Here is a 69,894-nt window from a genome sequence, read left to right as displayed (position 1 = left end):
CTATGTGATAAGTGAATGAGAAGAGAAATGTGTAAACAGAAATTAGTTAAGCAGAAATAAGCTTAAGCTAAACTTACTCACTCGTGAGAAACGTTATTCATTTCTGATAAAGAAAATTGCGTTATAAGCAATAAAAATATAATTTTATTGTATAGAATAATCATTTCCGGTTAAAGAATATATATCAAATGATATTATATGTTACAGCGGCTTCTTCATTTACAGCAGCAAATGTTTACCTCAGCAATCTCTCTCTCTATCTCTCTCTCTCTCTCTGTCTCCGCTTCTCTCTATCAGTCAATTTCTTTCTCTCTCTCTTTCTTTCAATTACTCTCTCTCTCTCCCTTTCTCTCTTTGGCTTTCTTTTTCTCACTACCTCTCCTATCTCTCTCTCTCTCTCTCTCTCTCTCTCTCTCTCTCTCTCTGGCTCACTCTCTCTCACGTCTGTCTTTATCTCTCTCCCTCACGCACTATCTCTGTACTACACTATAAACTTTTCTAGCACCTCTTGGACGCTATTATACCTTGCCTATATTATAGCTATCTCTACCTTATATAGTATGCCTCGCATTATTTGTCTAGGTGTCTGCTGATCAACTATGTAAGTGCCATGTCGTTGCTGTCGCATTTGGGGTAGGCGTCTCTCTCTCACTCAGTCACTGCCCTTGTCCCCTCTGCCTCTTACTCACTCCCTCACTCTCTCTCTCTCTCTCTCTGTCTTCTGCACCTTAATCGTCTCGCTTAGATTTGAAAAGTCAGAGCTTAATATGCTTGTGGGTGTTAAAAATTATGTTCGTCACAGCAAATCGAGGCGAACTGCTTTAAGAGCTCATCAATTTTTTTGTAATTAGTGCACTCCTCTCTGTCTCTCGGTCTCTCGGATGTGACTTACATAAGTGATGGCCGACCAGACTAACTATCTATCTATAAGCTGTAGTCCATATATATATAGAGCGTGGTGTACAAAAGTTTCTATACGTTTCGTTTGTGGACGGAGTGTTGTTATCTTTTCTTTTTGGGAACTGTCGCACACGAATGCACAGCGGCGAAAGAAGAGTGAGAAAAGAAAAAAAAAAAAATCGAAAACTTTAAAAGAAAATGAAAATTCCCAAAGGAAGCATAGATAATGAGCACAATGCCACCCCAGTGGCAATGGCCAGTGTGACCAGCCAGTCAGCCAGTCAGGCCGTCCAGTCGGTCGGTTTTGGCCCGCTTGTCAGACGCTGGCTGGGTCGACTTCTGGCCCATGGTGTCAGCCATTTTGCCACGGCCGAGTACAATGGCAACAGCAGCAGCAGCAGCAGCAACAGCAACAGCAGCAGCAGCAGCAGCAGAGGCTAGCATATTGCCATTGTGCCTGCTCTCCACTTGTCTCGCAGCTCGTCTCGAGTCGACTCTCTCAGCTGGCGTCGCAGTCGCAGTCGCTGCCGGCGTCGTCATTGCCTGTGTCTGCGTTGCTTTTGTTTTTAGCCATTGTTAGCAGGAGGCAGCTATGTGTGGCTGCTGCTGCTATTGCTGCTGCTGCTGCTGCTTTTGCAACATTTGAATGATTCTCGTTGGTCGTGTCAGTCCCACGGGTAATTATTGACACGGTTGTATGCACGCAGCCCAAAAACACACACAAACACACGTACACAGAGAGAAACTGAGCAGCTAGCATGCCACGCGAAATAATAAATAAAGAAAAAAAAGTAGAAGCCAACTCGATATAATAATGAAAATGTCGGCCATACTCAGTGGCTAGCGGCGGGGGAGCTGAGGGTGACCCGTTGTTAAGGTGGTGCCGAGTGGTGCCGAGTAGTGTGAGCGGGTGTGCTCGCCGGCTCGCTCGTCGATGTCGGTCGCACTTAACACGCACGGCTACATTAAAACCAATGAAAACTACAATTTGCCATCTTATATTACTACAGTTTTATCATACGACTCTGTATACGAGCATAGCCCTAATGTGAATAAGCATTTATAGCACCCAAGTGCGACGATAGCGGCGGCGGCAGCGACTGAGGTGGCCGCAGCGAGGTATTAGAACTATGTCAGAGTGTTTGACACGAAGGTTAAAAAGTAGATATATACTACACTATGAGAAAACGTAGAATAGTTGCAGTTGAGCTACGCTCGAAGAGTGTTTGATAAGAGGAGGAAGATCTCGGCATCTTATATAAACTAGATTGAATCCTTCCCCAGAAGTTCCCAAACTTCTTAAAGAAGGGGGAAAAAATTAAAATTTAGTGGATTCTACAAACTCTTTCTAACTTAAGCTAAATATGCTCTTAGTAAATCTTATAAAATATCACATTTTTCTTTACATTTCAGCTTTCTCCATAATATATTCTATACAGTCAACTTTATCTCAATTTAGAGCATTCCGAATTCGGGTTCATTGATTGTTAAATGCCTTTGAGTTATTTAGTTGAAAAAGTTATTTAGCCTAGGGGCAGGTTTTTATCTATGTGGGTGTGTTTAATACGTGTCTGCACAAGGCTGTGTGTAAGTCAGTGTGTGTGTGTGTGTGTGCTCGCATATCAACCCCAAAAATGGCAGGTGGCAATAGATATATGGTTAGGCACTGTATATGTAGGCAGCCATGTTCCTTTTTCTTATATAATTTGTGTTTCTACTTTTTAATTTGTAATTAAGACAGCTATTCATAAAATACAGAAATTGAAGTGCAAAGGCGTGAGCGTAGCTATGTAAGATGCTATATATATATACATACATATATGAATTTAATATGCATATACAATAATATATATACACATATATATATTCGAATCAGGTTCACAAAACTTCTCGTCTCGTATTTAATGACAAAATATTTGATAATAACAATAACAATTTTGCGCAAATTATATATTTGTTGATAAAACATGAAAGCCGACGCATAAATTGAAATTATTGCAATTGCGCTTCTGTATATATACTTAAAATACCTCAAATATGCATATGTATACACCTATATTTATATACATATATATCTATATTTTACTTATATATAACTGGCTTTCAATTATGCGCAAATATTTGTTGTTTTATTCCCCATTTAATTCAAATATATATAAATTTTATTATTATTATTTTATTTTTGAGTTTGACAAAAAAAAAAAAAAAACACACAAATATTGTTGTTAGGCTGACGCAATTTTTATGCAAAATTACTAACCGAAATTTTGTTGTATCAAAATGTGTGTGGAATCAGCTCCCAGTGAAACATGCGAAATAATAATACATATATGCATTTAAATTATGGGCTTAATGCAAATGTCCTGCAGCTAAGGGCAATGAGCAGCTAAATAATATAAACAAATTAAAAGAGTAAAAACACATATTATTAAAAAAATTTATATATAAGCTCAAAAAAAATTATAAAATGTATAATGAATTATATAAAATGTAAACAAATTATGTAAAATAAAGTAATTGGAGTTTTAATTTAATTATTTGCAGTTGAATGGGGAGAAAATGTAGAAGATTTATAATGAATTATAATTACATATATACAAAATGTATTATATTGGTTATTATACATTTTATATTGAAATTATAATAGTTATTATTATTTTTGGCTGGAGGCAAAAACATTGAAAGTCTTACAAAAAAATATATAATTTAAAAAAAAAATGGAAATATTATCTTCGTTACTTATACTAATAAATCACTATATAAAATTTCATTACCAAATTAACTAAAAAATTACAAAATTATTACATTTAGTTAATTATCCACCCTAAAATTCTTGCTAATGATCCGTATATACAAACAATAACTTTTTATTTATAATCAATAAAAAGTGAACAGGAATCAGAAACTCTTGTTAACGACATTAACTTTCATTAACAATCTCCCCATTAACAGCCACATCAGCTGGAGAGCGTGCAGCCAAGGGGCCAGGGGGGACAGGGCGAAGGCGGGTTTATTAGTTAATTGTGACGTAGGCAATCGCATTGTAATATGCCCACTTAATTGTTAATTGCTTTTCGAACACTTTAAACAAACAACAAAAATAATAACCGTAATTAACGCAATGGGAAATCGAATCCAATTGGAGGCAAACAACAACAACAACAACTGCAACAATAACAAAAGACTCTCGCTCTGCATTGTGGCTGTAAAACTGTCAAGTCCAACGACTCATCAACTGTAAATGGGCAACGTTAACGCTAATTAAATAACAATAAAAGGACATATATTTGCAAATAAAATTCTTGTTTGATTTTTTTTTTTTCGAATAATATTCTCTTTTATTTGTTTTTTTTTTTTTTAAGTTTTTCATGTTTTTTTCTTTTTGTTTTCTTGGTTTAAATTTCTCTGTGTATTTGTGTGTGTGTGAGACTGTGTATGTGTGTGTGGGTGGAATTTACCGCTTTGTTGACTTGGTGCTTCCATTTGTTGTAGCATAATTTATTATACAATTGAGGGCATGGCTTAAAGATAAATATTTTGTTTTTGTTTTTCAATCATCGTCTTTATCATTAGCTTTATCATTACCATTATCATTAGCATTATCATTATCATTATCATCATCTCATTCTCTATATGCATAGTGTTCAACATACCAAACAAAATAACTAAAATTATTTTCGTAATATTTTTTTACCCAAAAAGAAAATTAAAAGCAATTTTTTGTTTGTTTTTTTTTTTTTCGGTAATATTTAAAAGTTTTGCGTATTTATATATATATATTTTTTTTCTTGTCATTATTTATACAATAAAAAATTAAAAAAGTTGTACGTATATCAAAAAACACATTTATAATATTTCATTTTGTTTTTATTTAAGTTTTTTGTTTTCGTTTTTTTTTTTTTTTTTTTTTTTTTTTTAATGTACATCAATTATATATTTTACAATTTAGCTTTGTTTGATTAATTTTGTATTTTTAAGATTTACCTATGTGTGTGTGTGTATTGGAGTTTTCTTATAGAGAAAGTACAGTACTAAGTAACTAAACTTCTTTTTGTGCCTATTCATTATATTATCGCCTAGAAATTAAAAATTTATATTTAAGCATGTTTTCTCATTATTATATTATATTTTATATATATTTTTGTATTTTTTTTTTTTTTTGCTGTTTTTTCTGTTATTTTATTAAAAAATCTACAATTGCATTTAAAGCTAAAAATATGACTTAACTGTAGTTTTATTTACAGAATGTTTATTTAATTTATATTTTTCTTTTTATGAATTATGTTTTTGTTTTTTCCTTTTTTTAGAGTACATTCTACTGGCTATATATGGGTAAATATATATATATATAATGGATGTATACATATATATATCTGCACGGCTGTTGGATAGACTAAAACCCTAGCTAGAACCGAGTTGATCAGAGTTTTGTTTCTTTTGCGGTGGTTCAACTCGAACCACTTGAGCGCTACACATATTTTACGAGTTTTCTTTAGTTTTGCTTAAATATATATATTTAATATTATATTATTTTTGTTTATTATTTGTTTTTTTGTTTTTGTTTTGCTAGTTCTCTAAACTCACACGGGCGACAAAGTGTTGGGTCGTAGGCTAAATGGGGGCGTGGTCAAATGTTTTTTGTTTTGTTTAAGATTTACCTTTGCTTGGATGGAATCGCAGCTGAAGGCCAAAAGTTGTTTAACAATTTCAATTTGCTCTTGTTCTTATTCTTGTGGAACATTTACCAACACTTGTCGCACTTTAGCTAGTTATCGATTTACAATTTGATCGATTTAGTTTTTTTTGTTTTTTTTTTGTTTTTGTTTAATTTAAATTTAAAAACAACATCACTTGGTTTCACGTTTGATTTGAATTGCGTGTTTAAATTTTTTACAACGAGTTTTTGTTTTTTGTTTGTTTTTGAAAGTTTTTGAAACTTTGAAGTTTGAAACAAAAATACACACATACATACATATATATATAAATGTATAATCGTGTTAAACAAAGAGAAGAGAGGCAGCTGCCAGGCTATGTCTATATGTATTTATGTATATAAAAGAATATGAATAAGAAGAAGAAGAGTATTCAGCTAACTGATCCACTGCCCTAACTAATTAGTTGTAACACAGATTAATGCACTGGTAAAAAGGGGACTTAAGGGGGGTAGGCATGGAGCAGCCCCGAAATGGGCGAGAAAGACGAAGGACGAGAGCTGAGACTCCAATTGGAGCAGGAATCGAGCCAATCGGAGTCAGATCTGCATCTGGTTTTCAGGGCTGCTCACGCTTGCATTGCGGCCACCCGTCCGGCAACGTGTCCTAGGAGGACTCGTAGCCGAACCAGGCGGCCGACGAATGCTATTCACCACCCGCACCGCCGCCGCCAAAGCTATTGAAGTGACGCACTGCACCCGGCGCTGCGGCCGCACCGAACTGCAGGCTCAGCTCGAAGAGGCGACGGGCGTGCAGCTGCTGCTGCTGCTGCTGGTGGTGATGGTGCTGCTGGTGATGATGGTGCTGGTAGTGATGGTGCTGATGCAATGCCGCCGCCGAGTGGGCGTTCAGATTGAGATGGCCGCCCAGCACACTCGACGCCGATCCCGGCGAGGCGGCGCTCGGCGGCTGCAGCGGCAGGCCGCTGTTGCTGCCGGCGCCGGGCGACAGCTGGGAGCTGCTGCTGCCCTGCGTCTGCGACTGCAGGTGCTGGGCGTGGGGATGCTGCAGCTGATCGCTGGTATGGAATAGATGCGGATGATGCGCGGGATTTAGATGCGGATGCTGGTGCGGATGATGGGCGGCATGATGCGCATGCTGATAGCGCATCGGGTCCATGTACATGGCAGCTGCTGCAGCGGCTGCTATGCTGGACGCCTGTTGCTGTTGCTTGACTTGCTCCTCGTTGTTATTATTGTTGTTGTTGTTATTGGTGCTGTTGTTGTTATTATTGTTGTTATTCGTCTGACCATTAGCGGAGGAGCTGCCCAGCGGACTCTGCGGCGACATCACCTGACCCTGACTGGTCATCGTCACCGAGGAGCCCGCACTGGATGAGGGTGTATTGGGCGTGTGTTGCTGCTGCTGCTGCTGCTGTTGTTGTTGCTGCTGCTGCTGCTGCTGCTGTTGCTGCTGTTGCTGTTGCTGCTGTTGGTGTTGCTGTTGCTGTTGGTGTTGCTGCTGTTGTTGTTGCTGTTGCTGTTGGTGCAGACTGTTTGCAGGAGTGGACGCAGCTGCAGCTGAGTTCGACTCCTGGATTTCTGATTGCTAGTGAGCCGCCAACTGGTGAGCCGACTGCATGTTCTGGGGGCTCAGCATAGGCGGGCTGTGGCTGTGCGAGTGGTTGCCCATGGGGCTGCCGTGCATGTCGTGGTGCGAGTGGTAGCCACCGTGGTGCATATGTCCCGGTGGCATGCCGTCCATCATGTCGCCGCCGAGCGTGTTCGGTGGCGTCATTCGCTTCTCCTTCTGACGCCGATTGCAGAACCACACGCGCACCACCTCCTTCTCCAGCTGCAGCGAGTCCGCCAGCGAGGTGATCTCCTGGGCCGAGGGCTTTGGCTGCTTGTGGAAGTGCTGCTCCAAGGCGCCCTTAACGCTCACCTCGATGCTCGTGCGTTTCTTGCGCTTGCGTCCCTGTGCGGCGATCTTGTCGATGCTCGTCGGCGAGCCCGTGGTGGAGTCGGCCTCCTCGAGCCACTTCTGCAGCAGCGGCTTCAGCTTGCACATGTTCTTGAAACTTAACTGTAGAGCCTCGAAGCGACAGATTGTCGTCTGGGAGAAGACGTTGCCGTAGAGCGTGCCCAGGGCGAGGCCGACGTCCGCCTGGGTGAAGCCGAGCTTGATGCGGCGCTGCTTGAATTGCTTCGCAAACGCCTCCAGATCATCGGATGTGGGCGTGTCCTCCTCGCCACCACTGATCGTGTCACGATCCCCACCACCGCCGCCCATGTGATGTGGTATATGCAACTGCGGCGACTCGCCGCGCAGCGCATGATGCAGCGGCGCCACCTGATGGTGGGCCGGATGGTGGTGCAGCATCCCGTTCATGGCCGCGTGATGGTACTGCAACGGGGAGCCGCCCGTGGACGCATAGTGGCCGGCGTGTGGTGCATGCCACGGCGCCGCAGCATGTGGCGAGGCCATGCCCTGCTGGATGCGCGTCTGTTGGGACAAATGTGACATCTCCTGCTTGACGGAGTCAACGGCTGCGACGGCGGCGGCGGCGGGATGATGGTGCGTCGTGTGATGTGTGGGCAGGGACCACGGATCCGGATGCAGGGCGCTCCAGCTGCCCAGCCCCGAGCCCGGCGTCAGGCCGCCCAGACTGTTGCCCTGTTGCACCTGCCCGTTGGGCGATGGCGACGATGGCAACTGCTGTTGATGGTGTGAGGCAGCGGCAGCGGCAACGGCAGCATGATGATGGTGGTGATGCTGCATGTACTTCATTTCGCCAGCATCGGCGGCCGAGCGGGGCGAGGATGTGTGATAGCCACCACCGCCGCCGCCACCTCCGCCGCCGCCACCGCCGAGGGCCATATCTAGATCACCGCTGGGCGGTGTCATATAGGAGGTAGCGGCCATCCCCACCGCTCTGGGGCTGTTCAGGCCCTCCACGCTGGCGGGGTAGGGCTCCAAGTTGGGGCTCAGTTTAACGACTTTGTAGACCGATCGATCGAAAGGAAGACCTGAGTCCCTATGCTCATTCCACTCGAACCGTGAGGCAACCGTTTTGAAGTCTTTTACTGGCAACGTGGCTGCACCAAAAATTGTGGGCGTGGCGGCACGCAACACACTCGCTCAACACTCAACACACTGAACACTCGCAACACACTCAACAAGTTTCGTCACCGACGGCGCGACGAACAAATTTGTGTTTTCAATTTCTTGCGATTTTTCTCATTTGTTGCGCAAAAAACTTTTGTTTCTTCTTTTATTTCTTTGCTCAATTTATTTAATTTTTTATGTTGCGCAGTTTTTTTTATTTATTTATTTTTTTTTTTCTATAATTTTGTTTTGTATAAATTTCTTGTTTTGTTATTGTTGCACTTTGTGGCTTGATTTAAACACTTGGCACTATTTCTTCGTTGTTGATTTGTTGTCGATGTTGTTGCTGTTGTCGTTGTTGTTGCTGATGTTCTCGATGTTGATGTTGCTGCTGCGATTGGTGTTGTTATTTTGATTGTTGTCGTTGTGTAGTCACAAAAACACAGAACGAAATTACATCAACTATTCAGATCTCGAGAATCGGCATTCAGTATTGTGTTTGAGATTTTGTTTCAGCTTGCGGATCAGCTTTGAGACGCCAGAGACAGCGCACATAATAATAATAATATATACTATAAATATACACACTGAGAGACGGCAAGCCCAGCAGACACGCTATAGAGAGCCTATGGGACAAATTCACGTGCAAACTCGTAGAGCTATCGAAGTGAACTAACGTCATGCAGCGGCCAGCGGCGCTACGTAGACGGCGCTCTCGCCGCTCGACAACAACGACGGCACACACACGCACACGAACGAGCGAGCGCACACAGCGCACAGCACACAGACACACAAGTACTCACACACTCGCACGCACGTACACAGTTATCGTGGCGAAACCAGTTTTCAACCCGTCTTCCAATGCGCCATGCGCGCAAGCGAGACGCTTAACATGGTAACCACATGTATGTTGCGCGTGCGAACGAGATGGCCTGTGAGAGCGCATGAGACTGGAAGTCGACTTGCGCTCTATTGGGCTCGCTGTTCGCTTTCCAGTGCCGCCCACCAAACAGGCAAGCGGCAAGCAGCAAGCAGCGTCGCATTCCCATGCAGAGTGACATTTTTAATTGCCAGCAGCAGCAGGCCAGCAAGGGAGAGCGAGAGCGCAAGAGGCGCGCGCGCACACAGGCCTCTGTCAGACGGGAAAAGCTTTTCGCACAGGACTGCGGCCGCTACAGGAAGCTTTGTTCAGTTCGCTGTCGTCGCTCTTTGGGCTGCCAACTTTTGCTTTCATTTTGTTGGTGTGCGAGTGAGCGTGTGCTCGACTGTGTGTGAGTGTGTGTGTGCTTGTGGGGCGTGTGCAATGGCAACACTACAATGGGGCGGGCAATGCAACTCACTACGGACTACTGGCAACGGGCAACGGGCAGCGAGCAACGGACAACGGGCAAATAGGCAAACGGGCGAACGGCATCGGGCAAACGCTATCTCCGATATCGGAGCATCTAACGCGTCCGAGAACAACTGTAAAATCAGTCGCACATTAATTGAAATGTATCGCGGCAATAAATTTGCATGCAAATGTTACAATGTTTCAATCTTCGTCCAGTTTCCAGTTCGCAGCTTTTGTTATGCATATCTGTCAGTTACTTTCAAAGAAAGGCCCATTGTCTATGTGTGCCTATAAACGGTGTCGGTGTGTCGCTGTATGCGTGCGTGCGTGCCTAAGTGTTTCTGTGTGTGGGTTGCTTTCTGTTTTGGTACTCGTGCTTAGTTTACCGTTAGGCATTCTCCTTGCTAGTTATTGATTTGCAGAGAGTGTTAATTTTGTTGTTTCTTTCCGCTGTTATTGATTTTCCATTTAACAGTATTTGCACAAATACGCGCCATTTGCCAGCTCCCAGTTGCCATTTACCATTTGCCATTTGCATAGCTGCGATTTGTATGTAAACAGAGTTGAACTTCTTTTGTGCGTTCTCTCTATCTATCGCTATCTCTCTCTCCATCGCCCTTAGACAGCCTTTGTCTGTGGCTGTTCGAGTTTTGATTTAGTAGAGCTGCACAGATAAAGCGCGCTTTGTAAACAGTTTTTATTTTGGTTTCTGTTTCGGCACAATAGAGCAACAGTTCATCAGTACACTGCACAAAAATCCGCAACACTTGTGACTTGATGAAATCTGGACTTTTATCTGCTGCAAAGTTTACTTCCAAGTTGCGGGAAATTTGCAAACTAATCTAACTAATTACTACTAATTAGAAGCAGTTATTAAATACGTCTGGCGATAGTTAATACGCAGCGTAATCTATTTATTATCTGCTAACGGCTTTAAGCATCGCCTATATTTATTGTAATTTTATGCATTTAATTATATTTTCTTTTTTAATTTATAGAACGGTTCCATTAGTTTCTTTTAGCATTTGTATATATGTAACAAATGATTTTTCTATAAGTAAAATAAATTGAACTGTCACATCTATTTTAAAGAGTTTTCCTTATTTTCTCACTTTAATACCATCTCTTTCATATTCTCCGTCTCTCTCTCTCTCTCTTCAACTATTTTTGCGGCAGGTCAAGCGTTCAGTTTGTGTCCAAAATTATGCAAACTAAGGTCAACGCCATGCACAACAACCACACACACACACACTGGCACACACATCGCCAAGTTGAACAATATTTGCATCACTTTGTTTACATTCTGTTGTTGTTTTTCAAAATTTCTGTGTCCTTTGGCCACACACTTGGGCATAATTAATAAGCCGCAGAGCGAGAGCTAAGCGAGTCAAGTTGTGTCAGCCAAACGCGGGTAGCCACAGAGCCGCGGCTCACGCTCCTTGGCCAAATTTACATGATAATTAGGCGACGGCGTTAAAATATAAAAAAACAGAAGAAAAAATACAAATACAGAAAAAAATATATTTAAATTTCAAATGATGCTAAAAATCCTGTTTAGCTCGCCGTCCCCCCTCCACCGCAGCCCTAGCCTGGACGTATGCTAAATGCGCACGCGCCGCGCTGCCTGAAAAGGACTTGTTGCATAATTATGCGAGTAAATGAGAGAGAGAGAGAGGGAGATAGAGAAAAAAAAAACATAACTAAGCGCTGTATTTATGAATGAAGATCTCTCCCTCTCCCTCTCTCTCTCTCTCTCTCTCTCAGTCTGTATATTCCTCTGCCTTTTGATTTGGATGATAATGAGGCGCGATTAGCATTTTGACTGCATTCGTTTGGGTTTCGTAGCCGGCGCACTTGCTTATAATTATTAGCATAATTGTCTTCTTATTTTGCATTATCTGGTGTTGTTATTGTTGGTGCTCCTTACACACACGCACACACACACACGAAATGACAACGAAAATCGTATATGAAATAAAAATATTTGCCAACTGCTCGTTTGTTTTCGTTTTTTTGCAAATTAATTTGATCATCGCTTTGAAGACCAGATTTAAACTGGTCTCGTTGTCTGAGGGGCGCAATTAAGGCGCGGGAGTCCATAGAAGCGAACCGAGCGCCTAATTGTGGTCTTATTTAACGCTTAAGTGTATTCAAATCAAGCGAATTTATTGAGTAGCTATAAGAATTTTAAGTATTTAAGCGCAAATATGTAAATCGAAAGCGCTTAATATATATATGTATATGTAAATCTATCGTAACTCAGCATTAGCTAAACATATTTGAAGTGCCTCGGTGCCAATGAACCTCGCATACAATATTGAAGCTGCAAGTTGATAATCTCATTAAATTAGCATTATCATACAATTCCCTTGGCGTACTTAATAATACTATATAATAAAATATATAAGAAATTGAAAATTTGTATTTTATCAAAAATCAATAAATTTTCATATGGAAATTTATTATGATTCAGCTTTAAGTATATACATTTATTTGAATAATTCAGAAATTCAGAAATAGAAATGAATGTTAATTTAAAATAAAAATAGCTTTATTCCCTTACCCTTAAAAATTTAATATCACTTAGTTTGCTTAAAAAATAAGAACCTAACTTAAACATATCTTAGTTCTGACTTAAAAGTATTCATTGAATTTGATGATTTTGATTTCGTTAAGGTCCCAATTTCTCTAGTCTATCTATCTATCTACACTCTATATTTCACCAGCTTTCCCTTATATTCTCTTACATGTTCCTTATACAGTTTTTCTTCAGCTCATATACATTTTTAATTCTGCGTGATTTCATTTTCATTGCCAAAACAAAACGTTTCATTAGCTTATGTCAAAATACAGCTGCAATTTTCGTTGAGCTCGACGGACAGATACAGGCACAATATGAAACCCATCCCAAAGAGACAGTCGTCGGTCAACTCTTTACAAAAAGAAAACAAGAATAATTGCGCGCCAAAAAGTAGCACACACGCGCAGATATACAGGAAGATATAGAGGAAGCTACCCATAAGACAACCAGAACTCTAAGACAACCCTTCCTCGCCTTTGCCTGCCCTGCCAGGCAAGGTCAGAGCCAGCGGCTTCACATAGGCAAATCGCATAGGCAAATTTGCTCGAGACAGCGAACTTCTTAAGCTGCTTTATCCTTTTGCAGTGTTTTGGTGGCTCTCCCCTCGTCCTGCGTGCTGCAAGCAGCCATTTATCATTTTTTGCCGTTTCGCATTTTGAAATTTGTGCAATTTTTGCGATTTCTGCAATTTTGCATGCAAGCCGGGCCAGGCCAGGCTAAGCTGGCTGCAATCAGGCTGCGTCGCGTATCCTTTGGCCTTTATCCTTTCACTTTCGCTACCTACAAGCACCCCAAATGTTTGCCAAATTCCAATACACACACACACACACTCGCAGGACTCGCTGTCATATGCAAATTAGCAGAGCCTAAAAAAAACGTTAGAGCACATTTTTTTGCGTCCCGCCAAAAAAACAACATAAAAACTCAAATGGCAATTGTTGTTAATGTGTGTGAGTGTGTGTGTGTATACGTGTTCAGGACGAGGTCCTGCGCAACGGCATCTAAATGCATTTCGGTGCGCCTCATTGGCTCTGGCATTGAGCTCAACTGTCAATGCGACCCAGGCAAAGGGCAAAATATGCAAATTAGTTAGTGTTGTTCTCTTCCTCTTGCTCCTCCTCTCCTCCTGCTCTCTTTTTATTTATTAACTAATTTATCTCTGCGTCCCATAGGCAACCCGTCAGGGCCGTGAAATATCGCAAAATCCGCTTGCAACACCTGGCCACAATTCTATTTTCCCCTCCAGAGTTTTTTTTGCGCGGTTTTTTATTTTATTGCCTTGCCTTGCTATGTGTGTGTGTGGGGGGAGGGGGAAGCGTTGAGGTCGCTAAGTAGTTGAGCAAATAATCGAAGCTAAGCTGATGTGCCTTTGAAAGCTAGCGAAAAAGTGTTGTTGATTGTGGATTTCTGAAGGTGAATGGGAATGAAAGGCTGGAATAGTTGGAAATTGAATTAAAATTAGTTAAAGTTTATTTAAAGTTAAAACAATCTTTATTTAGGTTTAAACAATCTTAAGTTATGGGCTGTGATTTATACTCAATATATTGTGAATGAATTCAAATGTGAATGAGCATGAGCAATATGTAAATATAAATGTAGTAAATTAATTTAAATGTATAAAAAACAGGCTTAAAAATATTGTATTCCAATTTTATATGCTACTAAAATATTATCTTCAATTTTAATATTTAGTTTGATTATTTACAATTACGTTAAGCCATAAACAAACCAAAAATTAGTATAAATAGACAAACAATATTTAAACTATATATATCGAGAAAGATAATATATTTCCTTTTGTGCTTTCAATCAGCTCACATTACAGCTGCCATAAAAAAGCGATTCAGAAACACTTTAGGGCCAATCACAGCGAAAGAAAATGAAAATAGAAAAATAAATTATTCATGGAAAAGTTAAATATGCGCTAAGTTCGCCTTTAGAGCTCTCACTTTCAGCGCGAGCGATTCTCTCTCTCTCTCTCTCTCTCTATCTCTCTCATTTTATTTATTAATGCAATCACTTAATCATTGAAGAGAGCCAAACGTAACCCATGAGGATTTGCATTAGCATTTGCAGTTGAAAATTAAAAATTAAAAACCCTGCTCACACCCACTAAACGCGGCGACAGGAAACCGCACGGACAGAAAACACTCTTTCCTACTTACACACAGAAAGAGGAATATAATAAAAAAAAAAAAAAAACATATGTCAATAAAAATCTTTTAGAAATTCATTTGCATAATGCAGTCAAAAGGGCAAACGCTGAACCTCGGATCGTAAGTTCGTTCGTTTGGTTTTCCTGTCACCAGAAAAACAGTGCCCGAGCGAAGTAGAGGCCAGGTGAGGGCATCAGAAACACAGCCAAGCAACATCAAAAAGACAACAACTGCAGCAAATACTGTGGCACGCATGTTTGTTTCCTTCGAAACGCTTCCATTGATATACGCAAGGGCGGCTGGCAGGAGGAGGCAAGGGCCGGCGGGGGCAGTGGTAGGGGGTAGGGTCACATTCAGGGGTGCATATCATTAGCGCTTAAAAAACTGGCATACATTTTCCGACAGACACTTTTTTCTTTGTTTTTATATCACACACACACACACACACGCACACACACATCAAAGGCCAATCAACTTCCAACTCTTCCAACTCGCATTTAAAGTGCGTCTTATCGGAAACGGAAGTTCACCCTTAACCCCTTTTCACTTAGCCAATGCACAAACCCCAACGCGGCGGGCCGAGCTGTGAGTAGCGAGGTGAGTATTTACGGACGTAGTGCTATAAAAATGCTAGCAATTCTTTATAGAGGTGAAAACTATGGAGGTATTCTAAAAATAAGAACACATGAGATTTTAGCTAAGACGAAGTCTAGTTAGGAAATGTCTCAAATCGAACAAATAAAGAAGATACTTATGCTAGCTTAGATTTTGAAAACTTTCGATTTGAAATTGTGAATGTTTTATTATAATATTATTAAATGTAGTAATATTATTTATATGTAGCTGAATAATTTAAAACAAACAAATTTTTGGCTAATATTTTTTAGCATCATTATAGCTCAATAATAATAAAATAATTGCATATGGCTTTGATCGTTTGAAGATCTCGTACTTATATGTGTATTAAAGCCTTTGTTTACTGGATTTCACTTTGGGGCTTACGAAAAAAATTGTATTGCAAAAGTATACAGAATTATCCATTCGACGGAATTCGAATTATCCCTTCGAGTTTTCACTATATATTTTCACAGAATCAAGGCATATCCTGTTCGAAAACGATGTCAATATATCCATTTAAAGCAAATAAAATAAATAGTATCGTAAAATTTTATTTTTGTTTGATTAAAAGAAATTTGAACAACCATTGTTTAGCTATAATATTTTAAATCAAACTCTCTTCACTTCCACATTCATATTCTACCTTTTAGTTCTGTTACACTAAACATATTTTATATAAGCAACATACACCTCTCTCTCTCTCTCTCTCTCTCTCTCTCTCTCTCTCTCTCTCTCTCTCTCTCTGCTCATGCAATACAAAATGATATGCATGCCATTCGCTCTTTCCATTTCGATTTAACTGCAGCGATTTCTGTCACTTCAGCTGCAGTTGGCAATTCTCTGACTATCTGGCTTCATCGGCTTCATCTGCTCCATCGGCTGCAGCAGTCATAAAGGTGCTTTTCGAATTGCATAATTTGGACAACGCCTTTTAATTGAAACATAAACGCCATTTTTATTGCGCAAACGCACGCGCCAATGATTGAGGCATTTTATTTACCGTAAAAAAAACCAGAAGAAGAAGCAGCAGCAGCAGCAGCGGCGCAATTTGCGCAGAAATTGCAAATCGCCCATAAGACATAAATGAAATTTTTATAATCGAAACGAGACGCTGACGGAGGTCGCCACCGGTTGCGCATACGCCGAATTTTTTACTCTCTTGATTTTAACTGTTATTGTTATTATTAAGTTTTTTGTTCGTATTTTCGTTTTCTTTTTTTTGTGTTTTTGTTTCTGTTTTCTTTTTCGGGCCAGTGACAGCACATGAGTTGCCGACAAAGCCACGTTTTGACGCCTTAACGTGACAACGCTGGCCAGTCTCGGCGTTTGAGTCAAGGATAACGCGCTTTGATCTTCGTCTTGACGGCGACTTTGAGATACGGTCCGGCGGGGGTGTAGCACGTGCACGGCAGTGCCTCTCCTCTGGGGACGATGCTATCATTGCGGCCGACTGCTTTCTTTAATAAGCAGCCCAGCAAAAACTTGGCCGCAAAGGAACGGACAAAAACAAAAACAAAAAAAACAAAAGACTTAAGACACAAACGCGTTTTCGTAGAAGCCCCTTCGCCTGTGCGATGCTTTACACCTGATAACCACGACAACGCACTCATTGAGACCGGCACAGGACTGCAACGTTGACGTCGACTGCAACGCCAACTGCGACGGCGACGGCGACAGCGACTGAGCTATGCTGTTGTGATGTAATCAGGCTGTGCGTCTCCTGCTGCTGCTGCTGCTGCTGCTGTTGCTGCTCGCTTCTGCGATTTGCCGTACGTGATATTGTTAAAAGCTTTTAATTGAAGTCATCTTCTTGCTGAAAAAAAACAGGTAGCTGCCTCTAGAGTTGTCTGCTGCTGCTGCGGCTGCTGCTGCTGTCGATGTCGAGCATTTTTATGATTAAACTAATTTTTCTTGGCCGCAAAGTCTTATAGCAGGTGATGTGGCTCCAGTTCCCTCCGCCAGCCAAGTTATTTTAATAAACTGCGCGACGTGCCACGCATTTTGAAAGACGATCGGTTTCAATTTTATTATTGTTGTGGCTGCCTCCGCTGCTTCTAGATTATTTCCAGCACTTGTAAGTGTTGTTAGAAGGGAGTGCCAACCAGCCAACCAGCCAACTGGCTGACCAGGCCAGACCAGAGCAGACCAGGCCAGACCAGGCAACGTGCTCATTTAACAGTAGCCAGCGTACGTCGCTCATAATAACTTAAGCCAGCATAAAATATTTTAATGATAGACATAATAGCCAGTACCAGGAGCTGAGCAAGCGCCGGCTTAAATACAGCAAGAAAATAAACATAAACAAAACATTAGGACAAATATTACCAGCTGAGGAATGAACGAGCACAGATATATAAATGCATATGCAAAGAGAACTCATTTCCTGTAACGTAGAATTGAAAGATTGCGGAATCAGAATATGCTCAGATCACTGCGAAGTCAATTTATGACAGATAACTTAACATCATTGAAGTCTACCTTATATATCATCAATGAATTCTTAAGACTCCTGAGGTTTATAAATTATTTGGATTTCCATATCAAGCGCGATATGAAACTCTTCTGATATAAGACTCTGTAGACCTGCCCGAAATACCCCACATTATATATAAACCCCACATTAGCTCTTGGAATAGGTTTAAACTGACTACCATTACCATAAGCCCAACATGATTTTATGCCACCTTCAACTGTAAGATGCCCATAACTTCTTTATCCCTGTACTTATAAGTCAATTTACAACAAGCTAAGCAACTGCCACAGTTGCTGCAGGACTTTTTCATATGCGTAATGCATATAATTTGCAAGCCAAGCAGGAAAAAGAGGAGGGGGAGGAGTGTGGGGCAGAGGAGCAGCAAAAGGAGGGTGGCCAACCCAGAAGGCACTTAAATAAAGTTGTGAAGTAGCGCATAAAATAAATAACAGACACTTGACCACTGCTACGACTCACTCGATTAAAATCAATGAAAATTTATACATACATCTCTCCAATGCATTGGAATGGTTAGCTAGCCAGGAGCAGCAGCAGCATCGAAAGGCATGACTCGCTTCCAAATAGTTGATGCAGAACGGCAAGATGTGAGCCGCGAGATGCGAGATGCGAGCTACGAGATACGAGTCATAACTATGTGTAAGACCATTTCATTTTTCAACAATTGGCCAAAAGAACGCCTCAATAACAAAACAGAAGAAAAAGCCAGGGAAGTGCATTGCAGTTGGGCATAAATGACTGCATGATACTCGTTCAAGACTCGAGAAAAGCTGAATTTAATTGGGTGAGGGATATACAAAGAGCCAAGAGGGAAAATCATGTGAATTTTGTTCTTTATATAGAGAAGGTGGGCAGGTACTATCGAGAGATTTACTTATATAATTTTAAAATCTAGTACATATATAATAATATATAGAAGGTGTCCTCAGTTACATAGTTGCCAAGTCCAAGGGGCCTAACTTAAAATCTGTGGAATATGTCAATTGGCCTTCTCCCTTCAGGCCAAGTATAAATAGGAATATAGATATATACAAAATATGAAATCGTGACAGACGAAGGAACATCAGATCGAATTCTATATCCTCTCAGATCAATATACCTCTCGTATATACATATACATATACTTACAACAAATTGGAAACTCTTTATCAGCCCGCAGATCCGCAGAGCTTCCGCTCAGCCATTCAAAAGGCAACAATATATAAAAACCAATAGACTCTCTTCACTTCACGAACAAGAATAAAAAAGGGGGGCGTACGCTGTTTTTGGCGGACAGAGCAAAAGTAATGAGCAGTTGGCCACGCGCTAACCAAAAAGCATTCATGAATCCAAATGCGAATGCGAATGTGAATGTGAATGCAAAACGCCCGCCAGGCAAGAGCAAAAGGAGCACAAGGAGCAGGAGGAGCAGCCAGGCAGGCAAGCCTGCAACAGGCTGCTTGAGCTGCACTCGAGTCTATAATTATAATTGAAATCAATTGATTTATTTGCGTTGCCAGCTCGCGAGCTCTGCCTATGCCAAAACGCATAAAGCCATAAAGAAAAATGGCAACAATACAATTCAAGAACTGTTTGTTGTTGTTGTTCTCGTTGTTGTTTGTTGATCGTGTGTGCTTAATTGTTGTTACTGGCCTGTGACTGTGGTCTGGCCAATGTGCGCCGCTGGCCAATTTGCTTGGCAGGCTAGACGTTGTCGTCGTTGGCGAAGACGTCGATAAGGTCATGAGCAAGTGTCAATCGAGTGCATAAATTATTTATTGGGGCGTTTGCACAAGTGGGTGGGGTCCAAAAATAAATGTTGCACAGCATCGTTGGCGCTGTGCTCGAAGGGCAACGTGATGGAGCATAGCTTATATACCCAGCCATGCGCCAAAGGCGAGACAATCTATTATGTTCCGAATGGGCATAGCATGGCATATATGAATACCGTTTACATACACATATATATCTTATACTATATGTGTATGTATGTGTGTATATCTGGGTTGGCTGATTCCTGGCAATCTGTACGATCTGCCGCTTGCACCTGCCCACAAAATACACTTGTGCGCGCTGTTGTCAACGACAGTAGCTCTAGCTATATACAAAACAACAGCACACACACACACACACACACACACACACACACATAGAGAGAGAGACAACAACCTTTTGTGGCCATAAGACAGGCACACACACAACCTGTCTCACATTTCAAAATACATAATTAAGTATGCACAGCGAGTTTGTTAGATAAAAATCTTAAAAACCCTTAAAAAGCTTTAAGCGCCTAAGACACAGACACAAATACGCAAACTGAAAGAGAAGAGCAAGAAGAAGAAGAAGAACGGCTAGCAGCAGCAGCATAGGGGCAATACTTGATGGATAACTTGATGAGTATCGGATAAGTTGTGGGGACTTTGTAGCACAGCACAAATGTGAGGCGCGTATACATAAAAATAGTCGAAAGGCCGAGCAGCAGCAGCAGCAGCGACAGCGACAGCAGCAATAACAATAACAACAAGCGACACGTAGTCGATGTATGATACGAAAACACTTTGGCGACAATCATGGGAAAGATTCGGTTTTTTGACTTGATTTTCAGTTTGCTTTGGTTTCGTTGGGTTTTATGTTGTGGCTATCAGTTGATTTGGTTTTTTTTTTTTAAGCATAGCCGCGCACGGCCATTAAACGAACAGGGCCCAAGAGGTCAGAGCGATAACGAGCGAAAGCTAAAGGCGGTTCAGGCTAGCTGCTGGTGCAGGTGGTGCCGGTGGTGCCGATAGTGCCAGTGCCAGTGCCAGTCGGTGGTGTGGGCTATTATCGTTTAACGAAGCCGATTTGTAACAGAGCTTTCACATGTGTCTCCAAATCGAAAACCGAAGAAGAAAAAAACAAGAAACTTGGCCAGCCAATCAGTTAAAAGTTATAACGCAAATCAAAGCAACAACAAGAACCAGCAACAATAACAACAACAACAACAATAGAAATCAATAAAGTTCCCAATGCCAAATGAAACAGAGAGAAGAAACTTAATTAAAAGGTCGCCGTTAATGTGGTTAATTTGAAAATATTGTCGAAGGAAACGGCTTACACACACACACGCACACACACACATACACATATAGTATGGACATATACAAAAGAGTTTGCGTTATAAAATCTTTCGTAGAGAAACGCCAATAAAATACGGCAGCAGCGGCAGCAGTCGTCGACGCAGCTAATTTTTATAGTTCCCCTCATGCAGGCTGCAGCGCCGACAGACATCTCGGCGGGATCTGTTCGATGGTTGCTCTAATCAAGCCTATAAGCCATGTTGTCATACGCTATAAAAGAAAAAGAGCAACACAGCACACAGACACACACACATGCAAAAGAAATTAAAAACAAAACACAAATCGGCTCTTAACGTCTGACAACAAGTTCGTTGCCTAAGTCTTTTGTTTGGCCGCTGCTCTAAATTATTTGCTTTTCATTTTACACGGCTAGTATTCAAATAGCTACTATATTTGTAGACATATATACATATATACTGTTTACTGTTTATCGTATAGTATATATACTGTTTACTCGCTTGATATGCCAAGTTTCTTACCTACGTCATTCAATTGCAATTGAACTTTGCTCTGAATTACATTTTAATTGATATATATTTTTAAATAAAAATATTTATATAACTTGTATTTAAATATATGAGTAATCAGAAAACGTAATTTAAAATACATTACATATAATTATTTTTATTTGTATTGTATATATTTTATTGTTTATTTTGAATAATTATATTTAAACCAAGCTGGTTGCCCGACTTATTTGTTTACAGTTAATCCAAATACATTAGCTTTATATAACTCATTTCAGAGTGTTTTCTGTATTCATATATATGTGTGTGATATATTACTCTCCATATAATTAGAGTAAATCGAATGATTTGTGTGATGTTTATGCCAAGTTCGTTGTCTCAGTCATTAGTTTGCAATTTATCTAAGTACTATAAATCAAATAGATCCTAATAATATGGAATAACCTGTATATAGACGGATAATTATAATCTATAAATAAATATAATTTAAACTATTTTCAAGTTTAAGTATATTTTAGGTATTGTTGCGTAAATCAAGTTCTTTGCCTAAGTCATTTGCCGAAAATGATTTTTAAGTACTTGGCTCTAAATCAAATCAATAACAATATAAACATATATACATAAATATACGGAGAAATATAATATGCTAATGTGCATAAGAAATAATCTATACATCAAATATATGCTTTAATAAAGTTCGTTGCCTAAGTCTTTGGTATGGTAAAAACAATTATATGAAGCTTTAAATTATATTGATAGTATTTATGTATTAATACACATACATTTATAACTTGTATTACATATTTATAAATTAACTTATCTCTGTCATAAATAATTTGGTTTTGTGGCCAATGGCCTTACGAAAATTTCACTGAATTTTCAATGTGACAACGGCGATTTCCTCAATCAAAACGAAGGCAATGCAGTGGCTAAGAGAGCTCGAAACAAACTTGAAATACACAATAATGTAATAATAATAATGCATATAATGCATATAAAGAGAAAAGACTAACAACAAATACAACAGGCGGGCGAAGAAGAAGCAGCTGAAGAAGGGGGAGGGTCGATTGCTGCGTGGCCTCCGTTGGGTTTTTGGTACGCCCGAATGGCGATGCACGCACACTAACACACACACACACACGCACGCACAGGCAATGTAACTTCAACCTTCAATTGTAGTTGGTGTTGCTGGTGTTGTTGTTGTTGTTGGTAGTTGTGCTGCTGCCTGTCACGAAACGTTATTCGTGCGGCCATGCGAGTTCACTGACTGCCGCCCAAGTGCGCCAGTGTGTGCGTGTGTGTGAGTGTGTGTGTGTGTGTGTGTCTTTTGGTGCTTTTCATATGTACACATTGTATATATTGTTGGGCCGTTCGCTTTGTTTTCACAGCAACGGCAACCGACAATTACAACTAACCATGGCGGCCATATTAACATGCCTGCGAGTACAGTTTGCACCTGCAGCTACGTCAAAATCGTTAAACTTTAACGACAACAACAACAACAACAAACCAGATTCTATTGTCGACCATTTGCACGTGATTGAATCGATGTATCCCAATTAAACAATCTGCTCACGAACGCTCAACTACAAGAACGCCAACAAGCTGAGACGCGCAGCGTCTCCCTGGGAGCCAGCCGGGGGCAGGGGGAGAGCAGCGTTGGTAGTTTAGAAAAAAATTTCCAAACTATGCGAGTGCTAATTGCCTGTGTGCACAATAATATTTTGGCAATTTGCCTGCAACAACAACAACAACAGCAGCAACAATAACAACAGCAACATTCATGGCCAGCAAACAACAACAATGAGTCATGCTATTTGTATTGATGGCAACAAATATTTCGCATGCTCATTGATTGCGCCCACCCACCAAATGCTCTCCCTACCTCTCTCTACTCTCTCTCTCTCTCTCTCTCTCTCATCTTCTTCTTTCTGCTCGTTGTTTTATTGCTTTAAATGTTTAAATATAGTAATCAGTGAAAGAAAAGCTTGAAGAAACATGCGGCTCGTTGTTGTTTAATTGCCGCAGCTCATGCAAGTGCCGCCAGGCAGGAAGGTGTGTGAGAAAACTGCACATCAAATTGTTGTTGTTGTTGTTTTGGCTGCTGTTGTTGGTGTGCAATTAAAAATAATATATGTATGTACCTATGCTGTATGTATGGATTAGCTGCCGCAAATGCACACACAAACACACACACAAGCACAAAAAATAAATTCATTAGCTATTGTCTAATTGGCGCATATAACGAAGGCATTTTAAACGGAAAAACATATCTATAAAATCGTGTACATATGGATGTATTTATGGATGTAAAGATGTGCAATTTCAACTAGAAATTCAAGGCCCGAAAATTTTCTCTGTAAATAAACTCTGTTAGACTAACATTTTTAGGGCAATATTTATTGCGCTAATTTTATATATAATTTAAATTAAAAATCTTACAGCAAACCATTGGAGAACACTCCTTAAGAGCAAGCTATATGACATATCACTTTATAAATTATATAGTATATACTAATTATCTAGATTCTACATGCTTGCACCTAGAAAAAAATAATCTTCATTTTTATTTATTTATATGTTAAAATAATCTGAATATCTCTATTCGTTTCAATGCTATGAGCAGTTGAAATTTTGATTCGATGGTTGATCGAAAAAGCTGTGAGCCACTGTATATGTGTGTATATATAAAAATCAATACTTTATTTTTTTATTTTTATATTTTATTTGCAATCTGCTTTCATGTCAATAATAAACTAACTTTTTAAAATTAGTGCTCTGAGTTCCAATAAGCGTTATCCATATAGTATATATAAATCTATAGCAAATTCCATTTCAAGTTTCTTTAGCTATTTCTTCTACTCTAAAGTCTGTACAAGAGTTTCCATAAACGCAACATTTACTAGATTAACACATGTACCTTACTTTCAGCTAATACTCACATAATTTATACATCAACAGACTTACATCAATGAAGATCCCTTTTACCTTTTATGCTCAATCAACAACTGAAATCTCCTTGTGCAATAGCATTGATTGATGACTTCCTTTAGATGCGCTTTACTGCCAGCCTGGCCTATTCAAAACTAATTAACACCAGTGTTGGCCGTTTTATGAGCGGGCATTAAAAATGCAAAGTTCCCGACTCGCCCGCAACTTTTACGACCCCGCCATGATGCGGCGCTGCAACAAATTGTGCCGCCTGCAACTGAGCGCCCACAAATCTGATCGCGGCGATGCACCGCCGATAATGTCAGTCTCTCTGATTTAGAACAGGCGTAACTCAAGTGTTAATCTCCAGCTTAATGTGCGAAAAATGCGCAAAACATTGTTGAGAGTGAGAGAGAGAGAGAGAGAGAGAGAGAGATCCGTGTGGCCAATAAAACGAATTTTATATTCAATTTGAGCTGCTGCAAATCAAATCAAAAGATTCTCGGATCGTGTGGCCAGTTTTAATGGTACAGGTTGCCCCCTAATTAATATGCATGAACTCAAACTTCCTCTGCCCGGGCTACCACTTGTGCACGTTTCATCGCTCAGCTCAGATCTCTGCTTGCACACTCTTCCTCTTCTTGTTTATGCGTATCTTTGGCATGGCATTTTAATGCTCTTTTATGATCCGCTGGATGAAGGCGTCGCGCGTTTAGAACTCAATTAAAAAGCGGAAGTTAGTGCAGCTCTGGGAGCCTTCAATGGCTCAGATGAACGCTGCCTCGTCCACGCCCTTGACAGACATTCCGATGGCATAAATCGGCGCAAACCAGCAACCAGACGCACATAACTCACTAATAGCAGCAATTGTTGTCAATTTGCCACAAAACAGGCGCGAAAATGCAGACATATTTTTTTTATTTTTGCTGCCTTGCCTTGCCGTTATTGTTGTTGTTGTTGTTGGCTAACACACCTTGACAATTGGCTGAATTTAAATTGTTATAAAAATAGAATTTGTCCCAAAACACGCGCCATCGACAATGCAGTCGCTTGGCAAGTTCGTGTCTTAAGTCTTTCGTTTGTCTTTTTTCTCCATTTTCTGTTTTGGTTTTATTTTGGGAGACAACGAAAGCTAGCGCTGCACTTTAATAACCGACCCACCCGTCTACGCCTGCCTGCCTGCATGCAAAATACCATTAACAGCAACAACAACAACAACTGCTAAATATCATAAAATGTGTACCACGCACAAAGGTCTTAGCTCACAGAGCTCGCGGCATTTTCAGCGTCTCGTGTACTAAAGTTTTGAATTTATTTATGTCGGCAATTATTTTATTTATATTGTGCACACACACAGACACACACACACAGCACACACTCATGCACGCACACGTACGAATCAGAGATTTTGCATTGCCTTCTGATTTCGTAGTCAAAATATGTTTCCAACTTATGATATGCTGCCCGCTTCTGTTGTCGCATTTGCTACTGGTTTTTAATGCGGCGCAACTGACGACGACGGCGATGGCGACGGCGACGACAGCGACAGCAGCAACAAAGGCGACGACGCGTCACTGACAAAGTGACACACGATCTGCTGCCGAGAGGCAAATGTGGCAGTTTATAGAACTTTAATATGGATATAGAGCAAGGGCTTTCAGCTGAGCAGGGGCATATTCTAATTGTTTTCTACCTGAATATATTTTATACTCACACATATATATATTTAATATGACCTATTTTATTTGGAATATTTATTTGCTTGCATTTATTGTGATTTTAGAGAAATACTTTCTAATAATCTTAAGCTTGTTTATTCAATAAAAAATCTTCATTTATTTTTGTTTGCCAATAGAAAGTTTTGTATTAGGTTTTATGACATTATCTCCTTCTCTCTTACGCTTTTCGCGCTACTCCTCTCCCTCTCCCCCTACCTTCCACCTTCTCGCCCACCTTCTCTCTCCACCATTATATGCCTTTAGCTTTTCCTGCTCCTTCTGCCACACTCCCTGCCGCACCCCTCTTAACTCTTCCTCTTGCTTTTCTGGCCAGTCTCTGTCGCCTCGACTTGCATTGACGCCTCCGCAAATGTCAACAACAACAAGAACAACGGATGACAGACAAGGGACGAGGCTGTTGCTGACGCTGACGTTGCGACGACAACAGCAACAACAACAACAGCAACGAGAACCACGTCAACCACGTCTCGCAACTGTCACCAAATAATGCCCAGTCAGCAAAAGTAAGCAACAAAATTGCCTACAGGCAGCGCCGTGTTAACCAGACAACAGTAGCCCGGATTCGCGCTCGGACTCTGGCTGCGGCTGCGAACTGGGGCCCAGTGTTAGCAGCAGCAGTAAACAGCAACAGCAACAAATAAATTTTTGAAGCGAAACGCCAAAATAAAAAAAAACTCACAAAATCGCATTTCAAATTCAAAACGCGATTTTTGCCGAGGTTAAACTATTTTATCATTGTCACAAATGGAATTTTTCACCAGCAATCACCTCGAACCGCCGATCCACCTGCCAACCCTTCTTGTCTCTCTCTCTCTCTCTGCCGCCCCGCGGCCACGCCCCCTCCCTTCATGCAGTGGCCACCGTTTGGCAATGCGTGCGAAAACGCAGCAACCAACAACAACAATCAGAACAACAACAACCAGAACAGCAACAACAACCACAACAACAGCAAGAAAGCGATCGATGTACGTTTTAGGGCGTTTTCTGGCCACGGTTTTCTTCTGGCCTCCTCATAAGTTTTGCGTATGCAGACAAAGAGACGCGAGCAGCAGACGAAGTGGAACTTGGTTTATATCTCTTCATTTACTGGCCCTGTCCAGTTATTTATTGTATTTTACGTTGCTGCTGCTGCTGCTGCTGCTGCCGTGTGTGTTGCTGTTTAATTGAAGGCCAAGAGTTGCCGCTGCATTGCTGCATGCATGGCAAGCATGTCCTGGTTGCAATCGCAGCTGATGGCCATTGGCCAGACATGCCCTTATTTGCGCTGCCAGCCAAAACGGCCAGTGCATAAATTATATGAAAACAACATTTTATATACCCTTGACACAAGTGAAATATCTATAGCTTACTTATCATGTGTGTAATGCCCAAGGCCAGGCCGTGCCAAAAAAAAAAAAAAAAAAAAAAAAAACAGCTCAGACAGACACTAGAGATTAAGAAACCTAATCTCTGATTGCAAGTGGAGATAAGCGATGACTATATGACGTTAAGCTGCTATAAGGGGCTTATAACATATTTATTTAAAATAAAAGAAAATATTACATGTGCAATTCAACCAAAATAAGATGTAAGTAATGATCAAATAATAATAAATCGAGACTGCTCGACTACGAAATCCCCTGAGCCCTACGAGGAACTGATATATCAATAATTCTTCGCGTCTTTTGCGATTAAAATTAAAAATCTTAAAAAAAAAAATTAACTATAATTTCAGAGCAAACTATTCAAAACTATTTGAGTATATAGCATACCTCTATTTTATACATATGTAATAAGTATTATGTGTATATAAGTTATATATGCAAGTCCTTACGAATTTTAATGTCAGACAAAAATTGTTCGAGTCAAGCTAAGTTATCAAAAATATGATAAAAATTTAATAAAATAATAAAGATTTTATAATATGTATAGACAAATCGCCCAACCAATAGTTAAACTTCTTTACCAAAATATATAGTTTTTGTTTATTTATTTTATAGTTTTTATTTATTTATTTTTTATGTTCTTAATAGCTTTTTTATTTTATTTTTTTTTATATATTATTTTAAAGTGTGCTGCCCACCTCTTCGAAAAAGGAAGTAGAGTTAATTACATATGAAATTTGCCTTTACTTAACTATTCACAATCGATTCAAGTCATAAAACTCAGCTTCATCTGCATTTCTGCCTAATCCATCAATAGTTATGCAAATTGGCAAATCAAAATAAATTCAGATAAAGGAAACTGTATAAATGATGTTTTATCCACATTTCGTCTGACATTTGTTGCTGCCAGCGAGCTGTGACTCAAGTGAAGGAAATGCTTACATATAGAACTACAAGTATATATGTATATATTCTATATACTCTATATATATCCATGATTGGAGCACAACTTGCGCAATGGCTGTTGGGCACATTTTGAATATGTAGCAATTGTTTTGACATCCATAAAACATGCGCTCGATTGGCCTCTTTAGGCAACGTCGCTCTAGATCATGCAAATCGCATCCGAAATCAATTAAAATGCAACAGCCGCTCGATAATCAAACTTGGAATCGACTCAACTGGCTACCTGGCGGTGCCAAATATGTCGTCGTCGTCTCCGTCGTCGGTCGTTGTTGTTGTTTTTTATCCCCAATCGGGGCAGCGCCTCCTTCTCCTGCTCTGATAACAATCGGGGTACTCTGACACTTATATAAGCAGTCAGCATCCGACCCGAGTGACAGACATCGATCAATGATGCGACCAGCGACATTAACGCTGCATATATTGTCATAAATTACACGATAGAGTCCAACCGAATACTCTCCTGCCCTCCAAGTTGGGCCCGTCGAGCCCTTAGTGTGCTCCGAGCAACGATGCTCCCATGTGCAGCTGTTGTTGTTGTTGTTGTTGTCGTATATGTTTGTTAAACGATAAGCCCAAAAGTCATCGGCATTTAAACCAAAAGCAGTTGTCGCTGCTGCTGCTAATGCTGCTGCTACTGCGCTGCTTCGGCTACCATCCAACACCCCAAAGACTTAACCATATCCACATCAAATCCACATCCCCATCCCCAGAGCGTTTCAGATACGCATCAACGTTTGGCTAAACGCTATCCAGTTTTGGGATTTTTCTCCTTTTCATTTTCATTTTCAGCGAGTTTCTTTTTCTTTGTTTCGTCTGCCCCCTCCCGCACGCCCAACTGCAAACTCTCCCCAACGCTGATCGATATGTTAAAAACTGCGATTAAATGCGTCTGCATCTGCGTCTGCTTCGCTGCTTGGAAGTTGTGACAAAACTTTGATTGACATGGCTTTTGTATGTTGGCAACAGCAGCAGCAACAACAACAACAACAGCAACAACAACAGCAGCAACAGCAGCAGATCCGATTGCAAGCAACTGCAACTGAAGATGTGACAACAATAACAACTTGGGTTGGGGCAAAGGTTTGAAAGATGAGGCAATTGTTGCAGCTGTACAAGAACGAACAACAACAAAAAATTCTACTAGATTCTATCTCCATGCTGACGCGTCGCTAGCTCCAATTGCAGCGGAAATTTCCAAGTATATTGTTATGAAATACCTCTTCGAACTTCTCATAATGATGGATAGTGAGACAAACTAAAGTGTATACTTAAATGTGCTCTAGAAAGTATGCTATAGCGATTGTTGAAGCTGATCTTAAAAAAAATTCAAATGCGCACCCAAAAACTCTATACGAAAACGATATTCAAGAGGCAACAAATCCTTTCCAGAAATTATATAATGTGTATATATATATTGTATTAGAAAAAGAAATATATTTTTGGCAAAATGAATATTCATATTAAAGCAATGCCCGACGCAAACTTCCATCAGCTTTATATCGTATCATATCTTACAATCATCTTCTTTACATAGAATCAGCTCTAGTCTCTAGAAAATTTTATTCATTTATGCACAGCTCTAAACATAAATTCGCACCACAGCCTCACGGCTTGATTGTTTTCACATAAATTCGACTTCAAATGTACCCAAAAAAATAGATTAGATTAGATCTTCGTAAATATATTTAGAGCTCGAAGAAACGCATGAGTGGGCAACCTATATAAACTGTCTATTGTTGTCAGAGTTGTCAGAGAGATGCCGCTCAGCAAATCTATGCAGAGTATTCATATTATGAATATATTTTAATTTCATGCACACATCGAGAAAATCGAGAAGCAAAAAAACACAATCAACTGGCGAACAAAACAAAAGCAAACTTGGCAGGCAACAGGCATAAAAGTCGTGATACTAACAAATTTCATTAATGTACAACAGCGGCAACAAGTTGCAGGCACGGCTGGCTGGCCACAGCCTCATCCACAGCCACCGCAGCTTCATACTCATCCTCGTCTCATCCCCATTCTTATCCTGCAGCAGCCACAGCTTCAACTGCCTGCGATTCCATTCATAAAACGCGCACTAACAAGAGACAGAGAGACGAGAGCAGCTAGAGTAAGAGAGAGAGAGAGATAAACTGCTAGACTGAGTGAGACAGAGAGAGAGCTAGCGAGGGGCAGACGAGTCGGAGGAGTTGGAGGACAGACACTAAGCGCATTGCATGATTTTGCATAATTTTATGTAAATTTGAGGCGAGGCGGCTCGAAACTTTGCCTGGGCGCATCGAATCGAATGCGCGCAGGCGCAGTTGCCAGACGCTTTTAGTAGTAGACGAGGCGGGGGCGTGGCAGTGTCTCTGACTGTCGACGACATGATATATGCCACATGATGACCACGACTCGGCAGCCAGCCAATATGCGGCAAACAGTAGCAATTGCTTTTGTTGTACAAGGACACGATTATGCGCAGGATCCCAGCAGACAAACAGAAAGAGAGAGAGAGAGAAAGAGATGGAGAGCAAGTGAGAGCAGGAGCGAGAGTTCAATTTATGCAAAGTGCAAAACGTGGCTTAGCTTCGGAAAAAAAAAACAGAAAACACAAAAGCTAAACAAAACAAAAGCAGCGCGCGCATTTTGATTTTTTAAACAATTTTTTGTTCATTTCTGTTTCGGCTTAAATTTAGTTTTGTATACATAAAGTAATATGAGCGGTGGAGCTGCAGCTACATATGACAATGACAATGACATGGAATTTATGTGCAACCAAATGCCACAAAATATGTTTTAGGGCATATCGAAACGGGGCTGAAGTTCCACGTAAAAAGGAGGCGAGCAAGTCAAGCCAGCGGGCCAAGAGATGCTGCAGCCCCCACACGGCAGTCAGTGGCACAGTGGAGCCAAAGTGAAGGTAAAGTAAAAAATATAAATATATATAATATACATATATATACATATATAGTTCTAGTATTCTATATGTAAAATTTAAAAAAAAAAAATATTTTTTTTTTTTTTTTAAATTAGTGTAAAGTAGAGGAGAGCTTAGTAGATTTATAACATTAAAATAAATTTATATTTAGTAATAGCAATATAAATGTCAGATTATTATAAACTAATAAATACAATTCTAAATTTAAATAAATATCAACTTTAAAGTTTAAAATAAAAATGTTTTAAACTTAAATAGAATTATTTTATAAATTTTAAAATGAAGTCAATTTTTTTTTTAAATTAAAATTTAACTTCCATTAAAAAATTCGACTTTTAGCAAAGAAATTATATATATTATATAAAAAAAATAATATATTAAAAATATAGCTTCTCCATCACCCTCTAATGCTTCCTTAAATACAATCCATAACAATATATTTACTCATATGCTCGACTACTGTGCAGCATGAAAGTGAGGGAAAGATTGGCTGTTCCTTGAATTGCAGTTGCCTGCGGTTCAGTTTAGCTGCTGTTGTAGAGGCTGGACGTCAACGTCAACTTCAACTTGGACGACGAGGACGACGAGTTGGCTCCGGCCACAGCCTCTAATCAGATTCAGATGTCGTCGAAAAATGTGCGACGCGCTGGCCATTTCAGCCCTGGCCGCGTAACACGGTAGTTGATGCTGCTGCAACGGTAGAGTCTGCTGCAGAGCAGAAGAATGACGAAGTCATAGCCGCGATGCGTCAATTTTAGATTCAACAAAAATGATTGCAATGCATGTTGGGATGTTCGGATGTTCGGACAGACAGAGGCAGAGGCAGAGGTAGAGGCCAGGCTGGCAGGCCAGCCAGCAAACAAGTTTGCACAGCCAGGGAGTCAGTCAGGCAGTCAGTCAGGCTGGCAGGCAGGCAGCGAGGCACCAAGGCAGCCTGGCCGAGTCAGAGGCAGTCGCAGTTGGCAGTCGTCTGTCAGGGCAACTTGTGAAATGCCAATTTATTCGTTAGCAAATATTGCATCTGATAGAACAACAACAGCGGACCCCGCGCAACTCGCTGCAGCGAGAGCTCTGGCTCTGGCAGTGGCTCTGGCTCTGGCCATGGCTGTGATTTGAGTGCCAGTGCAACATATGCAGACATGACTGCCAGGACACAAAAGCGCATGGATCGCCAGCAAAATGTCTGTGGCAGAGAGCCGGGCTTACCGGCTACTGAATCATGTGTAAAAATCTTAAGTGCAAACAATTGTACGCGTTTATCGTGTCTCTGGGGCGACGACCACCATTGAAGCTCGACTGGAGCTGCCTGTTGCAACAGAGGGAGCAGACGGAGTAGACGGAACAGACGGAACAGAAAGCCAGCCAGGCGAGCCTGGCAGCAGGCAGCAGGCAAGCAGGCAGGCAGGCAGTCAGAGATTCCGTTTAATTAAGCGCGCTTTTGTGAAAATTGGTTTAAGCATTTTTTGGAAAGCCCTTAAGGTAGGCACAAACTCCAACTTACTTGCAGCAGTACTCTATACATATAAATATATATATATATATAGATTTACACATATATATATGTATATGTATATTTATGTATGCCTGGATCGATTGATCGCTTTGCCAAAAAAGAAATATCCATCAAATTGATCAATGCTAATAAATCATGAGATGCCACAGCAGAAGAAGCAGCAGCAGCAGCAACAGCCAACATCAACTAAAAGCTTAAGCAAAAGGTGCTCAGCGTTTTGCTGGAAATAGCCCCCAGTTGGGGCCAGGCTCCAAAATTAGTTTTGCGCTGCGTCCGTTATGACGACGCACGTAGACCCCAAATGCTGACCCAATAATTATGACCCTTCGCCCAAGAAACTGAGAGTGAAACCCAATCGAGGCAGCCAACGCAACCAAACGACAGACATGGCTAAATATATACATATAAAGATATATATACAATATGTATGTATGTATACTGCATATATTTATATATGTAGGCATATTCTATAAAAATATATATATACTGAAGATACCTCTCTTGTTGTATTTGTTGCTTGCGGCGATCAACGCACATTTTTGCTTATCAGTTAGAGACAAGCGAAGGTTTTCCATCTTAAAATACCCTAAAAAGTTGGGTAAAGCGACTTGAAAAGCTGATTGGACAGTTGACAAATATTAGAAAAGATTGCAATGGAAGTATAATATTAGTGTAAAATATTACTTTAAATTGGGTCTATGAAAGTGAACAAAATACTATGGAGATCAGATGATATGATATGATATGTACAATTGTACATTGTCTTTGTGTTCTACTTGTATAGAAAATCTTAGCTATTGGCAGATTTGCTATTATAAATAGGAATTTAAATTAAATAATAATTATTACATTAATTAAATGTCTACAATTTGATAGTTAAGCTTTATAGTTGGCTTATATATATTACAATATGTAAAATAGTACATCAGATTGTTCAGTTTGATTTGGAGTAAGTATGTGACTGACAGAAGTTATCTGAAACTGGAACCACAAACCCAGAACTTATAGAAATATATAGAAATTTAGATCTTAAAACAAAATCTTTGCATTTAAAATATTCTGATATTTCTGCGACAAAATATTATGTCAAGGCTTAAGACATGGATTCTCCACAATTTGGACTTCAGTTCGATATTCGGTTTCAATTACCAGAGAAGGCTTCATATCAGACAGCGCTTCATATCTGTTTGATTTATTACTTCTTCATATCGCTTTGATTTATTTCCAACGTTGCACCATGAGTATAGAGTATAAGAAATTCGAATTTCAGCCAGCTAAGACACTTGTATTTCTCTTTTAACAAATGTTGAAAATTGGCCAAAAGTAAATTTATATTGTTGTTCGTAGCACGCGACACAGAAGCAACAGCGAGAGCGAGAGAGCAGATGAAGACAACCAGAGAGAGCGAGACAAACAGAGTGAAAAGAAGAGGGAGATGGAGCTGTAGTGCCCCAGGGGCAAATGTCACACCGGGCCCATTTGTACGTCTAGACATCTTCTATGTTTCAGTTGGATTCCACCGGGGCCGACGCTGTTGACCGAGCTAATCAATTTTAAATGTGTTTTTGCGTGTCAATCGCTTGTTTGCGTGCCGACTTTTATTGATATGTTTAATTTGCTGTTGTTGCTGTGATTTTTAGTGGCTATTGCTTAGCATAGCTCAGCACAGCTCAGCTCGGCTCAGCTCAGCTCAGCTCAGCTCCATGCTATAAGGCATTTTGTGTGTTTCTTATTAATAATTGGCTGCTCGCCTTGGCTTTTGATTGTTTTTGAGTGAAATTCATTTGATTTATTGCACAAATTATGGAAAGTTTCTAAAGGGGTGTGCGCGCAGCTCGCGACAACGATGCCAAAAGGCATTTATAGGGTATTATGCAAGCCAAGCAGCAACTGCAACAACTACAGCAGCAACAACATCTACTTTACACTTGTCGCTGACGCATTTTACAAATTTGGCACGCTTGACCATAAAAAATGGTCCGAGCCATGGCTAGAAAAAAGTGTGAAACTGCAAATGGCGTCGCCTTGGTTAGACAGGCACCAGCTCCTGCCGCCTGGCCCCCTCCTCGAATCACCCTTCTCAAAAGCCATCTCTGGCTCTCGCCCCGTTTGGCATTGCATTGATTAGCATAGTTGTTGCCAGCTACAGATATATAAATATATATACAGATATATATATATGTATACATATATTTACAAACAGCCATCTCTATATCTAATGCGAGATTGTAACAACTGCATTAGGGCTGTGGGGCGTGGCTGGCGACAACTTAGGCCACGCGCTGCAACGGAAGTCCAACTCATTTGGCCAGCGGCAAACGGAAAGGATTTCTTTTTAAGCGCATCCTGAACGCACACGGCCAGGACAACTCAATTGATATATGTTTATGTTTTGTTACCAACCTTCTCTTTACTGCGTTGCTTTTTTTTTAAGGCAACTTCCTGTACCGCTTCTGCTGACAACGCCATCAATTTAGCTATGCCTACCCGAATATTCCCATTTGAATCATGACACGCTACCAGCTTTCATTGCGTCCATAAAATTGCCTCTTCTCTTTCCACTTTTTTATTTTGTATAATTAAAAAGCATTTTGGCCAAAAATCCCAAACAAAATCTCAATCAATAAACTCACAAATTACGAAGCGAAGCAAATAAAACAAGGCTGAGACTCGAGGTGGGCGACTAGAAGATGCCCTATCGAAAAATAGATGAGTTGAATATTTCATATGTATATTAATTATATATAATTTAATAGAATCTCTTTACCATATTTGTAGTGTCTCTGAGAAGCTGCGAGATTTATTTAATTTATAAATATTTAATTTTGGGTTTATTTTTATTTATCGATTTGTAATTGTTTTTTATTTTCCCGGATCAAGAAACCTTATACTCTATATTCTTACCCTCGCCTCCTGCTGTCTGTTGCATACAATGCCAACAAAACTATTATACCTTGTTGACAAAACTTCAATCAGTTCAGGCTATAATCATAAAAGAATACAAACCGAAGAAAGGCAAAAGACAGTAAATATTATGAGAACCAGTTCGCCACCCAAAAATCGAAAATAAAAATCCATTGATTGTTTAATTTCTTGCATAGTTATGTTTTTATGGCAGCCGCTTGAAATGCTCGTGGAATATGGGATGCCGAATGCAATAAACAAAACAATAGATTGAGCACTAAGCAGATGCCTGTTGAAAGTTTGATGAAGTGAGATCGGGCGATATATGTATGTATATATATGCATTATGAGCAGATATATAGCTATATCCCTTTCCATAAAATGGGCGTCATTAAACCACAATTTGTATGCATAATAAAAGTAGGAAGAGTCAAAGGGAGACCAGCTATAAAATTAGTGATTTTATGATATTAATTGGGAAAACTTCTGTTTACGAGCTCTAATATGTGAAAGCATGAGAGAGAGAGAGGAAAAGTAATTCCTCCAACAATAAGACTTACTCAATTAAAAATTTAAGAACGTAAATAATAGTAATAAGATTTCGCATAAAAACTGAAGCAAATAAATAAATAATTTAAATTAACTTAATAATCAATCAATCAGTTTTTGATATATTCGTCTAATTTGTTTATTATTAGATCTGAAATATTGAGATTGATTTTTAACTCTCCCATATGTTATCTGGCAAACTCTCCCTCAATTCGTATCCTGATTGATATGAAGTTTCCGCCTCCAAACACGGTTGGGCATTAAAAATCTCCAAGAATTTTTATTTTATGGCTACCTTCGAGTTACCTTTATCTGACAAATTGTTGGCATTGTTCGCATCTAACTGTACAATGCAATAGCATTGTTCTCTCTCCTATATATGTCCTTATTGGAACCTAGACAGAAGGTTTGCTACGTGACGTTATCTTCATATCCCACATAATGACTGTCACGCACATCCTTAACACTTGTTCGCTGTAAATTCGAGGCAGGAACAACACTTTCCACACATTTTCATTGCTTCCGGCTACTAACTCAGTCAGCCTCTAATAGAGACTTCAAGAGGCCAGAAGCAACAGCAGCCCACGTAATTTCTATTGTCCAAACAGTTTTTCCGGCTAATTGAGTTATGAGCAAAAACAAAGGGAAAACAAACTAAGAACAAGATCGATTACGATCAGCCCAATCCAATATCATTTACCTTTCCCAAGAAACCGTAGAGCGCAGACAAGTGCAGCAGGAATTGCACGTGCAGCAGGTACCACAACAGTTGCCAAGTTCCAGGAACTAGCTGAGAGAGAAAGTAAGAGTGAAAATTAGATGTTTATCCTCGACACAGGTGCTGGCGCCTAACGGTGAACAGTGAACGGTGAACGGCTAACGTAATCCGCCCCCCTCTTTGATATGGACAACTCGTCAGCGACTTCTCACAATTGGCCAAAATAAATAAGCGCACCCAAATTATAATATATATAACAAAACATTTTTGGCTGACTTTTAATGACAGGCCATATAACGTACTCAAATATATATATGTAAGTATAAGAAATGCAAAGCACGCAAACTTCGTGGGTTTGTTTTTTGGGACAGTTTGCATGACGGCAAATATTTGAGGTATTATTGATTACCAACATTTGCCAAATAAATGGCTCTTTAACTACTTTTGGTGAGGCTGAATGTGTTATGGCGCTGCCTCAGGCACCCGGTCTGTCTGTCCGTTTGTCGGTTAGCCAGTCAATCGGTCAGTCAGTCAATCAGCCTCTCAATTTCTCAGTTAGTCAATCAGACAGTCAGCTTCTAGCTTATCAATCTATCTGCCTCTCAGTCAGTCAGTCAGTCAGTCTGCCAGTCCCTCATTCTGTCAGTCTCTCAGTCAATCAGACATTAGACATTGTAACAGCACGAATGCTCCCTGACTTTAGCGCTAATTTGCATTGAGCTCGGTCCGCGGGATCGAGCACAGGTTCGGGTCGGGACTTGATAACAGAGAACGTCGATCGCTTCAAACTACAGAGCGGAATAACTTAAAAAAAGGAAAAAAAAACTGCGTTTATTTCAAGCGTTGCGCACAAAATAAAAAAGAAAACAAAAGCAAAACCAAAAAAAAAGAACATACAAATAGAAAATGAAATAAAAATAAAAACGCGATCGTCTGTTCGTCAACAGCAGCAACAGTAACAATAATAACAACAACAACAACAACAACAACTATAGCTACTACAATAAGAATAAACAATATAAATGGCCGCATCGGAATTGCTAATTTGCTATTGAGTTTTGGTTGGTTCGCTTTGGGTTTTGCGCTTGGGTCTGGGTCTGGGCCGAGGGCCTCGAACACGTCGGGTTCCTGGTACGTATCGTCTCTCTGTCTGTTCTGGCTGTCTGTCTATCTGTCTGGCTGTCTGTTCTGTCAGCTCCCTCTCTCTTTCTCTGACGACATTTTTGATTTTTGTGCGACATTTTTGACATGCGGATGTGCCATGTTAACGAGAGAGTAGTCCCCGTCTCGAAAGACAACTGTTTCCAAAATTAGGCCCCAGCACAGCTGCAAACGATTTTCAACGATGCACAAATCCTGAGCCCTGTACAAATCCTTTTGCCATTTACAATAAATTGAATTCGACCAATGCTGTTGCGGTCAAGCAAGCCCTGCCCACTCTGCCTAACAATTCCCTCAATTCCCTCAATTTGAGAATCAAAGTTGCAACTGAGCCCAACCAGCCAAGCAACCAACCGAAATGCTACAAAACCGCAGGAAATTCGTCGAATTTGCCATGCGGTAAACTTGTGGCTAAGCCAGCAAAAAGGATGCACAAGCAGCAGTCCTTGCTGCAGGCAATTGTTACCAAGTCTCCTTCTCTCTATCTGTCTCTCTCTCTCCCTCTCCCTCCGTGTGTAGACTGCATCTGTATGCCCAATGCCGAATGCGTTGGCGTATGCATAATTGATGCGAATGTTTGTGGCAATGCCCAGCTTAGAAACCAGAGCCAGCTCTCATAATTGAGTCGAGCTGCACTGAACCTTAGATTAAAAAAAAACTCCAGCAAACCAATAGAAACATGTTAGAGCGACTGCATAATACTCGTTCACAAGTCAAATGAAATAAAGACTGCCCTTGGCAATTTGATTACAACTTTAAAACTCTGGAATCAAAATTCCTAATACCTTATAAATTGACGTCATATATAAATATATTCATAATTAATATTCCAACTGCAAAATACATTCTGCTCACACAGAAAATTAATTAAACCCTCCATACCTTGCATAAAAGCTAATATACTCCCCTCATTTGATGAACCAGTATGCGAAAGGGCTGCTAGCTAAATTGAAAACGAACAACAAAAACTGCAAAGTTCATTCGAGCAGAGATTTTTGGATGAAGAATACAATTAAAAGCTTCTATAGTAAAGCAGAAAACCAATTCGAAATTCGAAAAATTCTTATTAGCTATGAAAAGGTATCACTTTACAAATGTATATATATCACATGTGACCTGTGCTTGTCAACAGTTATCGAAAGACTCATAAAATATTGGCACACCCATAAAATTCCAGTTCCATTTGGAAATCAAACTGTTTCTTTTTTTTTTAATACAACAATAGTTTAATCCCACGTAATTTTACAGTTACTTCCATTTTATTTTTTATATCTACTACCAAATTGGTAAATAAATATATATTTTTTTTCTATGGCGCCAGCCAGTCATAGAAATAACTCATAAAAAAATTAAGGAAAAAAACGCAACAGCCCGCAGAATCTAGAAATCCACAATAGTTTTATATTTTTTCTCTCTATACGAGGCTCAACCGTTATCTAAATGGTTTATTTCACCTTCCCTCGACTTGTGGCCGGCAGAGCAATAAATTAATCAAAACTCGAGTGCGACTTCAATTGTAAACGAGTGTCTGGTTTTCTTTGGAAAATTGCAGCTCACACCTACACGCAGAGGCGAAGGCAGAAAGATCTGTAAATGATTTGTTTGACAACAAACACAGTGGGACACATACTGTGGACCTTTCGCAGAAAGGTAGCCAGCCCAGCCAGTCGACCAGTGTCTATCAGTGCAAATGATCGAACACCGAACGTTGTGGAAATTGCAGTCGAAGATTATCAATATCGTCATCGTCGCCAGGCATCGCCTGTGTGGCCGCTCGAGTGGGCATCATTAACCTTTTAAATGCCAACAAATACATTGAAATGGACAAGGGAATGAGAGAGGTAGACACTGAGGGACTGAGTGAGCGAGCGAGTGAGTGAGTGAGCGACTGAGAGACCTCTTTGCAAATGTCAAACGTCATGGCACTTATTGATGCTTGCTCAATACCAATCCGAATACCCGTCTCGGCCCATGCCTCTGATCTTATAAGCCCGCACAAAGGGGTACAAACAAAAGGACACCAGAAGCAAACGGCGACACACGCGCACACACCAATTATCACCCACCCCCATCATGAAAAAAGAAGAGTCGATTGCCCCTCTCCCTCGCTCCGCCACACTCCGCCTCAATCTGCCTCACTCTGGTCGTCTTCGTCTTGGGCACAAAGTCAAACGTCATCGTTGACAGGCGAGTCATTGCTCAATGAGAGAGCCCTCACTCACAGCGTCTCAGTGTTAATGAATAAGCAAAACAATAAAGTGAGACCATGTAATTTCAACAACAAAACGCTGCTGCCCATGGGCATGCCTCTCCGATCACAGATTGTAAGGGCTGGTCAAATGACATACGCTGCGCTACAATATTGTATAACCAAATAGGTTTTGGCAGTGGAATCTAATTAATGGAAATGGTTTTGGGTTGAGATTTACTTGGAACGGAAGCAGAGAGTGTAATGCTTAATTGCTGTAAATGACGAATGCAATAGTTATCTACTTGAACGAATCATCGCCTAAGCTGCACATTCATTATTTAAGAGTTTGCCGTAACTATTCAAGTGGAATAATATTGTATTTATATTAGCAATATAGATATGTGCTTTTGACGTTAAAGCAGTGTTTAACAGGAGTGCAATAAGCAGCACAGGCAGATGAAACATAACTGCTTGTCAACTGCTTGCTTTTGAATTCATGGAAGATCTGCTTGCTTTTACACTAATGGAAGCAGTTGTTGCTACTGACATACATCAACTCAAAAGTAAGTCTCAACATGGCGCGATTTTTAAACTTCATAAGTGACTCGCTATAAATATAGTTTACAGTTTAAAAGTGTGTAGCTGTTCTATATGTATAGTATGTGTGTACAATACATATGTATATATTGCAATTGTTTTACAGTATTTAGTGTGAATACTTCAAATGCATGCTAGCTAAATCCAAACCCCAAAGATTTCTATTTCACTGCTTGCTTTTCAAACAGCTTTACAGACTGTTAAATAACATTCCGCTTTCACTGCTGCTGAGATTGCATTTCCTAATGCTATTCCAAGCAATTACTTTATTGGCCAGGTTATCCATACCGCAGATGAGGCATTTGCGGAAATATCTACCGGTCCCTGCCCACCCAAGGCAACAGTTAGACAATGCAACAATGCCGACTGAAAATTGCCATAGCAACTGAGAAAATTCCGCAGTTGTTGTTTATTTTGGAAACGACGCAGCCAAACACAACAAATGTGAAGCAAAGCAAACAAATGGAGAAATCATGTTTCAAAGTGCCTAAGTTAGCTAGATAACTAAAGAAAATAAAACACAACGCTTTGTAAAATGTGTCAGTTAACAATATTTTTATACACTTACATTTAGTCAGAAACACCGTAGACAAAAAAATATATAATTTTTAAATTAGATATATATATATATTGTATATAAACGAAAAAGTGTGAAGAGCCGCAACCACAATGCCAAATGCCATACCAAAGCGTGTGCCCATGGGCGGCAAAGGCAACGGCATGGATCTGCTCAGCAATGTGGTCACACGCACCGAGGTCACCGAGATGCAGCTCAAATGGCAGGACAGGCCATGTCCTGCCCCACCCTGCCATCAGAGCTTCTGGTGGGCCAGCCAACCAAAGCCAATCAAAATCAAAGGTTGTCCCAAGTAAGTTTTTGCACAGATTTATGGGCGGGCTCGGAGTGTACGTAAATCGGACATGCTTTCATAATGGCCACTGGGGTCAATGAATCCAGTTGTCGGCCTGGCCGGCTTACCAACCAAAGAAAATAGTAAATAGAAAACAGAAAACAGAACAGAGAAAACAGAAAACGAAAGTTCTAACCAAGCTATAAATTGCGTAAATGAATTATTAAACACTAGTTGGCATGTTCGACGACTAGCCGAGCCCACTTGTCGGTGGTTAGGCTCCACTGGGCACGCAAGGAATCTATATAGACCAGAGGCTAGTGTGACTTCAAACTGAAATTGACGCACTTTACAGTTATGAATGTCGTTAAATGCAAAAATAGACAAGCTAGCATTGCGATACAATACAAACTGTAGACAATGGGTCACGTAAAGGACATCCAAATGATGTGCAATAAGAATGTAAGAATCCTTGAAAATGTCCGAGGTAATAGAATAGATTAAACTATAAACCTATATTCAAACAAGTAAGAAAGCTCTAGTCGAGACTGCTCGACTACGAGATCCCCTGAACCCTTGGAGCAATAGATATTTCAATAATTTTTCGCGTCTTTCAGCTTACACAAGAAACACGCACACACACACACAGACACGTACGCACACACAGGCATACATACACACACACGCATACAGACACACATACACACACACACACACACACACACACGCATACATACACAAACGCATACACACACACATACACATACACACACACATACACAAACACATACACACACATACACAAACACATACACACACAAGCACCCACACATAAACACGCATGGGCTGCAGTGTGCGCTTACTATGAGAACTTAATTGTTTAATAACTTTTTTTATGGACGTACGATCTTCATGAAACTTTCAGATTATGATTATAACATGGATATGCATGTAATTGCCAAAGCACAAGTCTCTAGTATTTGAAATACGCTTTGTACAAAAGTGAGGGTGAGGGGGTGAATTTAAGGGTGGGGGGTAAATTTTAACAAAAACCGAAATTGTATAAATTGCATATAAGCATACATTAAAAATTTGGAGACTCTAGCAATAAAGGTGTAGAAGATATAATTTTATAACTGGTTTTCGATAAGGTTTTTTATCGATAAAAAAAGATCGGGATGAGTTATCGAATTTTAATGATAAACTTGATATGCGCGCTGTAATTACGGACATTTAAAAAAAAATTTGAAGTCTCTAGCTCTTATATCTTCTGAAATCGACGCGTTCATACATACGGACAGACGGACAGACGGACAGACGGACAGACGGACAGACAGACGGACAGGGCCAAATCAACTCAGCTCGTCACCCTGATCAAGAATATATATACTTTGTGGGGTCTGCCACGCCTCCTTCTCCCTGTTACATACATTTCAACAAAACCATTATACCCTGATTTCCCATTGAAAATGGGTTCAGGGTATAAAAATTTTGCCTTCGCTTTTAGGGAATTCGGAATTTTTCCATAACTCTTGCTTAGACGAATAGATGGTGGTATTTTCTTCGTGTTTTTTTAACACATGTTTTCAAGTAATTAAATGTAGATTCAATCTTATCATCAAATCTTCAAATTGAATTTAATGTAGGAGGTGTAGGAGTTGTTGAAGTAGCTACTAGTTACCCACCAATCCGCTGGCCTTTGTATGTAGATTGCATCGCGACATCAACTTTAACCTTTGTGGCAGCCACGCCCTACGCCCCACGCCACACTCCGCTCCCTTATTAGGCGACACATCGATAGTTCCAAAGAAAAGGACATGACTGGGCGACGACTTCATTAATTCTGCTTATCAACGTCGCACGTCAACTAGTTAAGCTGAAGCTTGCAATTGACCTTGGCACAGGACAAGGCGATTCCGAGCAGGCGATAGCTACGCCTACTCCAATTCAATGTCAGCGAAATGCGTGAAGTCATCTTAGCTGCAGCCTGAGGTGTGAGATCGAGAGGTGCCAGAGTTTCAGGAAATGTGGCACTTGATAGAAACACCTTGTGGTGTTTGCCTCCGGCTCTGGCAATTTTCAAGGACATGCCACATAACGAGCGGCCAGGAAGCGCTTTTAATTGGAAACACGACCCAGCGGCGCGAAACTTTTGCCAACTATTCGAATACATAATGCGGCATGCAAAAGGTTTCGCCCGAAACCCGAATTTGGCGGCATTTCAATTGTGCGGCAACAGTCGACAAAGGCAGTTAATTGTTGGCATATGCGAGAAACACCTCGCCCCACCTCCCCCCCTCTCGATGGGTGGTTGGCACCCCTGCAGCTGTTTGTGCTGTATTTGTGTGGCGATTGACCATGCGATGGCCGAGCTGGCGACCGAGGGCCGATTGCTGCGGTCATTTGGCGTTCGCCACTCGAACAGTGCGGTCTGACGCGTGCTCCTTGCCTTGCTTTGTCCACAGCCACAGCCAAAGGACAAAGGGGCAGCAAAACATTAAAAAAAAAGTAATATTGATTAAGTTCTCGGTGTGTGTTTCGTGGCTATTTATACGCAGGCAATGTGTCGCAAGTGATTTGATTGAGCAAGCCAGAGAGTAACATGCCAGAGGGTAACAGCAGCAGCAATGAGCAGCACATAAATCCAGAACACTTCCCAGACAATAGACCGGAGCAGCGAGCACAGAACTTCTCGTTTGCCACCAGCTATCCTTATGCACCAGGACGCAGCACCAGCAACCATAACACTAACAACAACCACAACCACAACAACAACAACAACAAGAGCAACCATCAGCAATCAGCGTACAACGTGCAACGCTATCAGAGTCCGTACAACTTTCAGCACGTGGTCACCAACGCCTTCTCCGTGCTGCACAATTCCGTGGATCTAGACGAGCAGAGCACGGCACAGCACTCGAAGCCCAATCAGGCCATTGTGCGTCCCATAATTCGAGAACAGTCAGAGCATGTTGATGAGCCCATTGTAGCAGCGGGCAGCATTTCATCGAATCCGCCGCTGACCACGCGCTCGTTCTTCTCGCGCAGCACACAGGAGGTGCGCAGCTTTGCCGATGAGCTGAGCCAGAAGCTGCGCTTCCTGGCGCCGGACGAGAACTACGGACGCGGCGGCGGCGGCGGTAGCAGCGGTCATAGCAGTGCCACCGCCGCCACCGGCGCCTGGCTATCCGGACGGCAAATGGAGCGGCCACGTTTCGAGACGACCGTGCCCACGGGCATCTTTCTGCCGCCGCCGCATGAGCTGCAAATGCTGCCCCCATCCATGTTGCGGCGGCATGTCTATGCCTACTCCTCCTATCCCATGATCCTGCACAACTACTATAATGCCAGCAACCAAAGCAACAACAACAACAACAACAATAGCATTCAGAACTCGAATCAGAACAAGGACACTAATCGCCAGATACCGCAGAATGATAAGGAAAATAACAAAGTCTCCACCAGGCAGAACGGTGTGCGTGCCACAGCGGCTGTGGCGGCTGCCACTGCTGCTGCGGTGGCCTCCAAAGGCGATAGCTCCTCGCTGGCCGGGGGCCTGCACATAACCAAGGCGCAGTTCCAGCAACAGCTGCAGCAGCGACGCAATTTTAATAGCGACAAGAGGTAATAAAAGACTGGGCGCCCCATTTCACCAGCAAAGCAAACAGTTATGAGTAGCCGACTTGGAGATACCCTGTAGCCATAGCGTAGCTGCTGTTTTCAGCAAGCTAAATGCTGCTAAGGAACTATTTGATTTGCTTGTAATCGTAAGGAATATGACAGAGGGATAATCAAAAACTTTCAGGAGCATTAGCCTAATTTAGTGTATAATATCTATGATATGACGGATAGACAGAGAAACGTGCGAGAGACACAGTTAGACATATTTCGACCCAGTGAACTCGCTCTGCTAATCAAGCATATAAATCTTATTATATATGTATATTCAACCAGGCCTCCTGCTGCTTATTTACCCAAAAACATCATACCCTATTCACACATTTTCAATGCGTATAATAGCTGGGCTAGCAATCCTCCTTCCCACAGAGAGGAGAAAGCAAAAATGAGCTAACTGCTCCACAAAATATTTCCATAAATTCAAATGAGATGGTGGGGTGGGAGATGGTCACTCGCTTATTTTGGGGGCTGGCCAGTGGTGGTTCAGTGGTCAAGTCGTTAGTCAAACCACCTGCTTATCGATTGCTGCGTCAACAATTGAATTGAAAACGTTTTTTGTTTATATTCAATTCCCTGGAACTTTTAAAAGTCCAATGCTGATTAATTTATTTGGCGCATTCGTTAGTCAATTGGATTTTCCGCGCAAGGACATCGCACGGACATCGGCATCGACATCGTAATGTGGCATGCAACACGCCTATTTCCCTGCAGCGTATACTCTGCCTCTCTCTGTCCCTCTCTTAAATAATTTAAATCAAGATTTTATTGGCAACAACCAAAGCAGAAGAAAAACAAAAAAGAACTGGACGGAAATTTAGCTTAAATGCCATATAATAAAAGCTTGAAAAAAAAAAACACCGAATATAGGATGTAAGGCAGCAGGACATTGCATAGAGAACGTACGTGTGATACGTATATATAAAAGAGAATAAAAATAGCATATATATCGGTATGAGCTCTAGGGGCTATATATGTACATACATATATACAAAATATTATTTGTCTGCCAAAGTGTTGCCTACTTTTGCTGTGTGTTGTATATATGTACATATATGTATGTAGGTATATGTATGTATGAATCGACATTTTCTGTGTAAATGAACTCAATTTGATATTCGGTAATCTGGTCCTAGATATATTAGATACTTATTATATATATGCATATTAGCTTTGTTCACATATCTAACATTGATATTCATTAGTGCATATAGCTTCCGATAATCTATCTAATCTATCATGCTCATATCATAATGTCTAATATAATAATAATACATGTTTCCGGTGAACGGGATTATGTACTAAAATACTTCGGTATACATTATAATTATTCTCAGCTGCTATAATATTCCAAATCTTATAGTCTGATTCATTATTGCTAACTAAACTTTCCAATATTAGAATTTAAGTAAAGTTTCAACCCAATCCCAATACGGACTTAGCCTGATATGACTTATAGATCTGTCTACTAGATATTTCTATCTGCCTACCTAACTAACACTCTAGCTTTAGTTCAAACTTGAGGCAACTCACCTGACCCTTCAGCTCACACTTCAGCTGTACGGCTAAGCTTATTTTGACCATATACATATACACACTGCTATGGTCCTTTACGCCTATTGAAGTCGTCTCTGTGGTTGATTACTTTGTACTTCAGGACCCAGACCCCGTAGAGTAGACATTTAGCATTTGGTTGTGTGCTGCTTGGCTGAGAACTTCAATGTGACTTCCTGTTAGTGGGCCACTTCTCTGCGCCAACAAACTCTAAAAATTTGCATAGGTCACGAGTTCAGGTTCCAGGCTCGCTAAGGAGTGCAATGTCTGACAAAGTTATATATGTGTTTAGCAATACCACTAGCCCACACAAATACATATACAATACATACAAGTACGTGGCATCTAAATAAGCAAGTCATAAATAACTGGCCAGTCCAGGGGCAAATGTTGAGAGTCCTCTTTAAGCATTTCTAGCAAGCTGGCTTTAAGACCTTCTATAAAGCTAGCTAGCTAGCTAGCTAGGACTAAGTCGCTCTGCCCATTGACCCAAAAGTGTAGTGAACTTAACGGAAATTGATTCGAATCGGAGATGACTTGACAAGCCAACGCCCCCATTTGAGCTGTAGGGGGGCGTAGCAAGGCGAGACGTGATGCACTACACAAATTTGATATTTATCGCGCGAAGAGTGCAACAGATTTTGGGTCTAAATAAGCCTGAATATACTTTAGAGCGTAGCCCCCGTCGTAGTTTGTTGAACTGGGTCGAGGTTTACTAATTGCCAGCTGTAACTCTGTTGTAACTCTTTCCAGGCCCGTCGTGCCGCCGCCAGAGCCATATATGAATATGATGTACGACCGTCGCGTCATAAAGGGAAGCAACTTTGGTACTCCGTCAATGCTGGTGAGTGTTAATTGTGACAGCAGCAACCCTGACCCATGAGTAATTGGCTTTCATTCGTATGTAGGCGGAGGTGGATCCATTTGACAAGGCTGCTGAACTACGGCGCCGTAATATGCTGCGCAAACGTTCGATGCAGTGCCGCAATCAGCGCAATGTCTTAGGTACACCACCACCAGTACAAGGACGAAAGCACGAGAACATACAAACGGAGAAATATTTGGAAAAGCTGCTCCAACGTCCACCAGAATACTCAGTAGACACACAGACCGATCTGTTTCTGGAGAAGCCGCCTACCCCACCCTACGTGCCCGCCAAGGTCGGCGTCGATGTGGGCACTGAGATTGGCGAAGGCGAACTGTTTCACTTTGATGCAGAGGCTCAGCCGATCATTGATGTCCTGGTCGATTCCTGTATTGAGCAGAGCATGCTTGAGGTGGCTCACGAAATGGAACTGGCCTCACTGCGTCGCAAACAGGAAGAGTAAATACATTGAAATTAGTTATTGAGTGGCCTCTGTAAATTAATGTAATTCGCTTACAGATTCCTAGCTCAACGCGAGGCAGAGCTGGCCGAGTTGCGTCGTCTCGAAGCCGAAGAGCTGCGCTTGCAGGCTGAGAAGGAACGTCGTTTACGCCAAGATGCCATTGCCAAGGAGCTGGATGAGGAGATGCAGAAGAGTGTGACTGCGGCTAAGCTGTTGCAAGGACATATTGCCAGTCTGGTGCCCGAGGTGCTGGAGAACATTGAGCCGGCTAGTGATGCTGTTAAGAAGGAACAACTAATGAAGGAGGTCTGCCCCTGGCTATCTGCAGAAGTGGCCCAAGAAGTTGGCCACATTGTCGACTCTCGCGAAATACTTACAGCCATTATATTGGAGATTATCAAACAACGTGCAGCTGCCTATATTGGGTACAAGGAAGAAGAGCCCGAGGCATCGGCCTCGGATGTCGGCATTTGCGAAGAGGAAGGATGCACAATCGACGATATGGAGACATGTCCATGCGAACCGGAAACCGAATATTCCGAATGTCCAGAGTCTCAGCCAGAGCCACCCCATCTGTGAGAATTGGGACATTATTAAGAATAAAATAAGATATGACTTAGTTCAGTTAAGTTTCGAGTTCGAGGCCTGCCTGACGACGGTTAAGTGCGCATACTAACAAATCCATATAACAACTGCATTGTAATTGTGTCTGGCAACAGGCGGGCGTAACACGGCCGCATGCTGCCACACACAATTTCATTAGCATGAAAATTGTTGCATCAAAAGTAAGCAAACATTGTTAAAGATTTATGTTTTACCGGAGTATTCAGCAATAAAGACCAAAAAATACAATGGAACCTGTTTTAATTATTGACAAAAACCGTTACTAACACAGTGCCCTAAGGTATTAAATTTTCCCTTACCTCATTTAGTATTTTGGTATTTATACTGAACCTTTGGTATTTATGAAATTTTGCGTGCAGTCACACTGATCTATCAAAACAATCAAATCCAGCATGTCCAAAATATTCACACCCACAAATCAAATACGCCTCACAAATGTGGCCATTGTGAGGTTGAAAAAGGCAGGCAAGCGCTTTGAGATAGCCTGCTACAAAAACAAGGTGCTCTCCTGGCGAAACAACAGGTAGGTGAATAATTTTTAACGGGAAAATGCAGAACTCAATAATTTAAACCAAATAGTGAAAAGGACATCGATGAGGTTCTGCAAACACACACCATCTTCACGAATGTGTCCAAGGGACAGACAGCGAAGAAGGAAGAACTGATTAAAGCATTCGGTGCCAAGGATGATACGGAAATTTGCAAGGAAATCCTTAGCAAAGGCGAGCTGCAAGTCTCAGAGAAGGAGCGACAAAGTGTGCTGGACTCACAGCTCAATAGCATTGTCAACAGTGTGGCTGCACTTTGCGTTAATCCAGAGACGCGTCGTCCCTATCCGGCCACCATCATAGAGAAGTCCCTGAAGGATGCACACTTCAATGTCAAGATGAACAAAAACACCAAGCAGAACACATTGGAAGCCATCAAAATCCTACGCGAACACATGCCCATTGAGCGGTCCCGCATGAAGCTGCGCGTAAGCTTTGCCGGAAAGGAAGGAGGCGGCAAGCTGAAGGAATCTGTTGTCAAACTGGCAAATACCGTGGAACACGAAGAATGGGATGAATCAACGCTGCATTTGACTCTACTAATCGATCCCGGTCAATATCGAGTTATAGACGAGCTGGTGCGCAACGAAACAAAAGGTAAAGGCCTTCTGGAATTGCTGGAACTCAAAGAGGTTGTGGAGAGCGATGAACTTTTCTAGATACATAACAGCCACATATCGTATATAAAATATATAGCTGGTTATTTATGTTAACAAAATTTTGAATGCATAAAGATAAAACGGTGCCGGCGATCCTGTTGCTTTACTTGCGCTTCTTCAGGTTCTCGAAGCGACGTGACAGTTCATCGAAATCGATTTCATCATCATCGGGCTTATCGTCGCCTGGAACATCGGGAAGATCGTTGGGTACATTGGGCAACGAAGGTAAATCCATTGGAGGTGGAGCGCTGGGCTGCTCCGGCCCGCCAGGTGGTAGCTTTGAGCGTGGTTGAGGTTTCGGTTTATTGGCATTCTGCAGAGAGAAACGGAAATACTTGAGTCAAATATAATGAGATTCAGCAGTAAGTGTAAGTCGCGTGGTCAAGATCAAGTCGAAGCTGACCTGCAAATTAACAGGATTAATCGAGGAGTAACGTGGCGGTGGATCGTTATGCGGTTTGGGGCGCTGTTGTAGGCAAAATAAAGTCAAAATTGAAATCATAAATAGTTAAAATCATAAATAAAAACATGGCTGAGTACAAATACATATACCACAAGCAGGAAGAGTAAAAAGCAGATACCACGACCATGACATGACTCATTACAATTGATTACTCTACACTTACGCGCACATTGTGACGTCACAACGGAGCGACGACGGTACATTTGGATTACAGTGAGTGAGTGGTAAAGTAGAGAGTAAACGAAAAGCAAAGTTAGTTATGGACCAAGTCCAAGCGACCGACTCAAATCTAACATACCAAAATATTTTCATCCGGACTGCCAGAGCCATCCGATTGCTCATTCTTAGTTATATTTTCGTGCTGAAATTGCGCAATCATGCAGGAACATGCCAAAAGCTGAGCTCAACAACTACTTAAGGATTACTGATTATTAATGTACTTACATTGATGAAATTCGTATTCAGATCCTTTTGCTCAGCGCACTTGCCCTGCGCGGAAGTCGTTGGTGGCGGCTGATTGGGCGGTATATTGTATGCGAATGGAGGCGGCGGCTGCACTGAAGCTGCAGCGGCACATGCTCCTCCTCCACCTCCACTTCCTCCAGCACCGCCGCCACCACCGAAGGGTGGATAATTGAATGGCTTGCTACTGGGAGGCGCTGGCATGTCTGGCAGCTGTGGCATTGGCGGATAGCCAATGAAGCCCATTTGAGGTGGTGCAGGGGCACCGCCTCCGCCACTTAGATTATTACGGTCTGACAAATCGATCAGATGATGCTGCTGCTGATCGGGCTTCTCTTGCTCCTGCATTACTTGTGGATCTGGCTCGTATTCAATGTTGTAGTTCTTGGCAATGGCGATCAAGTAGTTCTCCACGAGCAGCTTGGGCGGTGCCTGCAGTGTCAGCTTATGCATCAGTTTCTCTGAAACGTAATGCTCGCCAGTGGCAGTCCGTGCATGCTCTGCAAACTCTGGCCCATACTTTTGGATGAAGATGTCGGAGATGATTTTCAATTCGCCAATATCGCTCTGCAAACGGGGACAGACCCACACCAAACTGGACACAGGCTCGGCTATGCCAGCATCCAGTTCTTTCATTTGCTGGATCAGGCCAAAGCGTGCAAGCAACAGATCGCAGTACATCTCAACAATTTCCATGGCCTCCACCAGGTAGTCCTCGCTTAAAACCAATGAAAATATGATTTCGATTTGTCAGCTTACAATTGACATACAGCATACCGTATAATATGCTCCACTCTAATGCGTGCCCTCTCTATTTTACCCGTCGCGAGGTAATCGGCGATCTCCTTGCGGGACTTCTGCGTCAGCTCCGCCTTCTTCTTTTCCAACAATTTAAGACGATTCTGCGCTAAGCGTAGATTCGTCTTAAGCTTGTTATAGTTGGGGCCACTGGAGAACATCTTGTCACCTGTAGCTACTTTCCGTATCTACTATTTACTATAATTTTTGCTTGCTGGATGATTCACTGATTAGGGAAAAACAAACTCTTTGTGTGACGTCATGACTTGGAGCTGCCAACCCGAGTATCAGAAAATACACAAAAATTTGGCTGAACTATAGAAAGCCGTTTTATATATGTATTAACGGATGTAAACAAATTAGAATCAGAAAAATTATGATATTTAAATTTTTAATTATAGTAATCTTTCGCCATTCATTACATTTCATTAAAACAATAAAAATAAACCAGTTTTGCATTTATCATGAAATATTAATGTATATTAATTTCATGATTTCTCATTCATCACGTATATAATTTAACTATTGTAGGTCAGAATAGAAATTGTCTTCAAATTTGTTAAAATAATGTTTATTTATTTATTAAATATACTTTCGAAACAGATCGATTGGAATTGATCAAAAACATTTCGTCTACCACCCTTTAGTAACAGCACTAACAATCTCAAGTATGGGCTCTGCCAACTTACTCAAAATATATTGCTACGTTTTTTTACCCACTGCTTCACTGACTGTTGTTACTTCATCTTCCTCTTCAAAATAATTCGCAAGAGCTGCGCGCTCCTTTCGCGCTGCACAAGACATCGTTCAAATTGCCATTAATTCGAATTTAAAATAACAAAATAAAGCGTGCATTAAGACAAATCAATTATGCGGTCATTGTGTTTTATGAAGGCAAACGTGTCGGACACACGATTTGTCAGGAAAATTGTGAAAATTAGGAAAACTCCAGTGATAAGTGGCTTGCGGGCATTTAGTGGTCCCTCAAAATTGACTCACTGCCCTACATGCCAAATAGTGGTACCACTATACATTAGACGTAAACGCGCCAGAAGCAAACGCCGATAAAAGTGCGAAACAAAACGCAACACTGAAAATGTTTGTAAACAGCTGCTGGCCAAAAAACCGCCAGATGGCGTGGCCTCACCTCGCTTGTTGGCATTGCCAGCAGCGAGTAAACGCCATATTTGATTCTTCCTCATCGCTGTGGTGTTTGTTAAAGAAAGCGAATTTTCATGTCCAAGCATCTGAGGCATATATTGACTGAAATTCTCAGATAAAACAAAATGATTTGAATTTAATGTGCAAATGTGTCTGTGTATACAATCGTGAGTTGTAAGGCGTAGGAGCAGCAACTACTGGCCAAAGCCCAAAAAGGTAAAAAAAAAAAATATGAATGCATAAGGAAAATTGCGCTGCTGCCTTACGAGGCATGTGACGTCACAGACACACACGCACCTACTGCGTACCAAACAATGCATGGCGCAAAACTATAAGAACAACGTGTCTTCCTTGCAGTGCTCGCCATGGAACAGTACATAGTACATAGCAATAGTGAGGACATGGAAATGAAACCCGTCTACTCCGATCTGCAAGTGGTGCAAGTGCCGCACGACGAAGTGAGCGTAAGTACAAAGATAACGTCCCGCAATGTGGAACTGCGAACTAATGCTTCTGCCGCAACAGTCTCTTGTGCTACAGGACGATCAGCAGCTCGTGTTCAGTGATCAGCAGCAAGTGGTCTACCAGACCGCTGCCCCCGCGCAGTATCAACAGCCGCAGCAGACTGCGACGGCGAGCCACTATATTATAGGCGCCGAGTTGCAGCAGCAACAACAGCAGGACGTGCAACAGCAACAACAACAACAACAGCAACAAGTGGTGATGCATCACCAACATCAGCAGGTGCACTATCAGCAGCAACAACAAGAAGTGCAGCAGCAGCAACAGTTGCGTCTGGAGCAACAGCAGCAATATGTGCAACAACCCGCCATTCAACACACCCAGCAAATCTACTACACATCCGATCAAGTGCTCCAGCCCAACACGATTGTGCAGCACGCCTCAATGCAGCAACTGCAACAGCAGCAGCAACAAAAGAAGCAGCAGCAAGTGTTGCAACAGCAACATCAGCAGCAATATCAACAGCAACAGCACACCGCCTACCAACAGCAAACGACGCCCCTGGTACAGGCGGCACCCCAACAGCAGCAACAGTTGCTACAAAGTCCGCAACATCAGCAGCAAACCCTGCAGTTACAGACATCGCCAGCGCAACAGCAACAGCCACAACAGCATCCACAGATCGTCTACCGCATGACAACGACGCAGCAACAGCAACGACAAATAAGCGTAAGCATTAAACGACAAGCGATTGAAACTATCTAATATTACAGTAAACTCAGTTGTTTAATGTTATAATTACGAATTTAGTATAGATATATAGACATTAATTATTACGGCGCTTTCGCCTGAGACATAGCTATATACAGCTGCCAGCATTTATTGCTCAGCCGCTCAAATAATTTGGTACATACCCCAGCTTGGCATTAGAGTCGCGATCCTATTTGGTCTCTATATTGATTCTGCTAGCTACACAGTGAGAAATCATACTGATTGTTTGACATATGAAACTATATATAAATTCTGTCAGATAGTTGGCTAAACTTGATATTATATAATATATGAATCGCTCACTGACACACATTTAACATAACGCCAATCGCGTTATTGTCTATTATTATGTCTTTGTGTGAGTTGTATTCTTGTCGGATTATTGATTTAACATACTAATGGCAACAAATTGCTTGCAGATGCTCAACAACACGCATGTGATTGTGCAACAGCCCACTGGACAACAGGTGCTAATACAGGCTCCCCAACACCAGGAGCTGATTATGCGTCAGGCGACTGGCATACCGCAACAGGGAATCAATATTCATGCATATAACAATCGCGTGGTATACACTACATCGCCGCAGCAGCAACAGCAGCAGCAGCACGTACTGCAGCAACACGTGCAGCAACAACAGCAACAGCAGCAACAACTCCATCTACAGGCACAAACCACACATCTGGTGCAGACACGAGTGGTGCCACAGCAGACGGGCAACGTCGTCTATCAGCAAGTGCAGTTGCCCAAACCCACGTTACAGCAGCAACAGCAACCTCAACAGCAGCAGCAACAACAGCAACAGCAGCAGCAACAACAACAACAGCAGCAGCAGCAACAACCACAGGGGCAAGTACAAGTGCAGCAACCCCAGCTAGTGACCACAGGCACACAACTTGTGCGTTCCTCTTTCCGCGGCAAAGCAACCCGTGGGGGTGCCATCATAGCCAGACAACCGACTGGCACTGTGATAGCAGCACGTCCAGCCCTAGCACCCACTATTGTCCGGCAGATGCGGCCGCGTGGCGGCCTTCAGACAGTTACCGGTGGCATTGTGCGCAGTGTACGCCCACAGGGCGTGCGGCCCAATCGAACACAGCTTGTGGTGCAGACAACGGCTTCCGGCGACGGACAGACCATGCAGCTGGTGACTCAGCCACAGATGGCCAAGCAAATAACCATAACGAACTTGGGTCAGCCTACGGTAACGGCACCAGGACAGCAGATGCAGCCGCGCCACATCTACAGACATGTAGTGAGCGAGGCGGGCCCCAACCCCCAGCAACAGCAGCAGCAGCACCAGCAGATGGTCCTGATGCGCCAACAACCGATTCGATATCGACCAGCTCCAGCGCAAACAGCTGCGGCGCCTGCGCCCAATACGAACACAATGGGCCTGGATCTGGAGGAGAGCATACAAGCCGTAATGGTCAAGAAGGATCCGCAGCAGCAACAGAAGGCAGCGCCAGGAACTATGCAAATGCAGCTGCCGCCAGCGGGGAACACCACATTGACCACCTACTATCAGCAGAGCTCAGCCACCAACAGCAGTAGTGAAGAAGAACAACAACAGCAGCAGCAGCAGCAGCAACAACAACAACAACAACAACAACAGCAGCAGCAGCAACAACCACATCAACTTCAGCAGCAGCAACAGCAACAACAAACGCAGCAGCCTGGTGTGAGGACAGCTAGTGGCGCCACCATGAGCCTTTCGGAATATAAAAAGCGCCAGACCATGGCCAGCTCGCCGGCTCCTCAAGCTCCGACTACCACCGGACCGACAGTCATGCGACCAGCACCTGCGCCTGGAACTCTGGTTCGATCGGTGCCCAAGTTGGTGCCACAGCCTCAAGCGGCACAGCAGCAGCAGCAGCAGCCCAATTCGACTGTGGCGCGAATCATGCCCCAGCAACGAGTGCTTGCCACAGCGCCAGCGCCTCCACACGCTTCCTCTGTGCAGCAGACGTCGCACAACAACTACGAGATTCATTCGCAGCACGTACTGAATAATCGAGCGGGACAGCCCATCGCGGATCGGGATCGCAACAGTGCCAAGATGTTGGTCATCCTAGCCTCCGGAGAGCAGCGATTGATAACGTTCACGCTGCCGCGGGAGTCGTGCACCGTACAGGATCTGCTGGAGCAGGTTTGTGTGCCCTTCGACAATACCACCACTATTCAGTGTGTAGAGCACCACGGCGCCAACGTGGACTTTGTGGTTACGGTGGGCTTTTCCGTGAACGAATCTGCCAGCGAGTTAATCTCTCGCGCTGAGGAGAGTCTTCAGATGAATCGGCAGCAGGAGAACGCCGCCGCAGCAGCAGCAGCAGCGGCGGCAGCCTCAACAGGAACAACAGCAACAACAACCACCACACCTGCCTACAATCCACAATCGTCAGCAACCAATTCTGGAGTTACAGATCAGGCCAAGCGGGATGCAGCAGCTACCAGCACAAGCTCCGCTTCTCCGGCTGTGAATGCACCTTCGGACGGTCCCAAGTTGATCGACGGCTACTATGCTGTCTGTCAGTTGTGCGGATTCACGGGCATGGATCATGCCAAGTGCGAGAGATGCAGACGCGTTTTCCAGGAGCCACCCAAGCGAAAAGCCTATGTAACTAAGCCTTCGAATGCAACTGCAGCAGCGATAGGTGGAACAGGATCATTGACAGGCGACTCAGCAACGACTGCGGACAAGAAGCGTGAGCTGACACGTCTCAACAAGCAGGTAGTCGGCGTTGGCTCCTTTACCCCGGGATCAGCCACTGTGCGAGGCAGAGGCATGGCCATCAGAGGCGGACGGACGCGCAGCGGTCGAAGAGTCGCCGAGGCTGATCCAGTTGTCTTGCTCAGCAGTGAGGATGAAGCTGAACAGGACGATTCCAATGGCAACGCTGGCAGTGTAAGTAGAGACTATAATTTGCATCAAGATATGCATATTAATCGCCTGATATCCTGCAGTTTCCCGCCCACAATGCAAAACGTAATTCTAATGGAAATGTTAATCAACTGCCTGCCGCTTTTGCCTGTGATCCAGTGCTAGCCGACGTAGACGAGGAAGCTCTGTATAAAGGTAAGTTCAAAGCAACAACTCTGTGTATGAATCAACTTGAAATGGCAATTTAATAGTAACTTAAGTGGTCAATTAATACCATAATGTCGGTCATAATAGAGATAGATTAGTTGTGCAGCCCTGGTTCACAAAAAATTGCTCTATACATGCTGCACCGTAATTAAGAGCTGGCAACACTGTTCAATTTACGTTATAATACGCTAGATGGCGCTTTAACACCACGCCATTTTTCAGACCAGAGTGCGGAAGAAGAAGAAGCAGAGTACGAAGCGAGTGCGTATTGGGCAAGTTAACTAGTGCGTTGCATTATAAATTGCAAATTCCTGTGCACTTTCAACTAGATTCTCAATTTTTGTTAGTTTGCTATGAGTTTTAAGTAATTTTAAACCAACTAGTGTAACAATGGGTGATGATGGTAAGCGACAAATAGCCAACAGTAAACTAGTAGTGTGAAAAAATGTGACTGCCGCTACTGCGGCTTGCAGAGTGCAGCCACATGTATAAAAAAAAGGAAGTGGAGTTTAATTGTTTAAGCTAATCACGATAACATTCCATTGCAGACTTTGTGCGAGGCGATGTTACTGATTTAGCCGATCTTCCCGAAGGCGAGACGTTCACCACCGAATTGACCTGCAAATGCCTGCGTCTGATGCCATATCGTTTTATGGTAACAGAGCCGGTAAGTAAATATTTATACTGTCAGGTTTCTCTAATTAATAAACCTAATGTGTATTTCGCGTAGATAATATTCACCTCTAAGGGCGTTCGCATTGCTGGCGTGCTGCCCGATAAGGATGAGAAATTCGTCTTGAACATCTACAAACACGAGGTTATAAAGGTTATTGCACACTTCGCCAGCTACGAGCAGGCCCAGCCTCTGGTCACGCTCTATATGCTGAAAACATGCGCTCAGTATGTGAAGTCTCAGCTGCAGCTACCTGTAGATACACCCAACGAACGTAAGTGGACGATACAATTACATTGTGATTATATATATTGGTGATTTCCATTTCAATATTCACTTGCAGAGTTCGGTATCAAGTGGAATGGCAGCTTTCATGAGCGCCGCTTGATATTGCTCTTCGACACGATCAGCGTTTCGGCACGCGAGACTCTTAAGTCTATGTTTAGTTTCCTGGATGAAATTTCAGCGCGGGATGCAGCAGAAATATTAGAACGTATCGCCGACTCGGATCGCAAGGCACTAGACAAGCCCATGCAACAGGCCCCGCGTCAGCTTCGTCCCGATGAGCAGGTTAGTCTGCTGATGTACCCGCCTAAGGGCACTGGTGGACTGTGCATACGCATGGAGGATTACGTATGCTTGACCAAGGAGTCGTATTTGAATGACATTATTATTGATTTTTATCTGCTCTGGCTGCGCAACACGCTGATACCGGAGGCTCAACGTGAACGTACTCACATATTCAGTACATTCTTTTATAAGCGTCTCACAACCCTAACTCGACCAACGGATGTTAAGCAGACGGCGGCACAAAAGCGTCATGCTCGTGTCCAGAAATGGACAAAAGTCGTGGATATATTTGATAAGGACTTCATCATAGTGCCCATTAACGAGCAATCGCATTGGTTTCTCGCCATCATTTGCTTCCCCTGCCTAAAAGGTCCCGTCACCTTCGATACGAATCAGCCCGTAGAGCCGCAGCATTTGAAGCGTGCACGAGGCAAAAAGATTGCTCTGCAGATCGGCAACACAACAATCACGCCGCTGTCCAAGCGAGAAACTGTCACACTACCGACCATGCCCAGCGAAATATGTAGGATAGCCGACGACGAGAGCGAACGCGATGAGGCCGAAGGCGATGATAGCGACATGGCATCAGAGGTTAGTGAAAATTCAAATCCACCCATCAGCAAGGATACAACAGCTACGGCAGCAGCTACACCTGCGCCCGCGACAAGTTCTGGCCCCGCACGAGCCACAAACGAGGATGTGCCGGCTGTAAAGCAGCCTTTGATATTAATATTTGACTCTTTGGCGGGCGCGTCTCGAAGTCGAGTTGTGGCTACGCTGCGTGATTATTTGACATGCGAATACAAGGTGAAGAAGCCGGATGCGCAGGCGCACGTATTTAATAAGGATAACATGCCCGGACATTGCGTCAAAGTGCCGCAACAGAACAATTTTACGGACTGCGGACTCTATCTGCTGCAGTATGTGGAGCAATTCTTCAAGGATCCCATTAAGGATTATAGATTACCTATTAAACAACTGACCAATTGGTTCGATTACCTAACTGTGACCAAGAAACGTGAAGACATTGCCCAGCTAATACAGCAGCTGATGGATGAGAACAATGCACACCAGACGCGACTCATTTTGCCGGTTATCGAGTTTCCCACACTCAATGGCCAGTTGGTGGAGTATCCCGAAGAGACGGAGAGCGCTGAGTTTGAGGAAGAGGAAGGTCACGACGAGGAGGAGCAGACTAGTGATGTGGTAAGCAGTTACCTTACCATACAATTATCATGAAGACATACTCATTTTACTCTATCCCTTTCTCTATCTTGTGACAGCATGATGATAATACGGCCACTGAAATGGAGGTTGATCCCACGGCTGAGGAACTGCAACAGGCCCAGGCGTCCAAGTCGTCCACACACGCCGTCTCAACGGCCACGACCACTACAAGCGCAACTGTGATGGCGGGAACTACGACGCGCCGATTTGTGCTCAAGCGTCGCCTGCAAAACGGTGCCTCCGCCTCCCCAAGCAATAGCAACAGCGCAAACGGGGGAGAAGCCAACAGCGCCAATAGCCAGCTGGTCCCGCAACTGATTAGCACTGCCTCCTCGCTCAGCAACAATACACCTAGCGCCGGCAGCGCTCTCCTAGCTAAAGGTGTCGCCAGTGTCGGTACCGGCAGCCTTAAAATTCGCAAGATCGAACAGTAGCATACGGGCGCCGGCTCTGAGCCAGTCGCAGAGATGCCACCGCTACAGCTGCTGCAAATGTTACGCCCACTGTAAATAACAAGAAAAGAATTATACAAATCGTACATTTAAAATATGCCCAACATTTCTTAAATTAATATTAATTATAAAAAGAAAAAACAAAACTCGTCAAATATATTGAATAGTGAAGTTATATGAAAAACTCCATTCGTTTCTATATTGAATACATGGTGGGCTCTTTCTTCGTGGTTGTTGTCGTGTGGGTGGGGGAATTTTCGTTTTCTAATGCCCCTGTGCCGCCCTCGCCCAAGAACCAGTTTGCGTTCGCCATGTAAGCTAGAATATCTGCCATGTATACGCTGCCATCGGCTCACACATATCTACATGGTAAGACTCCGATAGACTTTCTCCAACAAATCTCAATAAACAGCTAATGACAGCACTACGCTGAACTGAAGCCATCCGCCACCTTTTTCTCAACTCTTTAAAAACGCGCACACTTTGCATTAGTTGGTTATAAGCGTAGTTTTCAATGCGTGCACCCTCGGGCCGCTTTCCATGTAGCTGATTAAGATATACATGGCGAGCTACATGCGATGCACACACATACAAACGCACACGCATGCATACGGCATGTATTGTTCGGCGTCAGAAGTTTGGTTATGTTGACAGCAGAAGCAAATTAGAGCAGGGGGCTCGGGAGCGGAAGAACGAATGAAGCGCACAAAACAGAATGAAAAAGCGCGCTCACCCTCATCGTTTCAAATGCTCATAAGATTGAAATTATGTGAACCGCATAAAGTAATGTTATGTGATATATATAAATGTGTTTATACATAAACAAATTTATTTAAATGAGCAAAACTACCAAATATATTTATAAATTGGTATATGCCAAATATGTACGTACATAGCTGCGTAAAGTGAACTGATGTGTTAAGTGCTTTTAGATCATATATACATATGTATTTGTGCATATGTGCTTTAGGCGTAGCAATGCATTTGAAAATGCAATTCAGAATGAAAGGTCGATGTCATTTGCAGTCTTTGTTTTGCTAAACGAGCTTTAATTTATCTTATGTTTTTGTTGTAGAATAATTATCGATAAGACATCAGCTGTTACATTAAAAATAACACAACTGTTGATTAGTTTCGCTGTTTCGTGAAGTTCGGTCACACTGGACACCGGCTTCGGTTGAGAGGGAATTGAGCCGTCTCCGGTATTTTATTTTGCATACATGATGCCTATGCAGCTGCTGTAAATATCCCTAGGGAAATTTCGCAATCCAGGAACCACAACTGGCCGTTTTCTGTTTAAACTGCATTTAATAAACAAAATGGTAATAAAATCAAAGTCGAAATATTTCAATTTCTTTTATTTTCCATATATGTTGGACTTTGTTCAAACACGTCCAGCGGTATACATGTTATATGCGATAATCACAGCCTTGAGGGAAGAAATTCAGTCTTTAATCTCTAGTTCCACCAGTTTTCAGATTCAGCTCCTTCCAGTATCCTGTAAAGAAACAATTAAAAGGAAAAAAGTTCCTAATCCAGTCCATTTGTCGATTTCTGGTGTCGTTCAGTCTTTTTGGCCCTTTGCTCCATTACGATGCTGAAGTTTTGGCAGTCATGGAAAAATTGCAGTTGTGAAATTATGAAGTTGAAAAGTCAATAGGACCAGATAGGGATCGTTTTATAGAGCCAAGAGGCTCATCAAATATGACGGACCAAATGAAGATTTGAGCCTTTCAATTCAATTGAGATCTTTGGAAACATTTTCAGTTTCCAGGAGAAATGTTTCTGGTCTTTTGGCATGTTTTTTATGCTCTCTTGTCTTAAGGGTTAGCTTGCGGTCCGGTTGTTAGATTCGATTTTAGATTTGACTCGTTAATTGATAACGATTTATATATGTATATATATGCATATGCATATATATGTATATATAGTATGAGTGCTGCTTGCTTTTTATAGGGGGGTGCTGCGGAGTGTGGGGGCGTTTCATTGACTCCACATAGAACGTTCGATATTCAGCACTTTGATTGCCTTAAGAGTCCAACTCTCGTGTGTGGGGGTAAGCACAGGGATTAAAAGCGCACAAACGCAAACACACACACTCGCACACGCACACACACATTATGCACACATCACTGCTTTGATTTTTCATTAACATTGTTAACGGTACGTTCTTGTGGTGCTGTTTGGTTGGTTTGGTTTGGTTTTGTTTGGGTTGTTTGTTGTTGTAGCGTCTTTTAAATAAAGTTCACATTTGTGCATCATATATTTTTTCTCTCTTTTCTGTATTTTTTTTTTCTTTTCGTTTTAAAATATTAATTAGATTTTTGTTGTTGTGATAATTTGCTTATTTTGTAAGTTTGTTTAAATCATAGAACTTTCGCATGACAAATAGCTAAGCAAAAGAGAAGGGAGAGAGAGAATGTGTGAGAAACAGAAAGTAAGAGAGAGAGAGTTGGTTGGAGTGTTGTGTATTGTAAGAGACGAGCTGTGGAGCTGTTCGTACGATTTGATTTGTGGGTTTGTTTAACGATTATTTCGGCGCTGGGGCTCTGTGTGTGTGGGTCCAACTATGTTTCCCGCTCATTTGCTCACTTAGCTTATCATTATCATTATAATCGTTATCATTATCATTATCATTATAATTTTTCATTGCATTTGAAGACATTATCATCTAGACCATCTTCTTCTTCGTACATTCACACGCGACACTTTTCTAGGGAGGAGAGAATTTTCTTTCGCGCACTTTTCCATATTTTTCTTTTTATACCCGTAAACAATACTCAACGACACATTTAACGTCTGCCGTCCCGATAGCTGCGCTGCCCTCCACCGCCACCGCCGCCACGTTCGCCGCGGAATTGTCGCGAGGAGCCACTTCGGTTACCGCCATAATCGCGTCGTCGACCGCCCACGGAGCTGTTGTTATTGTCCCGATTGCCTGCACTGATACTGGGCACATTGGCCCCGCCCACGCCACCACCGGTATTGCTGCTGCCACCGCCATTGGCGGCGTAGACTGGAAAGCCCGGTGGTGCGGACACTGTGGGCAGACCCGCATTCTTCCAGGCGGCAAAGTCCTCGTAGCTGGGCGCTTTATCAAAACCCGGCGGCGGTGGTCGCATCGGCTGTGGCGGCGGGTAATCTGGCAGCGGAGGCGCTCCAGGTCCATCGTAATACCGCACCGGTGGTGGCAGTTGTTCGTACATTGATGCTGGCGCTCCCGGGGGCAATGCATTGCCAGCTCCTGCAGCCGAGGGCATGGGCAGCTGGCCAAAGGGCGGCACAAACGGCAGCGGGGGCAGCTGTCCGTGCATGTTGCGTATGTAGTCCGCCACATAGGCCTCGGCAGCTGCGGCCGAGGACATGTAGCGCTCCCACGAGGGCATGCCCATATCGCCGGCTCCGGCTGCACTGCCTCCCATTTGACGGTAGGGTGAACCACCGCGCTTAAAGCCGCCGCCGCCGCCACCGCTGCCCGGCATACCCATGCCCATGCCATGATGGTGATGATGATGCCTATAGGGTCGCTGATGATGATGTGGTTGCCCATGTCCGCCATAGCTGCGCTTATGTCGCATCGGTCCCAGCTGGCTATTACCACGCCCACCACTGTGCCCTCGCGTGGAGAGACTGCGCGGTGCCTTGTAGATGACATGGATGCCTTTCTCACGCATCACACGCGCCGTCTCCTTGGACTTGCGCAAGATGGGCGTCAGCTCGATTTGCTCATCTTCGGGAAAGAGGCGACACAGCTCAGCGCCAATCTTGGGCTCAATCTCTTGGCCATCCCGGCCAATCTTCACGGGCTTTCCCTCGTTCCACGTGTTGTGCAAATGCAAGGTGGCATTGAACGACAACTCTTTGCGGCATATCCAATCCAGCTCAATGACGCCGCCAAGAGCTTTGGGTGAAATGCTGGGAGGCAGCACCCAAGCCACCTGCGGAATATCTCGCCGTGAGGGCGCGGCCATGCGTGCAAAGCCCGCGAATTTACCTATCACAAGAAACGACGGCAAAAGGGGGAATTATCTATTATCTATCGGAAGATATTCCAATTAGCCAGCTTACCGCTCTCGTTGACGGAGAATATCAGCAGCACGTTGCGCGCCTCCTTGAAGGCCTGGCTCAGATTAGCATCGTTCTGCGGTAACGTTGCCCACACGCTCTTGCTCTTGGACAACTGCACGTTGTCGCTGTTGTTCGACTTGATCAAAAAGAAGCGGGTGTCGCGGAATAGATAGTTAAGCTTGGTCATGTAGTCATAGGACTTCTGTGTGGTACCGCTGCCGCCACCATCCTTTTCTGGCGTGGAGCCCTTTGAGCTGTTTGCCATGGCTGCCTTGCTGCGGGCGCCACCATTTCGTTTGTGCTGTATGCCCGAATCCGAGTCCGAGGACTCGCTGTCCGATTCAAGGGCAGGCAGCGACGGCTTCTCATCCTCCGCGTCGCTTAGATCGCTCTTATTGCCACCACTTACTCCACTCAGATGAGCTGCTGTGGAGCTGCTACCACTTACATTTTTCTTGCTTCGCGTCTTCTTCAAGCTCGACTCACGCTCCTCGCTGTCCTGCGACTTGGAGTTGCCTTTGTCATCTGTATCCATGGGTTTCTTCGACTTGGATTCGCTGCCACTGCTGCTTGACTTTTTCTTCTTACCATTAAGATCGCCAGGCGATGCGGATCGTTTCGTTTTCTTGGAGGATTTGCTGGACTTGCTTGCGGAGGCAGCTGATGTGGATTTAGCTGCAGTTTCTTTGCTTGTTTTATTGTTCGACTTGGATTTGGACGTACGTTTGCCACTCCTGCTGCCATCTACGGAGGACGGTGCCGTGCTTACAGAGCTAATGCTTGGCTCCGAGTCGGACGCCATAGAACCAGCTCGCGACTTGGATGCCTCGCTTCGCGTGTCAAACGAATCAAAGTCCTGCAATTCCTCGGCAATGTCCGCCTCATTCTCATCCAGGCCGAGATGAACTGCATCTAGATCGGCCATGTCGCGCATTAGCGGCTACTGCGCTTACCCTAGCTGACGCAATAAACGGTACTCTGTTTGTTTACCTCCCCACTAAACTGTTGATGTTGTTTTTGTTGCCTTTTCTGTAGTACTATGGACTGCTTGGCGGCGGCGCTGGCGGCTTCTCTATTCCTCTTCTAAGCATTCGTTCATTCAAGCGCGCATGAATGAGACAACAATCGAAGCAGCGGAAATAGACATAGAGAAAAAAATGCCAATCGATTTAGCAAAACCGAAAATGCAACACAAAAGTTGCCAAAACACGCAGCGCTCAACACTCACTTTCTGCACGTTGCGTGCAACTAAATGCGCAAGACTTGCGCCAACTTTATTGCACTATTTATATATTTTTCACTGTTTTAATTAACAAACTACAATGGGCGAATGTTTTATACCGATTTTGCGTCAACAGAGACAAGAGACCAATGGCGGCAGAGGAGTACAGCTATAGGTATACAAGAATATTTCATGGTCGCTTTGTGCTGCCTATCGAAATTGTCTATCCACCGGCATATATTTATCGAATAGATTGCAGCAGTTTTGCAATGAATTTTAATATTAAATGTGCAAAATAGCGAGAAATATAGAAGCAATACATTTTAAAAATGAATTAAAAATACCAAATTAAGTAGCATTGAATACCAATATATCTACTGCGTATAAAAAAAAATAGATTAAATTAAATTACAATTAGTTATACCAATATATGTGTAAAAAGCTTGATTCACTTTAATATTCATGCATTATTTAAGTTTTAAATGCCAAAATAGCAAGGCATAACTAATTGAAAGCCAAATTTAAAATCTTATTGCTCTGCTCTAAAGCCGTTACACGTCGGCGTAGGTGCGCTAGCTGCATTGTGCTGCAGCTTAATCGATAACACAGCAACAGCTGATTCATCGATAGGCCAAATGATTGCAATACAAACAAAGAGTACAAGCTGACACAATAGAAACGCCACAATAACAATAACTAATTAACGCCAAATATCAAGTATTGAAAATAGTGTGAATCACCGGTCAAAGCTTTTTTTTCGTCACAATGGCTGCGAACACAGCAAAAGAATCAGAACCGCCCAGCTACGAGGAAGTCATGCGAGGCAGTGCACCCCCTATGCAAGGTAGCTTATCGAATTATAGCAAAACAAAACATTGAATATAATAAATAGTATTCACGTATGTACACAGATTCTCGGCTCATAGCTGGTGTGCATCATGGCGCGCCGACAGCGCCGCCAAACATGGCCAGCTACGGTGCATTCGAGACGACGCCAGTTAGCATTGTGGTGCAGCCAGCGCTGCCCACAGAGATCATTGTGATTGGAGCTTGTCCCTCGTGTCGCATTGGCTATTTGGAAGACACATTCTCGCCGCTGGGTCTCTGCTGTGCAATATTCTTCTTTCCCATCGGCATCCTCTGCTGTCTGGCGATGCGCGAGAAGCGCTGCAGCAATTGTGGAGCAACATTTTAAATGCCCAGTTAACACTTTCGCTCTCCCTCTCTGATCGCGAGTTAGAGAGAAAGAGAGCGAGAGAGAGAAATTTTTAGCTGCATATATGTATATTCAACCAGACAAATTGGACTGTTAAGTTTTTAAAAATCACAAAGAAAAATAACAAATTATGCTAACTCGTTAGCTTGTTAATCATTAAACTATATATATATATATTATATGTGCAAATGTATGTAGGTCTGTGTAAATACAAATATTTTAAGGCTTTTATGACGCGGCTGCAGACTCGCCTTTCCATTCCATTCCATTCCACAACATTCCAATCGTCGTCGTTGTCGTGTGGACGTGGCCCGCTTCCGTTAAATTTAATTGAAATATAATGGGGGCGGTTTTGAATTACGCCGCTCGTTTACTCTTGGGCTGCCTTCATTATTATTATTATTTTTTTTATTGTTTGCGTATATTTTTTGCTCTTTGTGAAACGTAAACAAGCGAAATTTTAAGCCAAGCCAATGCACGACTTACGCATGCTCTGTATGTAAATAAATTGTTAGTCAAACTCTACTAAATTAAGCCCGTTTTATTTGTATGATGTTGAATAGTTAATTGCCAGCTGGTTGTAATTGCCATATGCCTGATACATATACAAATTTATATAATTGCCATACATATAGATTGTGTATGCCTGCAAGTCCAGCTAATATGCCCGTCTGGTTAATCAGCTTCGTACAGCACAAAGTCGCCGGCATTCACATCCGCCGCTTGCTCATCTTTCAGACTGCAGTCGCAAAAGAGTCTCGCGTCGACATGTCCCATATCTCAGCTCCGTCGCTGCTGCAGCTGTTGCTACTATGGATTACGCTCTACACTGGAGCAGCTGCAGCTTCTGGCCAATCCACTGCCCGGTACAATGTGGTCATGGTCATCTTTGACGATTTGCGCCCAGCTCTGGGTGTCTATGGCGATAGTCTGGCTCGAACGCCGCATCTGGATGCTTTTGCCCAAGGCAGCAATGTTTTCAGCCACGCCTACAGCCAGGTAAACCAGCAGCCCGGACTAACTTGAACAGCTTCTCATGTCATCTGCCCGCCCGTAGCAAGCGCTGTGCGCTCCCAGCCGCAATTCCCTCCTGACTGGACGTCGTCCAGACACCCTGCACCTGTACGACTTCTATAGCTACTGGCGCAGCTTTGTGGGCAACTTTACTACGCTGCCGCAGTACTTCCAACAGCACGGCTACTACACCTACAGCTGTGGCAAGGTCTTCCATCCGGGCCTGTCCTCCAACAACACCGATGATTATCCCTTGAGCTGGTCTGCGCCAGCTTTTCATCCTCGCACCGAGCAGTTCATGAACTCGCCCGTCTGTCCCGAGCATGGTGGAGGTGTGCTGCGCAAGAACTACCTCATTTGTCCAGTGGAGCTGCAAACGCAGCCGTACAAAACGCTGCCGGACATTGAGTCCGTGACGGAGGCGCTGCGCTTCATTGATGCCCGCAAGCATAGTCGCCAGCCCTATTTCCTGGCTCTGGGCTTCCACAAGCCGCACATCAACTTTCGCTTTCCTCGGCAGTTTCTGGGCAAATTTCCCCTCTCACATTTCTACAACTACACGGAGGATGTACTGAAGCCGCCAGACATGCCGGATGTGGCCTGGAATCCCTACACAGATGTTCGTTCCCGAGATGATTTCAAGCATAGGAATATATCGTTTCCCTATGGACCCATTTCCAGGCAGCAGGCGGCGCAGATACGCCAGGCCTACTACGCCTCGGTGGCCTATGTGGATGATCTCTTTGGCAAGCTCTTGGCTGGCCTCGATCTGGAGCGCACAGTTATCGCTGTGCTCGGCGATCACGGCTGGTCGCTGGGCGAGCACGCCGAGTGGGCCAAGTACAGTAACTTTGAGGTTGCCCTGCGTGTGCCCCTCATCATACGCAGCCCGGAGTTCCCTTTGTCAGAGCCTCGAGGGCGTCACAGCATCACTGAGCTGGTGGATGTCTTTCCCACACTGGTGGACTTGGCGCATCTGCCTCCACTGCCAGCTTGCAATGGCAGCGGGCTGGAACAGTTGAGCTGCTCCCAAGGCAAGAGCTTGTATCCTATGCTGCAAGACCTGGACTTGGGTGAGTTTGAGTTTGCTACCATTGCAGCTCCCTTAAAAGAGGTGGAAATCGGTTCATCTTCTAGGTGAGGACTATGTGGCCATCAGCCAATATCCCCGTCCCGGCATGCTGCCCACCAAGCATCCCAACAGCGACAAACCCAAGCTGCGCAATATCAAAATCATGGGCTACACCCTACGCACGAGTCACTATCGCTACACGCTCTGGGTGCGGTTCCATGCCCACAATTTCAGTCGAGGTAGGTTTATAGACTATAATATAAATGTCCAAGTTCCCAAAATATTCCTAAAGGAATCTATGAAACTCGATAAGTTTCTTATGCTATTTATTATTTATTATATAAATAGAAAACTTATATCACAATATATTAACTTATATTAACTTAACAATATAAGATATAAGATTAAAGATATAATAGAAAATCCTCTTACGTCTTAATTTCGCCTGCATAATATATAAGCTATAACTTAATTAATATCCCTAGCTTAGATCTAGTCCAGCTGTAGTCTCTTCTATATTTCCTTCTACAGATTGGCACAATATCTACGGCGAGGAGCTGTACGATCATCGTTTGGACTCCGGTGAGGAGTTCAATTTGGCGGCGCTGCCGGAATTTAATTCGATACGCCAACATTTGCGCTGGCGTCTGATCCAAGCCGTGGGCTAACTGAGATTCATAGTAGAGCTAACTAAAATAACTCACTTGATATTATCAATAAATATCAAATTAAGTATATCAATATTTTTTTATATATACTCTTCGTAGTTGAATTGTTTTATTTACATAGACTTAGCAAAGATTTAATTAAACTGAAATTGAATAACTTTTGACGAAGTTCAGTTGTTATAAAAGTGGATTTTCTACTATGGAAACTTTCCCATCTGTTTGCATGTGTGCGCATACTGTTGGGCGTCAGTGTGGTCGCAGTTGGTGCCGCGCATGCGTGACTTGTGTCCGTTGCCTTTGCTTCGTTGCTTCG

The 69,894-nt window shown here is 42.5% G+C and overlaps 8 protein-coding genes across 14 annotated transcripts; 5 read left to right on the top strand and 3 right to left on the bottom strand.

Moving 5' to 3' along the window:
* Positions 1–5,697: 5,697 nt before the first annotated feature.
* vvl (ventral veins lacking) lies at positions 5,698–9,349 on the bottom strand. The gene is given in 1 exon segment (XM_089466510.1): positions 5,698–9,349. A coding segment is annotated over 1 exon segment (2,220 nt). The 5' UTR covers positions 8,478–9,349; the 3' UTR covers positions 5,698–6,257.
* A 32,112-nt stretch (positions 9,350–41,461) lies between these two features.
* Positions 41,462–48,994, top strand: Rsph3 (Radial spoke head protein 3). 2 transcript variants are annotated; one of them, XM_089468378.1, is made up of 4 exons: positions 41,462–41,826; positions 47,791–47,881; positions 47,946–48,361; positions 48,422–48,994. In XM_089468378.1, exons 1-4 carry the CDS (start codon positions 41,627–41,629, stop codon positions 48,942–48,944), a joined length of 1,230 nt encoding a protein of 409 aa, XP_089324504.1. In that variant the 5' UTR covers positions 41,462–41,626; the 3' UTR covers positions 48,945–48,994. The 2 variants fall into 2 exon arrangements, with proteins under 2 accessions (XP_089324504.1, XP_017863622.1); XM_018008133.2 differs by lacking the exon at positions 41,462–41,826 and adding an exon at positions 44,197–45,432.
* Positions 48,995–49,334: 340 nt separating this feature from the next.
* Sbds (SBDS ribosome maturation factor) lies at positions 49,335–50,510 on the top strand. The gene is made up of 2 exons (XM_018008139.2): positions 49,335–49,512; positions 49,569–50,510. Exons 1-2 carry the CDS (start codon positions 49,382–49,384, stop codon positions 50,194–50,196), a joined length of 759 nt encoding a protein of 252 aa, XP_017863628.1. The 5' UTR covers positions 49,335–49,381; the 3' UTR covers positions 50,197–50,510.
* Ist1 (increased sodium tolerance 1-like protein) lies at positions 50,215–52,231 on the bottom strand. 5 transcript variants are annotated; one of them, XM_018008134.2, is made up of 5 exons: positions 51,899–52,231; positions 51,104–51,839; positions 50,958–51,020; positions 50,600–50,662; positions 50,215–50,509 (listed from the first exon to the last, which is right to left on the bottom strand). In XM_018008134.2, exons 1-5 carry the CDS (start codon positions 52,078–52,080, stop codon positions 50,300–50,302), a joined length of 1,254 nt encoding a protein of 417 aa, XP_017863623.1. In that variant the 5' UTR covers positions 52,081–52,231; the 3' UTR covers positions 50,215–50,299. The 5 variants fall into 5 exon arrangements, with proteins under 5 accessions (XP_017863623.1, XP_017863625.1, XP_089324507.1 ...); XM_018008136.2 differs by lacking the exon at positions 50,600–50,662; XM_089468381.1 differs by lacking the exon at positions 50,600–50,662 and having other exon boundaries at positions 50,215–50,473.
* Positions 52,232–52,652: 421 nt separating this feature from the next.
* On the top strand, positions 52,653–60,505 carry velo (sentrin-specific protease 6 veloren). Of its 2 annotated transcripts, XM_018008130.2 has the most exons (9): positions 52,653–53,296; positions 53,438–53,544; positions 53,606–54,271; positions 54,733–57,216; positions 57,276–57,387; positions 57,948–58,066; positions 58,130–58,346; positions 58,416–59,848; positions 59,926–60,505. In XM_018008130.2, exons 2-9 carry the CDS (start codon positions 53,446–53,448, stop codon positions 60,301–60,303), a joined length of 5,508 nt encoding a protein of 1,835 aa, XP_017863619.2. In that variant the 5' UTR covers positions 52,653–53,296; positions 53,438–53,445; the 3' UTR covers positions 60,304–60,505. The 2 variants fall into 2 exon arrangements, with proteins under 2 accessions (XP_017863619.2, XP_089324502.1); XM_089468376.1 differs by lacking the exons at positions 52,653–53,296; positions 53,438–53,544; positions 53,606–54,271 and adding an exon at positions 54,523–54,671.
* A 1,142-nt stretch (positions 60,506–61,647) lies between these two features.
* On the bottom strand, positions 61,648–65,781 carry Ythdc1 (YTH domain containing 1). Its single transcript, XM_018008584.2, has 3 exons — positions 65,618–65,781; positions 64,390–65,472; positions 61,648–64,315 (listed from the first exon to the last, which is right to left on the bottom strand). The coding sequence occupies exons 2-3, from the start codon at positions 65,321–65,323 to the stop codon at positions 63,114–63,116; spliced, it is 2,136 nt and encodes a 711-aa protein (XP_017864073.1). The 5' UTR covers positions 65,324–65,472; positions 65,618–65,781; the 3' UTR covers positions 61,648–63,113.
* A 346-nt stretch (positions 65,782–66,127) lies between these two features.
* LOC108614651 (membrane protein BRI3) lies at positions 66,128–67,357 on the top strand. The gene is made up of 2 exons (XM_018008868.2): positions 66,128–66,455; positions 66,523–67,357. The coding sequence occupies exons 1-2, from the start codon at positions 66,377–66,379 to the stop codon at positions 66,804–66,806; spliced, it is 363 nt and encodes a 120-aa protein (XP_017864357.1). The 5' UTR covers positions 66,128–66,376; the 3' UTR covers positions 66,807–67,357.
* Positions 67,358–67,418: 61 nt separating this feature from the next.
* Ids (iduronate 2-sulfatase) lies at positions 67,419–69,654 on the top strand. The gene is made up of 4 exons (XM_018008865.2): positions 67,419–67,826; positions 67,885–68,914; positions 68,979–69,152; positions 69,445–69,654. Exons 1-4 carry the CDS (start codon positions 67,419–67,421, stop codon positions 69,579–69,581), a joined length of 1,749 nt encoding a protein of 582 aa, XP_017864354.2. The 3' UTR covers positions 69,582–69,654.
* The last annotated feature ends 240 nt before the right edge of the window (positions 69,655–69,894 follow it).

The sequence above is a fragment of the Drosophila arizonae genome, chromosome 4 (assembly GCF_054131065.1).
Source record: "Drosophila arizonae isolate 15081-1271.41 chromosome 4, UAZ_ARI_1.0, whole genome shotgun sequence".
NCBI lineage: Eukaryota > Metazoa > Arthropoda > Insecta > Diptera > Drosophilidae > Drosophila > Drosophila arizonae.
This window is presented reverse-complemented; position numbering and strand designations above follow the sequence as displayed.

What these genes read in the sequence shown, in the direction of transcription:
- Ids (XM_018008865.2), top strand. Translation starts at nt 67,419, where the DNA reads ATGCCTGATACATATACAAATTTATATAATTGCCATACATATAGATTG. An exon ending in GCTGCAAGACCTGGACTTGG is followed by an intron (nt 68,915 to 68,978) that starts GTGAGTTTGAGT and finishes TTCATCTTCTAG; the next exon opens with GTGAGGACTATGTGGCCATC. An exon ending in TGCCCACAATTTCAGTCGAG is followed by an intron (nt 69,153 to 69,444) that starts GTAGGTTTATAG and finishes TTCCTTCTACAG; the next exon opens with ATTGGCACAATATCTACGGC.
- LOC108614651 (XM_018008868.2), top strand. Translation starts at nt 66,377, where the DNA reads ATGGCTGCGAACACAGCAAAAGAATCAGAACCGCCCAGCTACGAGGAA. An exon ending in CAGTGCACCCCCTATGCAAG is followed by an intron (nt 66,456 to 66,522) that starts GTAGCTTATCGA and finishes GTATGTACACAG; the next exon opens with ATTCTCGGCTCATAGCTGGT.
- Sbds (XM_018008139.2), top strand. Translation starts at nt 49,382, where the DNA reads ATGTCCAAAATATTCACACCCACAAATCAAATACGCCTCACAAATGTG. An exon ending in CTCTCCTGGCGAAACAACAG is followed by an intron (nt 49,513 to 49,568) that starts GTAGGTGAATAA and finishes TAAACCAAATAG; the next exon opens with TGAAAAGGACATCGATGAGG.
- Ythdc1 (XM_018008584.2), bottom strand. Translation starts at nt 65,323, where the DNA reads ATGCGCGACATGGCCGATCTAGATGCAGTTCATCTCGGCCTGGATGAG. An exon ending in ATTCTCCGTCAACGAGAGCG is followed by an intron (nt 64,316 to 64,389) that starts GTAAGCTGGCTA and finishes TTCTTGTGATAG; the next exon opens with GTAAATTCGCGGGCTTTGCA.
- velo (XM_018008130.2), top strand. Translation starts at nt 53,446, where the DNA reads ATGGAACAGTACATAGTACATAGCAATAGTGAGGACATGGAAATGAAA. An exon ending in CCAATGGCAACGCTGGCAGT is followed by an intron (nt 57,217 to 57,275) that starts GTAAGTAGAGAC and finishes GATATCCTGCAG; the next exon opens with TTTCCCGCCCACAATGCAAA. An exon ending in CGAGGAAGCTCTGTATAAAG is followed by an intron (nt 57,388 to 57,947) that starts GTAAGTTCAAAG and finishes ATTCCATTGCAG; the next exon opens with ACTTTGTGCGAGGCGATGTT.
- Ist1 (XM_018008134.2), bottom strand. Translation starts at nt 52,080, where the DNA reads ATGTTCTCCAGTGGCCCCAACTATAACAAGCTTAAGACGAATCTACGC. An exon ending in AGAGTGGAGCATATTATACG is followed by an intron (nt 51,840 to 51,898) that starts GTATGCTGTATG and finishes ATTGGTTTTAAG; the next exon opens with CGAGGACTACCTGGTGGAGG. An exon ending in GTCCGGATGAAAATATTTTG is followed by an intron (nt 50,663 to 50,957) that starts GTATGTTAGATT and finishes TGCCTACAACAG; the next exon opens with CGCCCCAAACCGCATAACGA.
- Rsph3 (XM_018008133.2), top strand. Translation starts at nt 44,411, where the DNA reads ATGCCAGAGGGTAACAGCAGCAGCAATGAGCAGCACATAAATCCAGAA. An exon ending in AATTTTAATAGCGACAAGAG is followed by an intron (nt 45,433 to 47,790) that starts GTAATAAAAGAC and finishes AACTCTTTCCAG; the next exon opens with GCCCGTCGTGCCGCCGCCAG. An exon ending in CTGCGTCGCAAACAGGAAGA is followed by an intron (nt 48,362 to 48,421) that starts GTAAATACATTG and finishes ATTCGCTTACAG; the next exon opens with ATTCCTAGCTCAACGCGAGG.